Source organism: Silene latifolia, chromosome 9, assembly GCF_048544455.1.
Source record: "Silene latifolia isolate original U9 population chromosome 9, ASM4854445v1, whole genome shotgun sequence".
NCBI classification, from domain to species: domain Eukaryota; kingdom Viridiplantae; phylum Streptophyta; class Magnoliopsida; order Caryophyllales; family Caryophyllaceae; genus Silene; species Silene latifolia.
In genome coordinates, this window is record NC_133534.1 from 55462172 (window position 1) to 55534260 (window position 72089).

Genomic DNA, 72089 nt, shown 5'->3' on the forward strand with positions numbered 1-72089 from the left:
ATCATCCTAACATATGGAAAGCTCAAGATCAAGTGGAGGAAGGAGTTCTCCACTTGTGCCCTTTATGATCCGTTTTATGGTGAGAAAATGTTTTCTTATCTTCTTAAATTAAAGTTTGCATGCATAAGATCACTAATTAATTTTATGACAAATTAAATTAAAACATATATGAATATGTTAGTATGTATATAGATCTACATTTCCTTCAATCGGTATCAAGAGCCACGGTTGTTTGCATGCAAATTGGTTAAAAGTTTTTCCAAGTTATATGAATAACAAATAAAACTTGTAAAATTTGTGTTATTATGATATATCACGAAATTATTACATGCATGTTAATATTTCTGGTCCTAAAATGTTTTAGGATATTTTGGTTAATTTTTCGGATTTTTATTGTTCATATTTTACAATAATGGCATTTAAATGTGATTTTATGAGTAAAAATGTCATTTTTGGTCGAAAATTAGCTATACTTCGAATTTTAATTTGATTTTTGGATATGTTGTCACATATATTATTTTGAGATAACCTGTAAAATTTCATAATTTATGGACTTGTTATGCTCGAAAAAAGAATTTTTCATTATTAAATTCGGATTTAAGTGAAAAATAGGTTAATATGAGTTAAATTTCGAATCTGGTCATAGAAAATTAATATGTTGTCACATGCAATTTTACAAGATGTGTGTAAAATAATTGGCTATAAAGAAGGCTTTTTGCATGATTTAAGAATTTTTGAAGAAAAATAGCATAAATAGTGACATTATTAGTGGAAAATTAATAAAACATAATCTATGACTTAGGAAAAATGTCTAATGTTGCATTTTATTATATTTTTCAGATCTAAAATTGAAAAGTTAATGAAAATAATTTTTCCATGTTTTTATGATTATTTTATTAAAATCGATAAACCGCAACATTATTTTTCCGGAAAAATTTCGAAATTTTTAACTTAAGATTTTGAACATTATGAGTGTCATGGAATTTTTCCAGAATGTTCATGAGTTTAAATTTCAAATTTCAAATTTATTTGAAATTTTGTGATTTATTTGAAGTTTAATAGCTTATTTTGTAATTTTGGTCCATTTCTGAACAATTTTGTTAATATGGGTTAATTATGGTCAAATTATTAGTGAAGACTAAATTTTGAGTCCTAAGAGGTTAGGGTAATTAACTTATGCATAAATATGAGTTTATGTATTTTTGTGATTATAAAATGTTGAAATCACGCAAATCCGTAAAAACCGAGTAATATACGATATTGGCTATTTAAAGGCGATTTAGCATAAAATTGAGCATGTTCATACATATTATAATGCTGCATTTTTCTTTATGATTGTCATAATTTTAATTTATGTAATTTTGAATTATGTAATTTTACTTAGTATGGCCTTAGATTTAATTGGTATTTCCCGAAATGTATGGGAATATCGATTCGGTTGTAATTTTTATTGTGATCTCGTATCACCGTTTTGTAATTTAATAGATTTATTTTATTTTAGTTACAAATGTATAATAGAAAATTATGTAATTTATTATGTAATTTTATTCATTCCGGAGTTCCTAAAGACGGATTTCTTCAAGAATGGCGATACATAAAGACGGTGTTACCTCGAGATGCGTGCAACAACCGAAGTTCAAGGGACCAATGGAGTTGGTTTCCGAATATGTAATAGATTAATAGTTTTTCTATTTTAGGAAAGGCCATACTAGGATTTATTTACTTTTATGCTTGCATTTTATTTTATGTCACATGCATCGCTAAATCGCCATAACTAAACATGCATTGTCTTTTTATCGAGTTTATCGACCGTGTCAATTAGAATTATCGTAGTTCACCGCTTTAGTTCACTTAAAACGTGATAGATAATAAATTGACATGACCTCTCGCTAAAACAATCAATTGAGACATAGCCTTACCAAATAGTAGAAACCATGAAAACCTATTTCGTGAGGGAGTGCACTCGGCCACACCGGGGTACAAACCTTGTTACGTAGGGGAAGTGGGTGATGAATGTTAATCCACCGAATTCATGTTGATGAGGGATGTATCGGCCCCACCGTGCCCAAGTTAATGTGGGTTTGGATCATGGACACATTTATTCGAAATTTGGATTGAACTCAACAAAAGTATTTGATAAGGGATGTATCGGCCCCACCGTGCCCTTGTCGATGTGTTTTGGGCTAAAGATAAATATTAATGTAATTTTGTCGACCAAGAGTTCTAAAAGTAGAATCGATTAAAGAGTTAATCCACCGAGTTATATTGATAAGGGATGTATCGGCCCCACCGTGCCCAAGTTAATATGAATTTGGATCTTGGAATCATTTATCATAGTTGGGTAGAGGTCACTATGTAAATGCTATACTTGTTTACAAATATTATTAAAACGATAAATGTTAAGTTTTCCACTATTCCGTTTTTTTATATTGTTCTATTTCTTTACCACAATTCATATACGATATCATTTCGATTTTGATACAAATCTCCATTAAAACATCGTAACTAAGACAAATTTGAAATTGCTTCTAAAAACCTCAAATGAACCATTGCTAAGGATCTCTTGTAAAGAGTATAGATTAAAGTTATTCATTATCAAACAGGTTTTTGATTTTTGACTAACACATCTACTTGCAATGGATTGTTATTCATATACTTAATTGAATTAAGTACCTTGAAGCGATAAATTGTTTTGGTGATTAGATTTTCAGAATTCGTAATTGACCAAAATAACGCAACCACTTCAATGAAAGTTTTAAGACTAAAACGAACAAATGAAGAGTAATCTTCATGAATTCAATTTTGCTTCTCAAAGCAAAGACTCATTGAATTAAGTGGGAGCATTCTCTTAAACCGTTAAGATGAGGACGAGGTTCAAGAAGTAAAAATAATAATGGAATTGATACTAGGTAATGTTAAAGGTAAAGTTGTTGAGAATAACGATACTAAACCTATCAATCCCGTCCGATAAAGTTTCCATTGTCTTAAATGTTGGACACGAGAATGGAAACTACCCCAAATTTTTGAAGAATTATCAAGTTAGTTGTGGGACATCTAATGTGACCTTCTTCTTTAAATTGTTTATTTGATTAAACATAAAATTTTGCTAGTACTACTTCGTCAATATTAGAAACCAATGGAGGTTTTCATCATTGTACTTGATGCATAGGATGATTAGAATATGACGACTAGCAACAATAATATCGAGAGATAGAGTAATTGTGTACTCAATCTAGTTTTTGGATTTAAAGTTGTACTTAAATATGACTATTAAGTGCATAAACTCTAAATAAGAATATTAACTTGTTAAGATACAAAAGAGGTTTTCACCTTTGTGACCCTTTACACCATGATTTGATGTATGGCTAGCCCATCATCAAGGTGATAATATTCTAAACCAAACTAGAATGATATATCATGAAGATGATGTAAGACTCAAATTGGTAACCCAAGATTAGACCTTAAATTTTTGAAATGATGAACGCAAAGAGTTATCGAGTACTCTTGAAGCCATTAGATTGTTAATGGTATATGCGTATCTTGTATTCAAAGCAAGATGTCTCGTGCCTTTTGGTTGAAAAGGAGATCGAGGTTGTAAATCATTGATCCATAATAGGTTAATCATTTTCTTTTACCAACAATTTAAGTTGATGCTAATATGTTCACTTAATAAGGTAAATAGAGAAATCTTTGAAGAATTTCAAAGAGTTCAAGGAATCACGATTTTGTCGTGATGGGATTATCAAAGTGAAGACTTTGATATAAGCCAAATGTCTTGTGATATAGTATCACAAATTAATCTCTCTTAACACGCATTATTGAATAATGTGTGGATGGATATGAATTCAAACACTATTCGATATGGTTTGGACTTCAATCAAGTAACTTTGAGTTACTTGATCCTTTTGGGGATTCTATCATTTTGTCTAAATTATTTTCCACTAAATCATATGAGATATGAAATGGTAATGTACCATATTTGTAAGTTTTCACAAGAAACAAATGCTCATTTTTCCTTTTCAATTATCACGAGTACGACGGGTTTGCGGCAGAAGTAAAGTTGTCTTTCTAAAATACAAGTTTATTTCTAGAAGACAGAGTGGGAGAAATTATTCAAGAGCCACAAAGAAAGCCACAAAGAATGTTATGTCGCAAGAAAAACTGGTCTTTCTTGACTACATGAGACGTTTTGTGTAAGAAGTTGTTTCTTTTAAACCTAGGAGGTTAAATTCGTCACTTGTTAAAAATGATGAATTCATGCTACTTTTAAGAAAGTAAAGAGCTTATAAACTTACAAAAGAAATTGTTTGATTCAAGTTAATTACTTCTAGAAAGTAATGAACAAACGACTTACATGAGAGTGTTTAAGTCACAACTCAATATAAGGCTTAGAGCCATGAAAATCCGAAATAAAAAGGCTTGATTAGTTGCAAAGGGTTTTGCACTAATAAAGAGAGATTTCAAGGTTTGATTGGTTGCAAAGGGTTTTGCACCAATTGAAATGCTTAAGCCTATTTGGATATTCTTAGGGATTGTGTTTCATTATTATGAAATACATAGCGAGTGAATCTAAAACCCACTTCTTCAATTAGAAGGAATGTATTCAATACATATCTTGAGTTTTGAAGATTCTTGCAATCCTAAGATAATGTGAAACTTAAGAGAGGGTCTTAAGTAGGACATCAATGAGTTGGAATTAACATTTTGGATCATGTGATAAAACATTTCTCGATAAGTCAAGAAGTTGTGTTTATACATGGAGTTTAGTGGGAGTTACGGAAATTTTAATTAGTCCGATATGTGGATGACATATTGATCATTGAGAATGATTTAAGACTTTTGGAGTAATATAATACATCTTGACATTAGCGTCATTAAGAAGTCTTATGTTGATAAGATTCATGACTAGTTCAATTAAATTGAATATATTTGATTGATTTCATTTGCTTCCGCTGCCGAATCAATTAAAAAGAAATGATGTATAACACTTCATATGCTTTGAGTATGATGAATTGTTTTCAAAAATCGAATTTAAGTAATCTTTACCAAGTAAGCAATAAAGATTACCCTTAAGTGCTTGCAGAAGCATTAAGGCTATGATGCAAAGTGTTTATGATGCAATATTGTGTAAGGGTGTTACACAAGTGACAATTGACAATTGAGATTGCGCATGGTTTCCGACAAAACCATAATCAAAACACATTAGGATGGTTAAGATACCATTGTGGCAATGTTTATTAAGAAGTAGATTTTCTAGAATCGTTCTAGGCAATAAAGAACAATGAGAGATATTTATAACGGAAATTGAGTACACTTGCGATCATGAGATGTGCAAGAAGGATGAGTCCCGCACACTGTGAAAACAGTGGGAGCTATTTTAGGCTAGAGGACCTATGTCTTGATTGGATCTCGACACGTACTCAGAAAGTTTTGTAATGCAAATGTATACATTACAAAGGAAAACGACTATGTAGTAAGGTTGAGTAAGGTACAAGAAATTGATAAAACCTACTAACCAAAGCCTTCTCAAAGGCTAAACATGATGAGTCATGTCATTTCAATTGAATTGAAATGAACAACTACGTACAAGATCAAATTAGATTATAGAACATGAAATAGTAATCAGGCATTGACTATTCATATGTGATAATCGCATTTGTCGTTCGAGTTTTACTTTAAAACTCTTTTATTATACTTTGTTACATCCAAACGGGTTGTAAAGACAATTGAACCCCGTTAAAGTGAACACGGATTAGCATTGTATTCGCCCATAGTCACTTAAATGAGGTGACGTCTCGAAGTGACTAGAGTGTGATGCGATTGATGGCGAGTTCAAGTGCCATAGAGTCATGTGAGATGACTAGTCAATCACATAGGCAGACTGTTAGGAACATTTTATCGGGCAGTGACCGCTTATAGAGTTCTGGCAAATTTATAAAGCCTGGTCGTGGCGAGAGCTACTATAGTATTCTAATGAGTCGATTCTTTTGACTAAAGACTGTTCACCTAAGATGGCACAGTTTCAGATTAACTTTGATTTGTGTTACTACGACCTTCGTAAATGGGGTCAAATGGGCATATTTTGGGTTATGATGGCTGTGGCTAGTCGAAGGGAATAAGTGCGATGGGAATTGTCCACCCCCTTGTCAGGGTTAAAACAATATCTCAGGGCCACTCGAGGAGTAATGAACTGGAAATGCGTGGCCACGCTCGGAAGGTATCTATGATAGATAAATCCGGTCAATCAGTTATTCTCCAGATCGAGGAAACCACTCTCGATATGATCACTTGCAAGTACGACCTGAAAGACACCTTGCATTGAGTGGGAGATAGTAATAGGACAAGAGAATTGGTGACGCACACTTGTCGAGGACAAGTGGGAGATTGTTGGGAAATGTGTCCTCAACAATAGTGCGATCACATGATTTAAATATCATTGTTAAATCTCATTACAAGAATACGCTTGGGATGATTCTATTATATATAGTCAACTGACCAACATTTATCGGTAATGATTGGCTGACTAGAGTTTGACATTACTGTCGTTTGACGGTGGTGGTCAGTTGATCCCTTGAGGTCACACCTAAAGGACGATTCCCATAATAGAAAAGATTAATTAATTGTATGTCAATACGAGTTAATTAATTCCTTAAAATTGACTAAAAGGTAGTCGAACAAATTATTTAGAGAAAGTTCGAGTTTTGAACTCTAGGCACGGAAATTATTATTTTATTATGCGATAATTGAATAATGAATTATTTGAGACAGGAATTAATAATTAAGCGGTTAATTATTAAATTTGTACTAATCGATTAATGTGATTAATATTGGTACGTAAAATATATGTGCAGATTGTACACGTATATTTGCGGAGTGATGTTAGAATAAATTAATTGGGAATTATTTAAAACATGAGACGATGTTTAAAATAAAATTACACGTATTTGTGCGACAAATATAAGAACCAAAATGGACCCGTAAATGGGTCATTTTGGACCGTGTAAAATGTGCCTTGAATTGTGTGCACTAGACACAATTAGACACACATGAGACAAGCCGTTGTTTTTGATTGGCTTTTGTCTTTTCCATATTTTTCTCTAATCTATGCCAAAAGCTATTGGGCATAAATAACATCAAAAATTGCACTTCCCATGCTCTATTGATGAACCGTCCAACCCTCTCTCATTTTGTAAGAGTAGTGTTTTTCTTTTTCACATGTTTTTGAAAGGAAAATACTCCAACTTCTCTCTAAATTCATAAAATTGTTTTTATGGAAATTTGTTCTATATTTCTAATATATTCTCAAGATTACAATGTAGTAATCATAAAAATATTAGAATAATTTTAAGGTTACTTATATTATTATCTAGTTAATAATAGTGTAAGGATTATGGGATTAGTCTTGGGTGCAACTAATTGGAGGCATTCTACTTTGAGTGCTTGGAGGATCATCCTAACATATGGAAAGCTCAAGATCAAGTGGAGGAAGGAGTTCTCCACTTGTGCCCTTTATGATCCGTTTTATGGTGAGAAAATGTTTTCTTATCTTCTTAAATTAAAGTTTGCATGCATAAGATCACTAATTAATTTTATGACAAATTAAATTAAAACATATATGAATATGTTAGTATGTATATAGATCTACATTTCCTTCAATGTTGACATTTGTCGTTTGAGTTATTGTTAACTCACCTTGTACATTGTTATATCCAAACGGGTTGTAGAGACAATTGAACCCCGTTAAAGTGAACATGGATTAACATTGTTTTTGCCCATAGTTACTTATATGAGGTGACGTCTCGAAGTGACTAGAGTGTGATGCAATTGATGGCAAGTTCAAGTGCCATAGAGTCATGAGAGATGAATAGTTGATCACATAGGCAGACTGTTAGGAACTTTTTGTTGGGCCTAATGACCGCTTATAGAGTTCTGGCAAATTTATTTAGCCTGGTCGTGGCGAGAGCTATTATAGTATTCAAAATGAGTCGATTCTTTTGACTAAAGGCTGTTCACCTAAGATGGCACAGTTTCAGATTAACTTTGATTTGTGTTACTACGACCTTCGTAAATGGGGTCAAATGGGCATATTTTGGGTTATGATGGTTGTGGCTAGTCGAAGGGATTGAGTGCAATAGGAATTGTCCACCCCTAGTCAGGGTTATAACAATATCTGAGGGCCACTCGAGGAGTAATGAACTGGAAATGCGTGGCCACGCTCGGAAGGCATCCAGAGTGGATAAATCCGGTCAATCAGTTATTCTCCAGATCGAGGAAACCACTCTCGATATGATCACTTGCAAGTACGACCTGAAAGACACCTTGCATTGAGTGGGAGATAGTAATAGGACAAGAGAATTGGTGACGCACACTTGTCGAGGACAAGTGGGAGATTGTTGGAATATGTGTCCTCCGACCATAATGCGATCACGACTGATGATCATGATGATCACATGTTTAAGTCTCGTTAAAATGAATACAATTGGGAAGTAATATTGTTACTGTCAACTGGTCAACATATATCGGTAATGATTGGCTGACTAGAGTTTGACATTACTGTCGTGTGACGGTGGTGATCAGTTGACCCCCTAGGTCATACCTAAAGGGCAACACTCTTAATTGATTATTTAATTAATCGTATAACGTTGCGAGTTAATTAAATTACTTGAAAATTGACGGACGATTTTGGAAGTAAAATTTACGTATCATATTGAAATGTGATTAAATAAGATACGGTCTGAGTAATTGAATTGTATCATTAGTCGGATGAAATAATTGTTTAATGTAACAATTAAATTGGATGAATTGTTATAAATACAATCAGTTATAATTTATAAATGGTAAAATATTTTGGCACAAGTAATTATAAAATTACTAAGTCGATTTTTGTATGTGACGTATTTTTGATAATACGTTGATTTTTAATATGTTAAAAATACATAACAAATTTATGTCACATATGACATGTGACATATTGACAATTGACAAAAATAATATGGAATCCATATTATAGAGTGGGCCGAAAATTAGAGGGATTTAAGCTAATTATATGTTGATTGTAATTAGTGGAAAACACAATGATTAAAAGCAAGCCTAGCCATGCAAGCCTATTGTTCCTTGTGAAGAACAATTTCTCCATGCATTGGCTCTCCTAAAGCCCCTCCTCTTACACGGTTTTGAGAAGGCAAATGCTATCATTGTTTTTCCATAATTTTACCTAATAATATACTAAGTGTAGTGTATTATTCATTCATTCCATTCTATCATCCAAAATACAATTTTAGAGAGAATAAAAATCCTCCTCTCTTTCTCTCTAAAAACCGAAATATTCAAAGTGTTAAAAATTTTTGGGTTCAATTTTCTACTTGATTAATATTATACTAGTATTTGTAATATTAATTAAATTAAGAGGAGCCTTGGGTATAAAGCTTAGGGAGAGATCTTACACTTAGATCTTATTCATCCATAAGGAAAAGCTCAAGATCAAAAGAGAAAGGTGATCTTTTTTGTGCCCTTAAATCCGAAATCAACAATGTAAGGACATGATTTCTCTTCTATTATATTATTTGTTTGCATGCATAAAATCCGTTTTAATTTTATGACAAATTAATTTAGACATATTTGAGTATGTTAATATGTATATGAATCTACATTTCCTTCACGCCAACCATAAGAAGAAACCATACCTGAGACTTCTTCCTTTGTCGAACTCCGAGGAAAAAATAAAACGTAATATTGAGGGGCAGTAGGACGCCGGTAGAAACTGCTGGGGGGAATCTGCTCGCGTCGGTCTCAAGCGAACTCCATATCTCGAGAAGTACCATCGGCTGTCATGAACTCTCGCTGGGAAAATAATTGAGGTGTGTCGAAACACCATCGGAGAAAACCTGCTCGTTGTTGCAAGCAAAGCCTTAATAAAGTACTGCGACAATTCACAGTCTGCTCCAAGGTAAAGTACTGCGACAATTCACAGTCTGCTCGAAGATGCGGGTCCGGAGAAAGAATAAATATCAAACGGACCAAATATACGATATATGGCGTTGGAGAAGAGGCACACCAAAGATGGGCCCACGAATAAATAATTTGTAACGAACTTTTGAAAATAGAATTGGAGGGAAACTGAGGAAAAGGCGCAGTAAGAGCTGTGATTCTTAAAAGCGGCGCAGCACCTGCTGCGTCCTTTCTTGGGTTCGTCCCTGTCTGAGTAAAAACTCGACAGAACCCGTGTTATGTCATTATATCAAAACACAAATTCCTCTTAAACTCTCTCAAATTCCAACGACATTCCGCCAAAACTAGATCAAAACCTTGCATTTATCATGAATAATCGAGGTATGTGACTCATTCTTGCTTTAACATCCGTATTTGCTTAATTTGGATCGAAAAAATTAGGGTTTTCAACCCAGTTAATTCGAAAATTTGGGGCATTTCCCCCAAATGAATTTGCCTTGTGAAATTGATATTAGAAATGGATAAATGTTAATATAAGGAACATAACCATGTGTTCTTTTTTAATTTTCATTGAGTATTGAGCATTTGAGTAGTGAGACGGTTTCTCAGCTGTTTCGTAAATTGCTTCGAAAATGGCCTTAGGATTGCCCATTTGTGATGAAATTTGGTATTTGGGATCCTTGTGTGATGTGTAAACTTCCTACCATATCGGTTTTTTGATTTGTGACGGCCTTGTCAGGACAATTTTCTAGGGCATAATCGCCGTTATAGCAAAATACTGCAGAAATTTCGACTCAAACCCGTTACTAGGCTCGAACTGAGACTTGACTTGACCCTGTTTACCACATGAGCAGCCGAGTTTCGAAAGAAATGGCCAAAGATGGCGAGAAAATGCTATATTCGGAGCTTTTGACCGAGGCTCGCCGTCATTTGACGCGGCCTAGTTTGCTCTAATTTTGCAGATGACATGGCTTCTACGTCAGGGAGGGCTCCTATGGACGTGGACACTGACTTCGACCCTTCTCTTTCTTTTGAGGAGGTGTTCGAGGAGGTCTTTGAGGAGGAGGCTTCTGAGGAGGGGATCCCGAGGCGGGCCAACGTCGGACGAGGTGGTCGCCAGCTAGCGAGGGCTCCTAAGTGGGCTGAGAAATGGGATGGTCACCATCTCATTTGGGTAGCGGAGAGTCACCTGTCTTACAGGACAGTGAAGAGTTTGGTAAGTCTCGAACTTGTCATTCTCTCATCGTCTTCTTTTATTCATTTGCCGTTGCATTTCTCTTTCGCTTTGAGCTAAATATAGCTTTGCGTTGAATCGATACAGGATGCCGGGAACTTGAGGTCCTTCTCTGGTTACACGACGATGATGGAGGCCTACGGGAGACTGTCGGAGGAGGAGCGGGCCATCATCGAGCTTGGAGCTTTCCGAGCCTTGGTGGGAACGTGGAGGGAGATCAAGGAAAGGAAGCTTCAAGCTAACCTTTGCCTGATTCGAGTCTTCCTCAATCGGTATTGGGACACGACCTCGACCTTTCACATGCCATTTGGTGAGGTCGGTGTCACTTTGGAGGATTACGGCTTGATTTCTGCTCTGCCATGTGGAGAGGAGGCTGTGGTGTGGCCGTCGATGGCCATGAGGGTGGACTCGACTAAGGCCAGGAGGCTGATTGGTTAGAACCTGGCGGCGAGCGTTACTGCGGTTCCCGGGTTAGTGCCGAGCACTTACGTCAGGGATTACTTTGCGGGTAGGACCCCGTCGTTGGTGACGATGGACGGGAGGGAGGTAGCTCCTCCTACTTGTACTGCGGAGCAGGGAGCCCGCATGTGGCTCTGGTGGTTCTTGTCTTCACTCTACCTTGGAGACAAGGGGGAGAGCCTGTCGACGAAGCTTCTTTCCTTCCTTTCTGACCTGAGTGACCTAGGTCATTGGGACTGGGTCACTCATGGCTTTGCGTTCCTCACGTGCTATATGAGGGCCATGGTTCATCCTGAGATATTGGAGAAGGGGACTTCTCCTGCTACCGTCGGCCCTGGACTGTTTTTGGAGGTATGAACCTTCATTTTGTATCATGAAAATCATTGCTTCTTCTTTTTATCGAATCGTGAAAGATCATCATCGATTGTCTTTCCTTGCAGGCGTTTGTGTACTCCTACTTTCCGGGCTTCGCGCCCAAGAGGACGGAGCCTGAGCCGAGGGCTTACCTAGTTGTGCGGGACTGGGTGATGTGTCGTAAGAAGAGCCAGCGTTCTTCTTACGGCGTCTGTCGACGGGGCGTGAATGCCCTGAAGCTGAGTGATGTAAGTATTTTTTATTATTCATTATTTCTTAGAAGCGATCATAAGAATGACTCCTTGTTTGCTTGTCTTAGTGGGTGCCCAGGCCTTGGGTAGACTACCCCGATGCCCCTCCTTTCGTTGGTGAGGTCCTTCGACCTAGGAGCTCAAGTCGGTAGCTGCTGAGGACGTCCATGGGTCCAGTGTGGTATCTGGGCGAGCGCTTGACTCGTCAGTGCTCTCGTGATGCTTTTACGGTTCCCATCGATCCTCCTTGGACGATGTTTAGGGAGCCTTCTGACGCTGAGAGGGAGGCTGACTTGGCAGACGTTGGTGGCGACGCTCTTCTCCTTCCTGGTGAGAAGGACTCTCTGTTTGTTCGCCAGAGGCTGGCGTACTGGCCGGTCGTGGTAAGTGTTTCATTTTCCTTTTTCGAATTTACTTGACAAAATGATGAATGATCATCAAATAAAGACTTCTTTTGAACTTTGCAGGAGGTTGAGGAGGCGGGCGTCGAGCCCCCAGCGTACCCCAAGACCCTTGAGTACACTGACGCGGCGGGGATGACGACGATCTTCGACCTCCGTGACTTCGGTGAGGCGGTGACAGATGCTGGCCTGGAGGAGTGACAACATTTGATTAGGAGGGTAAGCCTCCGATTCAGTTAGCTTTTGCTGTTGTATAAGAATACATTTGTCCATTAATTGAAAAAAATTTCGTTTATTGAAATACAGGTGGCGTCGTCTCGATATGTGGCACTGTGGCGGGTGGCTAACCGGCTACGGGCTACAGCCATCGAGGCATTTGCTTGTGGCCGAGGACGACAGGTATGAACTTCTCATTCACTTTGATTTCTGTTGTAATTTTCCGCATTTTGTTTGAAATGATCGAAATGAGGCATTTCTTTGTCATTTGCAGAGAGAGCGCGACCTGAAGCGTGAGCTGGCGCAGTCCCAGGAGGAGACGGCTCGCCTGTTGAGGGAGTTGGAGATCAAGGACGCCGAGATTGCTGCTCTCGAGGCTAGGGTCACCGAGCGAGGTAGTGACCAGGAGTAGTTGTCTTTTCTTGTGTTGTCGTCGGCTGTGTTGTATACATTTTGTACATTTAGGACTTCATTTTGGACTTTTGGACTTGTTTTAGGCAAGAGCCCCCAGTTTGATCTACATATAACATTTTGATTGATTATATGATGGCCTGAGTGTCTTTGCTACTGGGTTGTTTGTTTGTTCCTGCATGTTAGCTTAGAACAGGTGTGGTAGATGACGGTTTATGCCGTCATGCTGCCGAAATTTACATAGAATCACACGTAAACACATAATATATATAAGGCGTAAATTAGCGCAAAATGAGGAAAAGACCTGAAAATGCGAAAAATTGCCTAGAAATGAGCAGAAATGACGAAAACACCAAAAAAATGACCAAAAATTACCGGACGGTAGAGAGGGCTACCCCCTAAAAAAACGTAAAAAAGAAATGTGTAAGTTTGAAATGAAATGTGAAACGAGGAGTGAAATGATTCCCCCAAAAAAGAAAACAAAATGAAATGGGTAAGTGTGCTTATTTGGCGAAAATGTCGATTTCGTCTCGAAAAGCGTTCCCGAAAAATTAAGAAACATAAAATATGGTAATTTGACGGAATTACCAAAATAATAACCTATAGGAATAGGAAATTATAGGAAAAATAAATTAGGAAATATCCAGAGCTGAAAATCAAGGAATCAGCCTGGGGAAGAGGCGCAGCACGAGCTGCGATCCTTCGAAGAGGCGCAGCAAGTGCTGCGCCATTTCCCCATGTCTTCAGTTCTGACGGAAATTAGGAAACAGCTTTGAGTATAAATATAGACACCGAGAAAGCTTTTATTCACATAATTCGCTCATCTTTCTTTCGTCTATTACATAAAATTCTCCTATTTACATAGAAAGATTTACAAATCATGGATGCCTATGAAAACCGTCTCAAGGAGTGGACAAATGAATTTACAAACGTTGAAAAGCATGATATGGATGCTTTCAATTTGGGGTCGATTTTGAGTCTCAAATTGGTGAAGGTTGTGAACCCTTTCTTGGATGCTTGTCTCGAATATTGGGACTCTAATTTCCATGTATTTGCCTTCCCTGGAGGTGATATCTGTCCTTTTCCTGAGGAAATTGCAGCAATTGGAGGATGGGATCCGGAACATGCGCCTGCTATACACTCTAGCTCTCAAGGGTATAAAAGCAAGTTTAGAGATTTGCTTGGACTGACTAAAGCTGAGGTTGACCGTCTTGTGACCTCAAAAGGAGTCCGTATGTGTGGACAAGGCCCTCGGGAACTGCGTCCGCGGGATCCACACTAGGCATAACCGACTCGAGGTTCTTTCTAATCGAATTAAGACAAATTAGAGTCGCCACCAAGTTTTTTGGGAACTTGGAACCGTTCAAGTCAACTTTACACCTTTCATCGAAAAGCATAAAGCCAATCGACTATGAGTGATTAAAGATAAAGACTTGTACCCTATATCACTCGATTTGAATGACTCTCGTAATCCAATGGTATTTAGACGGATCTACAAACCATAGATCTTGAGTAAGGGGTGAGGGTACGTGTTAGGAAGCCCATAAGGACACCTAACCCCGCCCGTCAATAACGGCCTCTACTAAGTCAAGTGTCGGATTTCAAACAAGGTCATAGCTACTACGATATATGATATGCAAACATCGTTTTCAAAACCCTAACATGTGAAGTTTCTATGTCGATTTAGATGCAAATAAACTAACTTTGTCAAAGTTTTAATTTAGCATGTGGGTTGATTGATCTAACAACATACAAAACAAAGCAAACAAGGCTTAGGGGGAATGGGGGAGCCGTTGGGATCTACCCTATTACAACCCAGGCATTTCATGCCGACACAACGATGAATTAAAGATACAACTCGATCTAAAATACAACGCTATACACAAAACCGTACACGACACATTACACGGCCAATTCGGCCTAGGGAAATGTGCACAAGGGGGGTGGCCCACGGCTTACATGACTCACGGCCTTGGGTCACTCCTCGTAATGCGTGCTTTCGCTTAATCTTACCGAATTAGACATTGGGTCACACACCAAAGCATGCATTAGCATAAATCGGGCCATGTTGCTTTAAACAACATGCGATTTACTACGCTCTTACATGCATTGGGGCACAACCATATAACCAAACAAGACTAAGGTTTTTGAACAAGTTTTGACTCGATAAAAGTAAAACAAACTTGCAAATTATAACTCGATGAACAAACTATAAATTACAAGCTACGAAACGACAAAGAACAAATGATATAAAACAAACGAAACAAGAAAAGGCACGGCCACCCTCACGGCCTAAAGCCACGTCCACCCTAGTTCCTAGGTTAGATTCATTAGGTTAGATAGATTTGCAAAGCGATGCGGGATGCACATTAGAAAACGATGATAAAATAGGTCAGAAAGCTTCGCCTAAAACCGAATGCTCTACACGGCCTAAAGGGTCTAATTAGGTCAAGTTCGCTAATTAATTTAACTCATCGAGTGTTAATAAGAAGGTGCTAATCACGCACTCTTATACTAGCGAGGAACCATGTGAAAAGAGAGATGCATTCAATTAGATTAGAGAATTGTTGATCGATTTTAATGCTTATGTCGAAGCCACCTAACGTGTCTAATTAGGTTATTAAATTAATCTAGTGTCGTCTGAATAAGTCATATGTTAACAATCAGAGGTCGACTAACATGTGAATGGTCCTTGGGCAGGTCGAATTAAACGAAACAAGAGAGGGGTCAAAAGCGAGGAACGAAGTTAGAAATCGTTTTATTAATGCCCTACCTTGAACACGAGGATATGTAAATGAGACAGGGGATACGACCGACTGATGTAGCGGATTTCTTTCCCATCTCAAGTCAACGCGGATGTTCATGGTGGTACTTTAACTCATACTCGGACTAAACTAGTTTCATAGTTAACGATATCAAACGATAAACAAAATAAAATGAAACGATAAAAAACAAACATAAAAAGAATGAAATAAAAGGGAGAAGAGGAGGATTTGATGCACCCTCAACCAACATGTATCGTTAACACCGTCTTGGGTCGTAATTGATCGTAGATTTTATCTCGAGAGGCCGTCGTCGACGAAGAAACAAAGCAAACAACACGTTTTTTGCAAATCTGGATAGCAACTTTCAAACTGCAATTTCTCACTCATTTCACGGTGAAAATTCGATTTAAAAGATGTTTTGAAAACTAGAAATAGAGTAGAACAAAAATCTTAAAACAATCCCTGCTCTTTCTGAGTTATTGGGCACAAAAAACGAGCACAAACAGAACTGGACAGACAGGAAAAACCGCGAAAATAGAGTGTATGACACTCTGTTTTTCGAGGGGATTCGTGTACTCTCAAGGGCAATTTGGCTCGTGAATCTTTGTCTAAGATGTAGATGGATGTTGTGTGGTTAATTAGGAATAAGAAACTCGAATTTTGATGGAGGTTTGAGGGTTGAACGAAGGGTTCCAAAGAGGACACACAAACTGATTCTCAGTTTTGTATGTCGGTTTTGTCGAGGGTTTTTGAGAGGCAATTAGGGTTTATTTCTGGAGTTTAAAGCTTGTAAGTGATGGTAGTATGTATGGAGAACTTAGAGGAATGCAAGTATGGTGAAGAGGAGGTATTTATAAGGAGTTTCGAAGGGTAGAAGTAGGGCAATAAGCAGTCGGGCCTGTTTCGCATAGCTGCTGCCCATCAGCTAATTCGTGGGGTTTTTAGGGTTTGTATGGGGGGTTTGCTTGGTGGTTAAGCTAAGGTAATATGGGTAGGATACTAGGGTATGGTGTAGGGTTAATGGGCACGGGTTTAAGTGGTGTTTGGAGCGGGTTTTGGACTCGGGTTTGAGCACGCAAAACAGGGGGGCTGCTTGTTATTTGCGGGCTGTTTGTTGGAGTATTTGGGACGGGAATTGGATGGGTTTCGTGGTGGGTTTAGTTATGGGTTGTTTGTGGGTAATGAGGGGCAGGAATTGGGTTGGTTGTGGCGGGATTGGGTCGAGCTTTGAAGCACACAGAACGGGTTGGAGGAAGGGTCGAGCTAACGCGGGTAAGGGGAAAGAGTTGGGCTGTTTTGTGTATGTTTGGGGCGAGATTTGGGGCGAGATTTGGGACGTGGGTATGGGGGTTCGAACTGGAGTTGGATGGGTAAAGGCCTAGGTTGGTTAGTGTACTCTAGATTCGTGCCAACTCGTAAAGAAAACGGGCTCAAAAACCGAGCTATAATCGAGCTCCAAAACGCGTAGTTAAAACGAGTTTTCGATTTTCAAATTCGATTTTTCAAATCGATTAACACATTAAAATAAATGATTTTTCAAATCAAATATACTCATAAAATGATTTTTCAAATCAAATATTTATTTTATTTTCAATAAAATAAACTTGAGAAAATAAACTCAAAATAAAGTAAAATGAATTCACCTTAAAAAAGCTTTAATTTAAATATCATTTAAATTAATAAAATACTCCGTCGACAACGCTCATTCTACATCGTAAAACGAACCCAAATAATGACAATGACAACTAATAAATACATGTGTCCTATCATCATCGGGTGTTTGTCGGGTTCTCTATAAATTCCAATATCGACGGATACGGGTATCTACAGAGCCCCCACTTTGACTGAGGCTTGGACAAGGCGAAAGTCAAAGTATACCCCAAGTCCCTTTCGACCTGAGGATTCTGCGGGTCGTTTATAGTCCATTAGACTTGCGTATATAAGCTCGCCAGCCATAAGAAGAGATCATACCTGAAACTTCGTCGAGGATTAACTCTTGCTTCTGTTGCGTCAAATTGTCATCGTTGGTCGTCGACCCATAAAATTGCATATATGGTGGATTGAGCCTTATCCTTAGGCGCCTACGTATCCGTTTCTGACGGAATCAAACCCGCGTCGTAGTTCGGCAACTGCTGACACATGCCCAAAGTTTATCATCTGCTGGCGTATGTCCAAAATTCATCATATGTTGACATTTGCCCAAAATTTATCATCTGCTGGCGCTTGTCCGAATGGGACGGGACTTTCCAAGGAGGTTGCCGCCGCTTTCATCATTTGCTTTCAGCTACGGAATTCTTCCATTTCATACTCTTGTATTGAATTGAATTCTTGGTGGATGTCATCCTTTACATCCTGATAATGGTCTCTGAAGCCAACGGCTTCAGAGCCCCTAGTTTGCAATGGCTCTAAAGTCGAAGACTTTAGAGCCCCCAGTTGAAGCATATCCTGCTACATTTGAAACACAAAAACGTACTAGCAATAATCATCACATAAGCACATTTGGATCATCGATCTTAAAATTGGATTATTTGAAAGATTGGGTCATCGACCCGAAAATTGAATTTGAAAATTTTGAATAATTGGGTCATCGACCCGAATTTTGAATTTGACATCACTTGGAATATTGGGCCATCGACCCGAAATTTGAGTTTGAAAGACTGGGTCATCGACCCGAAATTTGAACATGTTGAAAATTTTGAATAATTGGGCTATCGACCCAAATTTTGAATTTGAAATGAATCACTTGGATGTTGGGTCGTCGACCCAAAATTTGATTTTGAACTTTGAGATTCTAACCTTGACTTGAAATGTACCACTACTTGGATCATCTATCCCATAATTCGCAAAAAGTTTTTGAAATTTCGGAATTCTGAAATCTTTGGCATTTTGAAATCGAACCTTGACGGGTGAGCAGGAAATACGACTCAGACACTCTGTATGACCAGTAAACAAACGTGGGCGTAGCCCGCTACCGTAAAACAAAAAAGGAAAATAAAATCGTAAGTGTGCACGAGTTTAAATTCAATTTTTGACTTGTTGGGGGTAGAAATGTAAATTGGCCATTCTGGCGCCAAAAGATGGCAAATGGGAATCACAAGGCCATCGGACTTGAGACAGGGATATCGTATGGCATGGACGTGCTCCCAAGGGCACATGGTAATCACAAGGCCATCGGACTTGAGACAGAGATATCGTATGGCATGAGCGTGCTCCCAAGGGCACATGGGAATCAAGATCAATTGGCATTGACAAGGTGGATTAAACTCACGGAGCATCAACGTTGGCTTCGCCCAGACACTAAACACAGACTGATTTTATGAGAACACTTAGACATCACACATAACTCTTGTTGGGAACATTCTGTCACTCTTCTCCTCGCCTCCTTTCTTTTCAGCGAGTTTTCATCATTTCTTGCCACCGCCTTCTTTCTTTTCAGCGGGCTTTTACTATTTTTCTTCCACGCCTTCTTTCTTTTCAGCGGGTTTTTCATATTTTCTGTTCCCAACACAAACCCATATCTATGCGACTCAACATCTTTGTCTACACCGTTAGATAAAGCTCATTCTGAGACTTGATACTATTCATCCGAACCTATATCCTTATCCTAGTCTACATCGAGTGCTAAGACCGACCCAAACAAAGGTGGCTTCATTTGGACTTGGTTAAGACCCGTAATAAACCGACAAGACGACAACTTGGTTGATGAGTGGATTGAATCCCTTATTCAGAAGGACTGCCTACGTATTCGCGTGGAGCGAAATCAAATCTGACGTAGTTCGATCATGGTGCATAAACGTGGCATTTTGATTGTGTGTACACACTCGAAGGTTTCACCTAAGGTATCATGTCGTATCCCATTCTAGCCTGTAAGGTACCGTTGTATCCCGTGTCTAGGGTTGGTACAAAAGGTTGTGATTCTTTGGGATGTGGAGCTTGGTAAAAAAAAAAAGGTTCGCAAGGTAAACCATCATTCTGAAGGTTCGTTTTGTGGTGCTAAGGCTAAAGGGTTATGGCTTACATCGTGCTTGGAAAGGTGTCTCGGTTTTGACGAAATCCGAGTGCAAATGGGTTGGAAAACAATGTTGGTTCAAATCTCCATATCTGGACCCTAAAGGCTGGGTGTAACAGCACAAGCGGAATTATTCTCAAAATTCCTGACTATCCCCTTGTAACTGTCTCAGGAAGGACTTAGAGGGTAAAGAGGTCACTACTTACGCTTTTGGGCTTCGCCCATTGAACCTCAACTATGGGTACTTGACTTGACTTCTGGCTTCCGTAACTTCGACATTCAACCAAAAAGCATTCCGCATTAACTTCAACATCTTTTTTCCTTTTTTCTTTTTCTTTCATCTTTTTTTTTTCTTTTTTTTCATTTTTTTTTTCATTTTTCCAATTTTTCTCTTTTTCTCATTTTTCATTCTTTTTCATCTTTTTTCTCTCTTTGAAAATGATCTTCTATTCATTCTCTTAGTCATAAATGGATACACCTTGAAAACTAGGCTTCGCAAACTAATTTGGGTAGGAACTAACAATTCCTTGTTAGAACGGGTTGATATCTTCTCTCTTCGAGAGGGGATGATTCTGTGGGAAAAAGGCTTGCCTTCCGTCATCGATATGGAAAACAAGGAGCTAGTCCAGGTTCGTCCTAGAATCATCTAAAAGCTTGTCAAAAGCACTGGTTCTGATGGAGGTTTTCTACCGCCAGACATGGAATAGGTAAAGGAATCAAACACGGAATCCTAGTGTACCTTATATTTTGAAACGGGACATATTTCTACCCCAGGGATGCCTTTGAGTGTGTTGTGCATTTTATCATGCTTTCGGAATGATTGAGGATTGGAAACAAGACATATTTGGAAACGAAACTGCAACTTTTATTGGAATGACAAATGCTTAACAGACTCGGAGGAACGATTCCTAGAACACATCCTAGGTCATCATGGAACAAACGACTCAACTTCAGGAAAAGAAAGTCCTAGACTCGACTCGACTAAAATAAGAAAACAGATCCCGACTCATAATTTCAAATCTGGTCACGAGCTTTCTCTTGTTCAAATTCGCCTTAGATGCTCGGCTCGATCCTTGATCCCTTTGATGGTCTGCCTCCATCCCGAGGTAGTCCTCTGAGGATCTACGCCAGTGATGAAGGTTGGTGAATCGAATTGTCTTTTATTAACTTCGTTAATGAGAGGAGTACATTCTAGAGCAAGACTCCTGACTTGAATTTCATTCTTCGGGTTTGGCAAGAATTCAAAGCAATCCACAAATATTTTCCCGATAAACACCCCTTTTAAGTGACATGGGCGGATAAGATGGGAATAATCGACATTGTCTTCGACAGAAACAAAGTTGGCGTGATCGCCAAATGGATTGGTGATGTTATTGGGTTTAACAGTTGGGATTGGGAGTGTTCCATTCTCAATCATGTCTTGGATTTCGTGATTCAGTCGATAGCACCTTTCAGTATCATGGCCTTTCCCTTGATGAAAGGCATAATAGGCATTTGGTTTATGCCATTTACCTTGTTGATCAGCGGGAGGGTCCGGAGTTGGACCAATAGGCTTCAGCTTTCCTTGGGCTATGAGCCTTTGGAGAGCGTATGTATAAGTGCATCTGATATCGGTGAATGCCCTAGGTGTTTGGCACTGCGACTTCTTCGATTGCCCTTCTAAGAGATTGATGGCTTCATAAATATGGGTCGTTGCTGGGGCTTTGCCCTTAGATGATGAGGCCCCTTGGTACCCTTTCGGCTTTTCAGCCTCTGCCATTATGACGTCATCTTCTACCTTTATCCCGATTCTTATCAATTCTTTGAAAGAGCCAAAATTCTGGTATTTCAGAGCATTCCGGTAAACAGGTCGTAGATTCTTTACGAACTTATCTACCATTTCAACTTCATCAGGCTTCTTGGCTAACTTCACGCTTTCAGCGCGCCATCTTGCGAGGAATTCAGTAAAGCCCTCTTTTTCCTTCTGTGTCATTACCTCCAATGTTCTTATGTTGGTTTGAATCTCGACATTGTCAGCATAGTACTTACAGAACTCCACCGTAATATCTTCGAAAGTGGGGAAGTTCTTAAGGTCCAGATTGTAGAACCACGCCTTCGGGTGTTCATCCAGAGATTGGGCGAAAATTTCAGAGAGCGTGTCAGCAGGTACTCCCTTCAGTGCTAAATACCCCTTATAGGCCTTAACATGGTGGACTGGATCTTCTGTGCCCTTAAACTTTGGGATATCAGTGAGTACCATGTTTGTGGGCAACTTATCCTGAACTGGGGCATAAGCCCTAGCATTTTCGTAGTGGATGTTCTTCCCCTGGGAGACCTTCAGACGGTCTTCAATGAATTTGAACCGTTTCTCCAGATCAGTCAGAGGTGGGTTAGATGAAGAGGAATCTTCACCCAGCTTAGATTCAATTGCATCCATTCTGGTCATCATGAGGTTCACGGCCTCAGTGAGTTTGTTAACAGCATCTTCCATTGCTTGACGTCGGGTTTTTGGCGGCCTTTCTACAAGAAAACCCCGAACCGAGTCAATATTTAAAACTAAGAGCCCCTGCACACTTAAGGACACGACACCAACTTGACTCAAGTCAGGACTCGACTTAAGACTGATTAACCAAAAGGTTCGACTCACGGTTGGATTTAGACCTCGATTCATTTCAGACTCGACAAGACGACATGACTCAAGCTGTCATAGCACGATTCTAAACTGGACTCGATGTGACTAAACCCGTGACTGGACTAACATAGTCCTTAGGTTCGAGTGAAACGCCCTAAAGGGCCTAGCTTGGGCGTTTCTGTGGACTATCCTAGACCAATTGGTCGACCCACATGACTCAAAGCCCAAGAGGTGAGCTTGGGTGACCCAACAAGGTCGTGTTCTAGACTCTTAGAACGAAACACGCCTGGCCTAACACGGCCAGGACCCGGACACGACTCGACGCATTTCATGCTTGGTTGAGGTTCGAGAAACATTTTGGATTGAATTTGAAAAAACGAATAATTGATTTGAAAATGAGATTTGAAATGGGCAGCATGCCGGCTATAAAAGCTTATTTTGGGCCGAAAAATCTAGTCCTATTTGGGCAGCATTCCGCGTTTTTAAAACCATGCTATTTTGAAAGTAAGTTGTTCAAAAATTCGGTTTTGAAATTGATATGGAAAATTTTGAAAAGACTCGGGAAAATCATTTCGCACATTGTCATTCACATGTTATAAGGATGTATGCTCCTAGACATCTCTAAGTCTCGGCAAGTCTTCTACAGGAAGGTCTATGCCCTCCATCCTTTTTGGGTCTTATAGAGCAAGGGCCTTTAGGTAGAGTACCTAGAAGAGCATCCCCACCATCAAGAACCACGACGAGGAGGAGCGGAAGCAAGCAATGTACAAGTTCCTGGCATAGTGGGACGTCGCCCCCCACGCATCACAACGAAACGCTGGGACGGCCCGGGAAAGTCCTTAAGGGTTTATGCATGAATCGTAGCACTATGAGTAATGTTTTACTTTCCAATACTTTCTTTTCAAGTTTCACCTCGGAGGAAAAGACCCTACAAACAAAGTGTAACTAGTCCTCTTTTCCCCAGTGAGTCGCCAAATCGTGGACAAGGCCCTCGGGAATCGCTGCGTCCGCGGGATCCACACTAGGCATAATCGACTCGAGGTTCTTTCGAATCGAATTAAGACAAATTAGAGTCGCCACCAAGTTTTTTGGGAACTTGGAACCGTTCAAGTCAACTTTACACCTTTCATCGAAAAGCATAAAGCCAATCGACTATGAGTGATTAAAGATAAAGACTTGTACCCTATATCACTCGATTTGAATGACTCTCGTAATCTAATGGTATTTAGACGGATCCACAAACCATAGATCTTGAGTAAGGGGTGAGGGTACGTGTTAGGAAGCCCATAAGGACACCTAACCCCGCCCGTCAATAACGGCCTCTACTAAGTCAAGTGTCGGATTTCAAACAAGGTCATAGCTACTACGATATATGATATGCAAACATCGTTTTCAAAACCCTAACATGTGAAGTTTCTATGTCGATTTAGATGCAAATAAACTAACTTTGTCAAAGTTGTAATTTAGCATGTGCGTTGATTGATCTAACAACATACAAAACAAAGCAAACAAGGCTTAGGGGGAATGGGGGAGCCGTTGGGATCTACCATATTACAACCCAGGCATTTCATGCCGACACAACGATGAATTAAAGATACAACTCGATCTAAAATACAACGCTATACACAAAACCGTACACGACACATTACACGGCCAATTCGGCCTAGGGAAACGTGCACAAGGGGGGTGGCCCACGGCTTACATGACTGATAGCCTTGGGTCACTCCTCGTAATGCATGCTTTCGCTTAATCTTACCGAATTAGACATTGGGTCACACACCAAAGCATGAATTAGCATAAATCGGGCCATGTTGCTTTAAACAACATGCGATTTACTACGCTCTTACATGCATTGGGGCACAACCATCTAACCAAACAAGACTAAGGTTTTTGAACAAGTTTTGACTCGATAAAAGTAAAACAAACTTGCAAATTACAACTCGATGAACAAACTATAAATTACAAGCTACGAAACGACAAAGAACAAATGATATAAAACAAACGAAACAAGAAAAGGCACGGCCACCCTCACGGCCTAAAGCCACGTCCACCCTAGTTCCTAGGTTAGATTCATTAGGTTTGATAGATTTGCAAAGCGATGCGGGATGCACATTAGAAAACGATGATAAAATAGGTCAGAAAGCTTCGCCTAAAACCGAATGCTCTACACGGCCTAAAGGGTCGAATTTGGTTAAGTTCGCTAATTAATTTAACTCATCGAGTGTTAATAATAAGGTGCTAATCACGCACTCTTATACTAGCGAGGAACCATGTGAAAAGAGAGATGCATTCAATTAGATTAGAGAATTGTTGATTGATTTTAATGCTTATGTCGAAGCCACCTAACGTGTCTAATTAGGTTATTAAATTGATCTAGTGTCGTCTGAATAAGTCATATGTTAACAATCAGAGGTCGAACTAACATGTGAATGGTCCTTGGGCAGGTCGAATTAAACGAAACAAGAGAGGGGTCAAAAGCGAGGAACGAAGTTAGAAATCGTTTTATTAATGCCCTACCTTGAACACGAGGATATGTAAATGAGACGGGGGATACGACCGACTGATGTAGCGGATTTCTTTCCCATCTCAAGTCAACGCGGGTGTTCATGGTGGTACTTTAACTAATACTCGGACTAAACTAGTTTCATAGTTAACGATATCAAACGATAAACAAAATAAAACGAAACGATAAAAAACAAACATAAAAAGAATGAAATAAAAGGGAGAAGAGGAGGATTTGATGCACCCTCAACCAACATGTATCGTTGACACCGTCTTTGGTTGTAATCGATCGTAGATTTTATCTCGAGAGGCCGTCGTCGACGAAGAAACAAAGCAAACAACACGTTTTTTGCAAATCAGGACAGCAACTTTCAAACTGCAATTTCACACTCGTTTCACGGTGAAAATTCGATTTAAAAGATGTTTTGAAAACTAGAAAGAGATTAGAACAAAAATATTAAAACAATCCCTGCTCGTTCTGAGTTATTGGGCACGAAAAACGAGCACAAACAGAACTGGACAGACAGGAAAAACCGCGAAAATAGAGTGTATGACACTCTATTTTTCGAGGGGATTTGTGTACTCTCAAGGGCAATTTGGCTCGTGAATCTTTGTCTAAGATGTATATGGATGTTGTGTGGTTAATTAGGAATAAGAAACTCGAATTTTGATGGAGGTTTGAGGGTTGAACGAAGGGTTCCAAAGAGGACACACAAACTGATTCTCAGTTTTGTATGTCGGTTTTGTCGAGGGTTTTTGAGAGGCAATTAGGGTTTATTTCTGGAGTTTAAAGCTTGTAAGTGACGGTAGTATATATGGAGAACTTAGAGGAATGAAAGTATGGTGAAGAGGGGGTATTTATAAGGAGTTTCGAAGGGTAGAAGTAGGGCAACAAGCAGTCGGGCCTGTTTCGCATAGCTGCTGCCCATCAGCTAATTCGTGGGGTTTTTAGGGTTTGTATGGGGGGTTTCCTTGGTGGTTAAGCTAAGGTAATATGGTTAGGATACTAGGGTATGGTGTAGGGTTAATGGGCACGGGTTTAAGTGGTGTTTGGAGCGGGTTTTGGACTCGGGTTTGAGCACGCAAAACAGGGGGGGCTGCTTGTTATTTGCGGGCTGTTTGTTGGAGTATTTGGGACGGGAATTGGATGGGTTTCGTGGTGGGTTTAGTGATGGGTTGGTTGTGGCGGGTTTGGGTCGAGCTTTGAAGCACACAAAACGGGTTGGAGGAAGGGTCGAGCTAACGCGGGTAAGGGGAAAGAGTTGGGCTGTTTTGTGTATGTTTGGGGCGAGATTTGGGACGTGGGTATGGGGGTTAGAACTGGGGTTGGATGGGTAGAGGCCTAGGTTGGTTAGTGTACTCGAGATTCGTGTCAACTCGTAAAGAAAACGGGCTCAAAAACCGAGCTATAATCGAGCTCCAAAACCCGTGGTTAAAACGAGTTTTCGATTTTCAAATTTGATTTTTCAAATCGATTAACACATTAAAATAAATGATTTTTCAAATCAAATATACTCATAAAACGATTTTTCAAATCAAATATTTATTTTATTCTCAATAAAATAAACTTAAGAAAATAAACTCAAAATAAAGTAAAATGAATTCACCTTAAAAAAGCTTTAATTTAAATATCATTTAAATTAATAAAATATTCCGTCGACAACGCTCATTATACATCGTAAAACGAACCCAAATAATGACAATGACAACTAATAAATACACGTGTCCTATCATCATCGAGTGTTTGTCGGGTTCTCTATAAATTCCAATATCGACGGATACGGGTATCTACAGTATGCTTGATTTCATTGATCGATTCGTAAACAGGGAAGACCCTTCTATTTCTTACGTGGCGAGGCATAGGGCATTCGGGTTTTGCCTACTGCATGGTTATGTCCTTCGTGGGCATGTTGATAAGGAAATGAGAGGAGATCCTCGTTACTTGAGTTTGGTTGAACAGATGGAGCTGTACAGAAGCCCAGCGTGTCTGTGCCTAGGAGAGATCATTCTAGGACTGGATAATAGGAAAGCCAACCGCGGGCTTCCTTACTTGGGAAGTCCTATCATTTTGCAGGTAATAACCTCTTTCTCCTTTTTTTTTTATAATGCCAACCTTTTTCCTTCTTTCTCTTCTTTTTTTGTTTTCGTTTTTTTTTTTGTTGTTTTCGTGTTTTTTTTTTTTCGGACATTAACTCCCGTCTTCTTGGTAGGTTTGGCTCATGGAGCATCTGCGGTTGATCGAGCCCCTAGTTAATGTGCCAGGATATCATACTCGGTCGATTGCGATGAGGACCAGGCTCTATATGGTGGACTTCATCCGGGTTTGCAACTATTGGGAGAACAAGTTGAAGAATGAAGGTGGCCCTTTGATCAGATGGATTGTGCCCTGGTGGCATCTCAAGTCAGTCACTGGAGTGTCATCCTTAGATCCTACTCGGTCAGTTCGCATTCCTGGCTTGGAATTCATTATATGCATCTTCCCGGAGAGATTGATGAGGCAGGTGGGTCTTAAACAGAAGATTCCTAGGCTTGATACCGTTCCTCAGACTGCATTGGCACATACTACCGAGAGTCGTAGAGAGTGGGCCCTCAAGTTGGCTCAGAGGAACATGTGGTTCATACATTCTTCTATTAGTTCATTATGGGTATCAGATTCATACTTGCAATGGAGGAAGGCTACTACTCCCGAGGAGCGCGAGAAATTGAGGAAGCGCGAGCCTGTTGACTACAAGATTCGTGAGGTAGCAAAGGAGAACCAAAAGTATTTGACTGAGAGGGAGGAAGAAGTCGGATTCCAAGTCGTTCACCCGTCGAAGAAACCGAAGACCGCTCCTGCCACAGAGATGGTGGTTAATCAAAACGATAAGGCTAGACCGCGAGAGAGACCTTTGGTGATCAGGTCCGAAATAGCACAGGAGCGCCTGGCTCGTGGTCGAGACAAGAAGTATGATAAAAATGACAAAGGAAAAGGAAAGATGGAAGAGTAGCCTAAGTCGAAGTATTATTTATTATTATAATTATTATTTGTAATAAATGGCGGGGTTTTTAGAATCCTAGCCTATTTATTTTTTAGGATTTTATATTATGTGGCGTATTATTATTATTTATGGAAGAAATGAATAAAAGATTAATTATTTATGAAACTATTGTGATTTTTCTTTTATCATTCTTGTCGAATTTCAAATGCAAATGCAAATGTCCTTTTATTTACATTTAAAATAATGGGTTGTATCCTGTAAAAGATTGCCTACGTATTCATTAAAAAAATGAAATCAAACCCTTGCGCGTAGTTCGAGTAAATGTAAAAGAACAATTGTTCTAAGCAAGAGCTTGTACCGAACTAGAAAATGAGCATGTGCTTTACTTACTCGTAAAATACAATTCAATTTATTTGATGATATGAGGATGACGAATTATCAAGATGCATGAGCAAGGTGACGTAAGTTTTATTTCAGCGGGCCAGGGGCCGTTTTTATTTCGTGTCGCATGAGCGGCACGTGGGTGTTACGCGAGGCGCGTTTCTGTCCTATGGTAGGCATAATATCATTTTAGTTGGTCAAGGTTAGTTGGATTACCAAATTCGTTCCCATCTAGGTCTGTGATCCTAACCGCACCCCCCGGGAGTATGGATTTGACCAAAAATGGTCCGGCCCAGTTGGGTTTGAACTTTCCTCATGGATCGACAGGTAGAAGTGCTCTAACTGATTTGAAGACTAAGTCTCCTTCTTTGATATTTCTAGGCTTAACCCTTTTGTTGAATGCTCATTTGATCCATGCCTGGTATGTTTGCACATTATGTAATGCACGCAATCTTCGTTCATCCAAGAGGATGAGTTCTTCATACTTATCTTTCTTCCAATCGGCTTCTGGAATTTGACTTTCAAGCAGAATGCGTAAGGAAGGGATCTCTAGTTCAACTGGTTGTACAGCTTCCATGTCGTAAGTTAAGTAGAAAGGATTAGCCCCAGTGGGCGTCCTAACTGATGTGTGATAACCCCATAAGGCAAATGGTATCTTACTGGGCCAATCGCGATAATTATCGATCATTTTCTTGAGAATTTTTACAACAGTCTTATTGGCTGTCTCTACCGCGCCATTGGTTTGTGGTCTGTATGGCGAGGAATGGTGGTGTTTGATTTTGTACTTGGCTAGTAATTGTTCAGTCTCAGCCTGGAAGTGTGATCTATTGTCACTGATGATTTCATGTGGGCAACCATATCGACAGATGATATTGGTTTGTATGAACTTTGCCACGTTTTTTGCTGTGAGACTAGTGTAAGATGCCGCTTCGACCCATTTGATGAAATAGTCGATCACCACCAAAATGAAACAGTGACCTCCTGTTCAAGTGGGGGTGATCTTCCCGATGATGTCGATTCCCCAAGCAGATAATGGCCAAGGAGATGTCATGGTGTAGATACCCGTATCCGTCGATATTGGAATTTATAGAGAACCCGACAAACATCCGAGGATGATTGGACACATGTATTTATTAGTTGTCATTGTCATTATTTGGGTTCGTTTTACGATGTAGAATGAGCGTTGTCGACGGAGTATTTTATTAATTTAAATGATATTTAAATTAAATGTTTTTTTAAAGTGAATTCATTTTATTGTTTTAATTTGAATTTATTTTCTCAAGTTTATTTTATTGAAAATAAAATAAATAATTGATTTGAAAAATCATTTTATGAGTGTATATGATTTGAAAAATCATTGATTTTAATGTGTTAATTGATTTGAAAAATCGATTTTGAAAATCGAAAACTCGTTTTAACCACACGTTTTGGAGCTCGATTATAGCTCGGTTTTTGAGCCCGTTTTCTTTACGAGTTGGCACGAATCTCGAGTACACTAACCAACCTAGGACTCTACCCATCCAACCCCAATTAGAACCCCCATACCCACGTCCCAAATCTCGCCCCAATCACGACCAAAACAGCCCAACTCTTTCCCCTTACCCGTGTTAGCCCGACCCTTCCTCCAACCCGTTTTGTGTGCTTCAAAGCTCGACCTAAACCCGCCACAACCAACCCAATTCTTGCTCCACATTACCCACAACAACCCATCACCCAAACCCACCACGAAACCCATCCAATTCCCGTCCCCAAACACCCAATAAACAGCCCGCAAATAACAAGCAGCCCCCCCTGTTTTGCGTGCTCAAACCCGAGCCCAAAACCCGCTCCAAACACCACTTAAACCCGTGCCCATTAACCCTACACCATACCCTAGTATCCTACCCATATTACCTTAGCTTAACCACCAAGCAAACCCCCCATAAAAAGCCTAAAAACCCCACGAATAGCTGATGGACAGCAGCTATGCGAAACAGGCCCGACTGCTTGTTGCCCTACTTCTACCCTTCGAAACTCCTTATAAATACCCCCCTTCACCATACATTCATTCCTCTAAGTTCTCCATACATAATACCTTCACTCATCAGCATTAATCTCCAAAAAAAAACCCTAATTGCTTCTCAAAACTCTCGACAAAACCGAGACATCCAAACTGAGAAACAGTTTGTGTCTCTCTCGAAATACCATTCGTTCTCCCTTCAAATCTCCATCAAAATTCGAGTTTCTTGTTCCTAATTAACCACACAACATCCATCTACATCTTAGACAAAGATTTACGAGCCAAATTGACCTTGAGAGTACACGAATCCCCTCGAAAAACAGAGTGTCATACACTCTGTTTTCGCGGCTTTTCCTGTCTGTCCAGTTCTGTTTGTGCTCGTTTTTCGTGCCCAATAATTCAAAACAAGCAGGGATTGTTTTAAGATCTTTGTTCTCCTCTATTTCTAGTTTTCAAAACATCTTTTAAATCTAATTTTCAACGTGAAACGAGTGAGAAATTGCAGTTTGAAAGTTGCTGTCCAGATTTACAAAAAACGTGTTTGTTGCTTTATTCCTTCGTCGAGGACGGCCTCTCGAGATAAAATCTACCATCGATTACGACCCAAGACGGTGTCAACGATACATGTAGGTTAAGGGTGCATCAAATCCTCCTCTTCTCCTTTTTATTTCGTTCTTTTATGTTTGTTTTTTTTATTGTTTATCGTTTTGTTTATCGTTTAATATCATTAACTATGAAACTAGTTTAGTCCGAGTATGAGTTAAAGTACCACCACGAACACCCGCGTTGCCTTGAGATGGGAAAGAAATCCGCCACATCGGTCGGTCGTACACCCCGTCTCATTTACATATCCTCGTGTTCAAGGTAGGGCATTAATAAAACGAATCCTAACTTCGTTCCTCGCTTTTGACCCCTTGCTTGTTTCGTTCGATTCGACCTACCCTAGGACCCGTTGCATGCTAGTTTGACCTCTGATTGTTAACATATGACTTATTTAGACGACTTTAGATTGATTAAATAACCTAATTAGACATGTTAGGGTGCTTCGACACAAGCATTAAAATTGATCAACAATTCTATAACCTAATTGAATGCATCTCTCTTTTCACTCGATTTCTCGCTAGCATAGGAGTGCGTGATTAGCACCTTCCTATTAAAACTCGATGAGTAAGCGTTAATCTTGTAATATTGTGACCTAGTTGGACCCTTTAGGCCGTGTAGAATACACATTCGCGTGACATTTTCTCAATCGATCAACGTCGTTTCTAACTTGTTTTTTAACTCGTTTCCTAACGCGTTTCGCAATCATTTTATCTAACTAATGAACCTAACCTAGGAACTAGGGTGGACGTGGTTTGGCCGTGAGGGTGGCCGTGCCTTTTGTCGTTCTTGCTTCGTTTTTTTAATATCATTTGTTCCTTGTTGTTTTGTAGCTTGTAATTTATAGTTTGTTCATCGAGTTGTAATTTTCAAGTTTTTTTACTTTTATCGAGTCAAAACATCTTCAAAAACCTTAGTCTTATTTGGTTAGATTGTTGTGCTCCAATTCATGTAAGAGCGTAGTAAATCGCATGTTGTTTAAAGCAACATGGCCCGATTTATGCTAATGCATGCTTTGGTGTGTGACCCAATGTCTAATTCGATAAGATTAAGCGAAAGCACACATTACGAGGAGTGACCCAAGGCCGTGAGTTATGTAAACCGTGGGCCACCCCTTTGTGCACGTTTTCCTAGGCCGAATGGCCATGTGTCGTGTATGGTGTCGTATATAGCAATTGTATTTAGATCGGGTTGTATCTTTAAATTCTCGTTGTGTCGGCATGAAATGCCTGGGTTGTAATAGGGTAGATCCCAACGGCTCCCCCATTCCCCTTAAGCCTTGTTTGCTTTGTATGTTGTTAGATCAATCAACCCACATGCTAAATTACAACTTTGACAAAGTTAGTTTAGTTGCATCTAAATCGACATAGAAACTTCACATGTTAGGGTTTTAAAACGATGTTTGCATATCATATATCGCAGTAGCTACGACCTTGTTTGAAATCCGATACTTGACTTAGTAGAGGCCGTTATCGACGGGCGGGGTTAGGTGTCCTTATGGGCTTCCTAACACGTACCCTCACCCCTTACTCAAGATCTATGGTTTGTGGATCTGTCTAAATACCATTGGATTACGAGAGTCATTCAAATCGAGTGATATAGGGTACAAGTCTTTATCTTTAATCACTCGTAGTCGATTGGCTTTATGCTTTTCGATGAAAGGTTTAAAGTTGACTTGAACGGTTCCAAGTTCCCATAAAACTTGGTGGCGACTCTAATTTGTCTTAATTCGATTCGAAAGAACCTCGAGTCGATAATGCCTAGTGTGGATCCCGAGGACGCAGTTCCCGAGGGCCTTGTCCACAGTTTGGCGACTCCGCTGGGGAAAAGAGGACTAGTTGCACTTTGTTTCTAGGGTCTTTTCCTCCAAGATGAAACTTGAAAAGAAAGTATTGGAAATTAAAACATTACTCATAGTGCTACGATTCATGAATAAACCCTTAAGGACTTTCCCGGGCCGTCCCAGCGTTTCTTTGTGATGTGTGGGGGGCGACGTCCCACTATGCCAGGAACTCGCACATTGCTTGCTTCCACTCCGCCTCGTCGTGGTTCTTGATGGTGGGGATGCTCTTCTAGGTACTCTACCTAAAGGCCCTTGCTCTATAAGACCCAAAAAGGATGGAGGGCATAGACCTTCTTGTAGAAGACTTGCCGAGACTTAGAGATGTCTAGGAGCATACATCCTTCTAACATGAGAATGACAATGTGCGAAATGAATTTCTCGAGTCTTTTCAAATTTTCCGTATCGATTTCAAAACCGAACTTTTGAACAACTTACTTTCAAAATAGCATGGTTTTAAAAACGCGGAATGCTGCCCAAGTAGGACTAGATTTTTCGGCCCAAAATAAGCTTTTATAGCCGGCATGCTGCCCATTTCAAATCTCATTTTCAAATCGATCATTTCGTTTTTTTCAAATTCAATCCAAAATATTTCTCGAACCTTAAACAAGCATGAAATGCGTCGAGTCGTGTCCGGGCCCTGGCCGTGTTAGGCTAGGCGTGTTTTGCCCCGAGAGTCTAGAACCCGACCTTGTTGGGTCGCCCAAGCTCACCTCTTGGGATTCGAGTCATGTTGGTCCACCTTTTTGTCTAGGATAGTCCACAGAAACGTCCAGGCTAGGCCATTGTGGACGTTTCATGCGAACCTATGGGCTATGTTAGTCCAATCACGGGTTTAGTCACACCGAGTCCGGGTTAGAACCGAATTGTGATGGTTCGGATCGTGTCGTTTTGTCGAGTCCGAAATGAATCAAGGTCTAAATCCAACCGTGAGTCGAACCTTTTGGTTAGTCAGTCTCAAGTCGAGTCTGTGTTTAAGTCAAATTGGTGTCGTGTCCTGTGGACAGCGGGCCGCCCACGGGGGCGCTTGGTGAGAAACGGGACAAGCGTTTGCATTTTGTAAGGAGTCGCCACCAATTTTTATGGGAAATTGGAACCGTTCGAATACCTCGTGTCATGTCAAGACACAAAGTAGTGACATGAACACTAAGCAATCGTTACCCTTAGCATTCTATGTCTAGAATGACTCTCGTAGATGCCAATGAACACGGGTGCTCACGGAGATCTGGAGTAAGGGGTGAGGGTACGTATTAGAAAGCTCTTTTGATCGAACACCTAATCCCGCTCGCCTCGATAGCGGCCTCTACTAATGATTAGGGAAGTTATTCGTACTCGATATATCGTCGGTTATATGCATGCAATGCAACATACAATAGATTAATCCTAACATGTGAAAATTAACTAAGTTGGTTGACAAATAGTTTAACAAACAATTGGGTCGAAGTAGGATTTAATGCTCATTTACATGTGAAAACATACGAGCAATAAAAGAAATACAATAATTATAAATTACAATAATGAAAATTACAATAATTACAATGGAACAAGCGATTTATGTCGAAAATACCTTTAAAACGGAGAATTTGAGAAAACGAAATAAAAGAATAAAAATTAAAAGAATCAAATAAATTAACGAACAGGAATTAGCGTGATATTACGGATAATATTTGATTAATACATGGACTAATTAATTACGTCAAGGCAGAAAAGGAGTTCAGAGGCAGAACTCATCCTGGAACAGGCGCAGCAGGACTGCGCCCTCTGGAAGAGGCGCAGCAGACGCTGCGTCTGTTCCAAGGGTGAATTCTGGCTGTGAAGCCGGAACTGCAAACCGTTAATGTCGATTGGTAAATTTGATGATTGATTGATAATATTTACTCGGATGAAAGTGATTAACAGATTAATTATATGTGAACGATGGTCATAAAGGCGATAAACATGAATGAGATGGAATTAAACGAATTAATTACATGATGAAGCGATGTTAATGAATGAGTCCTCTGTTGAAATAAATTAACTAGATTAGATATGATGAATATATGACGAATATACGACAAACATGTGAATAAACAAACGAAAACTATATCAATGACGAATCCAAGAAACCCAATATGAACAAATTGAATCTCTGAAATCCGGGTTTGAATTTAATGACGAAAACCCGTAAATATTGGATTATTTAGGATTTAAGTCGGACTTATGATGATTAAAACAAGTTAATGATGATGATTAATGTGATACAATATACATGTGAATTATCAATGGCGATTATATCAAAGAATTAACGGACGAACAAATAACAAAACGAATTGCAGAGGACGAGGAAGAAGAAAAGAAGCAGGAACTGCGGCAGCCTCACGAAGAGGCGCAGCAGGAACTGCGCTCCTTCGAAGAGGCGCAGCAGTTGCTGCGTCTTTTCTCGACGTCTGTCTACCGGAAATCCGCAAAAACAGGTTTTAACAAAGGGTTTTAGAAATCGATTTTAACGGTATTTTCGACATAAATCTTACAATGATGATACAATAAATAAAAATACAATGAATAAAGAGAATTATACACCCTCAGACTTACATGTTGACGGAACGAGATGAACTAAGATATCGACTAGTGATGCTCGACGCGAATGCAAAGAGAGTGCCCTCGTAAGAGGAAAACGATTGATTAATTAAAGTTGATTGAGTGTAGTTGGTCAAATTGGTCGGTCATGCAACGGAGAGGCTGGTACCCGGAAGGATCCGAGCTTACGTGGTCGGAAGTCCAAGCACGTAGGCGCCAATTAGTAAGAACGAAGTCTAGAATGCAAAGGGAGAAGAGAAGGGCGGACACTCGCGTGAGAAATATGAGGAACGAAAGCTCCTATTTATACTAATCACGTGAAGGAATAGGGTTTCGGAGACTCTTTGGAAGTGAATCTCGGAAAGAAAAAAGATACGTAAATCATGCAAAGAAGGGCCTGGGAAGAGGCGCAGCAGCCACTGCGTCTCTTGGAAGAGGCGCAAAGACTGGCTGCGTCTATTCCCTAAGGTTTTCCTCTTTGAAGAAAGATTTCCGTGTTTGAGTTATGGTAGGACGGAAATAATTCGATTATCTTATGAATATTACGGGATATTATTTGCCAAAAGATAAAATTTATAAAATATGGAATAGAAATATCCGGAACATTCCAGAACATTCCGACTCGGGATTTAACAGTTATCAGAAAATGGAGACGGTTTTTTGACCCGGACTCCGAATGTACTCTAATTACTGCCAAAACGACCGTATCAGGACGTAGATGACAACTATGAGGTCGACATTAATATTTGAGCAAACACTTGACGATAATCTTACGAACTGTCACAAATCGCTCCGCGAATCAAACATGCGGCCCAATCATCACCGGGTGGTTTGCGGGAGGTGCAGAAATGAGGTATCTACAGAGCCCCCACTTTGACTGAGGCTTGGACAAGGCGAAAGTCAAAGTATAGCCATCAGGTCAATCGAAGATTACAACCTGACGACTATGGCGACGCGAGGCGGTTCAAGGGGTCTGAACCGAGGACCTATCGTCGGGAACATTTTAGAGTCTGTCGACTATCAGGGAGGGTCATTTAAAGTCCATTAGACTACGTAAGGAAGCTCGCCAGCCATAAGGAGAGATCATAACTGAGACTTAATCGAACTTCGCGGGGAAACAAGAAATATTGAAAGCAGCAGGACGTCGGTAGAAACTGCTGGGGAATCCGCTTGCGTCGGTCTCAAGCGAACTTCGGCAAAACTTGAGATTGAATCGCTTGCGTCGGTCTCAAACAAACTCTTCTTTGGGGAATATTTTGACGACTAGGAACATCTTGATCGTCGTGGGAGAAATCTTGAGTGAGCAAGATCGCAAAATACTCTCTGCTACTGGATATAATGATCTTGAGCAATCTTTGCAAAATATCTTGCGCTAGATATATCTTGGTCTTGAGCAATATCGCAAAATATATCTGCACACTGGATAAAAATTGCGGGCCGGAACGAAAGAAAATCATCGAAACGGACCAAAAGAATATAATAGCGTTGAAGAAGAGGCGCACCAAAGATGGGCCCACAAATAACGAACTCATAACGAATTTTTGAAAATTCGTATGGAGGGAACACAAGGAAGAGGCGCAGCAAGAGCTGCGTCTCTTGGAAGAGGCGCAGCGCCTGCTGCGTCTTTTCCCCAATTTGGCTATTTCTGCGTAAAAACGCGAACTCAGAAGGATTGTGTTTCATTATTTCGAAACATAATTCTTGCATTTTTCTCTCAAATCTTCACCATTTCCGCCAAGATTTGATTCAAAAGCTTGCATTAAACATGACTAATCGAGGTATGTGTCTTAATCTTGCATTAATCATCTACATTTGTCGAATTTTGAGCCGCGAGAACTAGGGTTTCCGACCCTTTTGATCGAAAATTTGGGGCTTTTCCCCCAAATGAATTTGCTATGCCAAATTGATGCTAGAAATGGATAGTAGGCAATGTTAGGAACATAACCATGTATTTGCTTCGAATTTTCATCGAGTTTTGAGCCCTTGAATGAATTTTGAGACGGTTTTACAGCTGAACCGTAAATTGCTTCGAAAATAGCCTTAGGATTGTCCATTGGCGATGAAATTTGATATTTGGGATCCTTGGATGATGGGTAAACTTTCTACCATCTCGGAATTTTTGTTTGTGACAACTTTTTCAGGACACCTTTCTAGGGCATAATCGCCGTTATAACGAAATGCTGCCGAATTTTCGACTCGAAACCGGAACTAGGCTTTGACTTGGACTTGACTTGACCCAATTTATCACATGAGTGATTGGGTTGGTGGGAATATGGCCAAAGATGGCATGGAAAGGACAGTTTTCAGGGCTCTGAGGGCTCGAAAGCTCCTTGACAAAGGCTTGTCGTCATGTGACGCGGCCTAAATTTACTTTAACGTTGCAGGTGATGAGGCTTCTACTTCTGGGAGGACTCCCATGGAGATAGACGCCAGTACTGTTGAGGAGGCTTTAGAGCAGGCCTTCACCGCTGCGGTGCTGGCCACTGGAGACGAGGCTCACGAGGAGGAGGCCGTCGAGGAGGAGGAGGCCCCGAGACGGGCCAACGTCAGGCGAGGAGGTCGTCAGCTGAGAGGAGCTCCTGCGTGGGCTGAGACCTGGGAGAGTAGGCACCTCGTGTGGGCTGCAGAGGGTCACCTGTCCTACAGGACGGTGAAGAGCTTGGTAAATATTAATTCACTACTCATCACCTATTTTCTTTCATTCTTTCTGTCCAAACTTCCTGCAAATTTCATTCAAAACTAAAGATAGCTTTGTTTCAAAATCATTATAGGAGGTCGGGAACATCAGGTCGTTCTCGGGTTACACGACAGCGATGGAGCACTACGAGTGGCTGTCGGCGGAGGAGAGGGCCATGATCGAGCGTGGAGCGTTCGGTCCTCTGGTTCAGGTCTGGAGGGATATCGTGAAGAGGAAGTTGCGGGCTAACCTTAGCCTGGTCCGTGCTTTCTTGGATCGATTCTGGGATACGACTTCCACGTTTCACTTGCCTTTCGGTGAGGTGGGAGTCACTCTGGAGGACTACGGCATGATTTCTGGTCTGCCGTGTGGGACCGAGAAGATGGTGTGGCCGGAGACTGCTATGAGGGCGGATTCGGCCGAGGCGAGGAGATTGATCGGCTGGAACTTGTCGCCGAAAGGTCTGTTGCGATGCGGGTTTGGTACCCAGTACCTACGTTCGAGACTACTTTGCGGGGAAGACCCCGGTGCTGGTGATGATCGATGGGAGGGAGACAGCTCCTCCTTCTTGTACAGCTGAGCAGAGGGCTCGTCTGTGGCTTTGGTGGTTCTTGTCTTCGATTTACCTCGGAGACAAGGGCGAGAGGCTATCGACGAAGCTTCTTCCCTTTCTTTCGACCCGAGTTCCCTAGGGCGTTGGGGACCGGGTCATCGCTGGTTTCGCGGTCCTCATCCGCTTCATGAGGGCCATGGTTCGTCCGGAGTTGATGGAGAAGGGGACTTCTCCTGGCGCTGTCGGACCTGGACTACTGTTGGAGGTATGAACCTTCCTTTAGACCAAAGTAAATTCCTTTCTTTATCGAATCACGAAAGATTGTCATTGATTATTCTGTTCTACAGGCATGGGTGTACTCTTACTTCTCGAGTCTCGCGCCCAAGAGGACGGAGCCGTTGGAGAAGGCTTATCCCGTGGTGAGGGATTGGGTGATGTGCCGGACGAAGAGCAAGCGCTCTTCTCACAATGTCTACCGGCGGGATGTGAACGCCCTTCAGCTGAGCAGCGTGAGTATCCCACTCGTATTTATATTTCTTATCCTTTGCCTTCACTTGATCATAGAAATGATCTTTGCCTTATCTTGTCGCAGTGGGTGCCCAGACCTTGGGCGGAGTACGCTGGAGTGCCTCCTTTTGTTGCTGAGGTCCTTCGACCTAGGAGCCCGAGTCGGCTGCTGTTGTGGACGTCGATGGGTCCTGTGTGGTATCTGGGCGAGCGTTTGGCTCGTCAGTGCTCTCGGGGCGCGTTGACGGTTCCCATTGACCCTCCGAGGACGATGTTCAGGGAGCCTACCGAGGCCGAGAGGAGGCGGACCTGGCTGGTGCCAGTGGCGACGACCTTCTTCTGCCTGGCGAGGACTACTCGGCGTTCCTTTACGGGAGGTTGGCGTACTGGCCAGTAGTGGTGAGTATCTTTTACTTTTCTTTGATTTTGTTTTGAGAATTACGACGAAAGATCGTCGATTAACGAGAGCTATTTGTCCTTGCAGGAGGTTGAGGCGGCGGGCATCGAGCCCCCAGTGTATCCCGAGACTCTTGAGTACACCGACGCGACTGGGAGGACGACGATCTCCGAGTTGCGTGATTTTGACGTAGCTGTGACGGATGCTGGCCTAGACGATCGCAAAGATTCGATTCGGAGGGTGAGCCTCCAGCTTATATACCTTTCGTGTAAGAACACATTTGATTGAACTTGTTCACTTTACTGAGAATTTCTTTTGAAATGCAGGTCGCGCCATCTCGGTTCGTGGCGCTATGGAGGGTGGCCAACCGGCTACGAGCTACTGCCATCGAGGCACTCGTCGGTGGTCGAGGTCGTCAGGTATGAACCTCGTTTGATTTCTTTTGATTTTTGATTTTCAGTTTTGTTTGAGTTGATTGACATGAGCCAATTTCTAGTTTACAGGGTGACCGCGAGCTGGAGCGAGAGTTGGCCCAGTCTCGGGAGGAGACGGCTCGCTTGTTGAGGGAACTCGAGTTTCGGGATGCCGAGAATGCCGTTCTTGCGGCAAGAGTTGCCGAGTTGGAGGGCGCCCAGCAGTAGTTTTGTGTAGTTTTGCAGACTTGTACATTTTGGATATTTGATTTGAACATTTTGTGGACCTTGTTTGGGGCGCAAGCCCCCAGTTTGCTTGGACTTTTGGACTTTGTTCGGGGCGCAAGCCCCCAGTTTGCTTGTACATTTGTATATATGATGGCCTGAGTGCCTTTGCTGCTGGGTTGTGTTGCTTGTACCTGCAGGTTAGTTCTTGAACAGGTTTGGTAGACAACGGTTTACGCCGTCATGCTGCCGAAATTTACATGGAGATCTCACCAAAACATACATTTTATACACATATGGTCTTAATTAGCGCAAAAATGAGACTCAAAAGGACACAAAAATGCAAAAAATTTGCCGGAAATGACCGGACGGTAGGGAGGGTTACCCCCTAAAAAAAAGAAAAAGAGAAATCTACAAGTGTAGAAATGAAAATGTTGAAATTCGTTAAAAATGAAAACAAAAGAAAATTATTTCCTAAAAATGAAATTTACTTCCTAAAAATGAAAAAATGAAATTTATTTCCTAAGAATAAATAAATGAATTAAAATAATAATAAAAAGAAGAATTAAGTGCGATGAAAATGGCGAAGGTGTCGACGTTGCCTCGAAATGCGTGCCCGCGAATTTAGGAAACTTGAAAGATGGTAAACTGCTCGTATTTACCAAAATAAAATCCCGTAGGAATAGGAAATTATTCGTTATAGAATTAGGAAAGATCCAAACGCGGAAATCGCAGAAAGTGAGTCTGTGGAAGAGGCGCAGCATGATGAGCGTCCCTTTGAATAGGCGCAAAAGCGCCGCGCCTGTTCCCAAGCCGGTCTTTTCTGGCGGATTTTTGGAAACAGCAATTAGTATAAATAGAAGCGTCGACGAAGCTTTAAATCATATAATTCTTCCGTCTCTTCTCCGTTAATCCACATAAAAACTCCCAAAATAAATTTTCAAGAGAAAATTGTCATCATGAATACTTTGGAGATCCGCTTGAAGGAATGGACTAATGAATTCTCGAATATTGAGAAGCATGACATGGGTGCTCATAACCTTGGGTCTCTATTGAGTTTGAAACTCATTAAGGTTGTAAAACCGTTCTTGGATGCTTGCCTTGACTATTGGGACCCAAATTATCATGTTTTCGCGTTCCCGGTGGTGATATTTGTCCTTTTCGGGAAGAAATTGTCTGCTATTGGTGGGTGGGACCCCGAGCATTTACCTGCCATTCCTTCCACTTCACAAGGGTATAAGAGCAAATTCAGAGACCTGCTCGGATTGACTAGACTTGAGGTGGATCGCTTAGTTACCCCGAAAGGCGTGAGAATGCTGGACTTTGTAGACCGATTCATTAACGGGGCCGACCCTCTGTTTCCTATGTTGCCGGGGAGGAGGGCATTTGGCTTTTGTTTGCTGCATGTGTATGTCTTCCACGGACACGTTGATGAAGATTTGCGAGGTGATCCCCGTCTTTTGGGTCTTATCGAGCAAATGGAGCTGCGCAGGAGCCCAGCTTGTTTATGCTTAGGGGAGATTATCTTGGGTTTGGATAATGGGAAATCCAACCGCGATCTGCCACTTTTGGGGAGTCCCGTTATCTTACAGGTAAAAGACACCTTTCTTCTTTATTATTATTATTATTATTATTTTTTTTCATTCGTTTTTTTTTTTGTTTTTCGTTTTTTTTTGTTTTTCGTTTCTTTTCGTTTTTTTTGTTGTTTGGTGTCTAATACCTGCTTTTGGTAGGTTTGGCTTATGGAACGGCTCCGACTGCTCGAGCCCCCAGTTCATGCACTTTCCTATCATTCCCGTATGATTGCGATGAGGACGCGGTTGTACATGGTGGACTTCACTCGGGTCTGCGACTATTGGAAGAACAAGCTGAAGAATGATGATGGTCCGTTGATTAGGTGGGTCGTACCGTGGTGGCACCTCAAGTCTGTCACTGGAGTGTCTTCTTTGGATCCCACTAGGTCCGTGCGCATTCCGGGATTGGAGTTCATGGTATGCATCTTTCCGGAAAGATTGATGAGGCAAGTTCAACGGGCAGACTATCCCGAGGCTTGATATCGTTCCGCAGACTGCTGTAGCGTTTACCACCGAGAGCCGAAGAGAGTGGGCCATTAAATGGGCCCAAAGAAACATGTGGTTCTTGAGCTTCTCCGCCAATGCTTTGTGGGTGTCGGATTCCTATCTGAGGTGGAGAAAGGCTGCAACTTCGGAAGAACGCGAAAAATTGAGGAAACGCGAGCCTGTTGACTACAAGGTGCGCGAAGGAGAGAAAGAGAAGGAGAAGCATCTGACAGAGGGAGAAGAAGAAGCTGGATTTCAGGTCATTCATCCTTCGAAGAAATCAAAGACTACTCCTGTTGCGGAAATGGTGGTTGGCAAGAATGGAAGAGTCAGGCCTCGAGAAAGACCGTTGGTGATTAGGTCTGAAGTGGTGCAAGAGCGTCCGGCTCGAGGTCGTGACAAGAAATATGACAAGAATGACAAGGGCAAGGGGAAGATGGAGGAATAGCCCGAGTCCTTATTTATTATTTGATTATTATTATTATTGTTGTAATAAAAAGGAGGGATTTTTAGAATCCTAGCCTATTCTATTTTTATTATGTAACGTACTATTATTATTAGAAAGCGAATGGAATAAAAAAAGGTTAAATGGTTATGAAACCGTTGTGATTTTCTTTTATTATTCTTGTCGAATTTCAAATGCAATGCAAATGTCCTTCTATTTACATTTTAGATATAATGGGTTGAATCCTGTGAAGGATTGCCTACGTATTCACTTAAAAAAGTGAAATCAAACCCTTGCGCGTAGTTCGAGTAAATGTAAAAGAATAATTGTTCTAAGCAAGAGCTTGTAATGAACATAGAAAATAAGCATGAGCTTTTGCTTGTTCTCAAGGTGCGAATTTAGTTTATTTGATGATATGAGGATGACAAATTTGTCAAAATGCAAGAGCATAGTGACACTTAGCTTATTTCAGCTTGGCCAGGGGCCGTTTATTTAGTGCCACAAGAGCGACACATGGGTTTACGCGAGGCGCGTGTGTGGTCCTATTCTAGGCATAGTATCGTTTCAGTTGGTCAAGGTTTGTGGGGTTTGAAAACTCGTTCCCATCTAGGTCTGTGATTCTAACCGCACCCCCGGGGAGTATGGATTTGACTAGATATGGTCCGGCCCAATTAGGTTTGAACTTTCCCCTTGGGTCGACAGGTGAAAGAGCTCTAACCGATTTGAGTACTAAGTCTCCTTCTTTGATGTTTCTTGGCCTAACCCTTTTGTTGAAAGCTCGTTTGATACGTGCTTGATATGTTTGGACATTATGTAAGGCGCGTAGCCTGCGTTCATCCAGGAGGATGAGTTCTTCATATCTATCCTTCTTCCAATCGGCTTCAGGGATTTGGCTTTCTAGTAGAATACGCAAGGATGGTATTTCTAGCTCGACTGGTTGTATGGCCTCCATGCCCTAGGTCAAATAGAAAGGAGTAGCCCCAGTGGGCGTCCTAACTGATGTACGGTATCCCCATAGGGCAAAAGGTATCTTGCTTGGCCAATCTCTGTAGTTGTCAGTCATTTTCTTGAGAATTGTGACAACATTCTTGTTTGCCGCCTCTACCGCGCCGTTAGTCTGTGGTCTATAGGGCGAAGAGTGGTGATGCTTAATCTTGTATTTGGCCAGCAATTGCTCGGTTTCAGCTTGAAAGTGTGACCCATTATCACTAATGATCTCATGTGGGCAACCATATCGAAAGATGATGTTGTTTTGCATGAATTTTGCCACATTTTTAGCCGTAAGACCAGTGTAGGAAGCTGCTTCTACCCATTTGGTGAAGTAGTCAATTGCTACTAGAATGAAACAGTGACCTCCTGTTCCGGCTGGGGTTATTTTTCCGATTATGTCAATTCCCCATGCGGAAAAAGGCCAAGGAGATGTCATCGTGTATAGCAACGAAGGAGGGACATGTTGTACATTCCCGAAGATTTGGCAATTGTGGCAATGTCTCACGTATTTGATGCAATCGGATTCCATTGTGGACCAATAATACCCTAAACGTGTGATTTTCTTTGCCATCATAGGCCCACTCATGTGGGGACCGCATTCTCCGTCGTGGACTTCTTCCATCACCTTTCGTGCCTGTGAATGATCAAGGCAACGTAGGACTACACCAAGAGGTGTTCTCTTGTATAATTCTCCTTGCATCAGAATGTATTGGGAAGCTAATAGGCGTATAGCACGTTGTCCCCTCTTGTCCATACCCGGTGGATAGGTACCATTAAGCTTGAAATTCAGGATTGCTTGGAACCAGGGTTCCTGTGCGATTTCTTCTTCATCGGTGATTTGATGGACATAAGCCGGCTCTGACCGTCGTTCGATACACAAGGGCATGTCTATCATGTGATCTGGCATATTTATTAGAGATGCAAGTTTCGCAAGAGCATCTGCAAATTGATTTTCTTCCCGAGGTAGGTGTAGGTATGTTACGTGATCAAAGAATTGAGCGACTTGGTCTATCCTAGCTTGATAGGGTGCGAGGCTTTCGCTTCGGATTTTCCAGGATCATGTAACTTGGTTGATGATCAGTGATGAATCCCCATGTACTCGGAGGTTTTTGATACCTAAGCTTACCGCCGCCTGTAGCCCAATGAGACAAGCTTCGTATTCTGCGGCGTTGTTTGTCACCTCGAAGTCGAGTTTGACAGCAATCGGTGTATGCTCACCTTCAGGAGAAATGAGAAACACTCCTATCCCAAATCCTCTTAAATTTGATGCCCCATCAAAGTATAGATCCCAGGAGTCTACATCTGTTTGAAGTATATCCTCGTCGGGAAATGACCAAGTATCTATGGTTTGTGCGTCGTTGATAGGATTTTCTGCGAAGAATTCGGCGACGGCGCGACCTTTTATGACTTTTAGTGGCACATATTTGAGGTCGAATTCTGAGAGCATCAGAGTCCACCTTGCGAGACGTCCGTTGAGGACGGGTTTCTCGAAGAGGTATTTGACTGGATCCATTTTGGAATATATCTTGGCGGAGTAGCTAAGTATGTAGTGACGTAGCTTCTTCGTTGCCCACACAAGAGCGAGGCATGTCTTTTCGAGTTGCGAGTATTTGCACTCATACTCCAAAAACTTCTTACTTAGATAGTAAATAGCTCTTTCTTCGCTTCCTACAGTTTGAGCTAGCATGGCACCCATGGCGGTTTCAGTTACTGTGAGATATAAACCAAGAGGTTGATCTCGTTGCGGTGGCATGAGCACTGGTGGTTTAGCCAATATCTCCTTGATTCGGTCAAACGCCTTTTGACAATCATCATCCCACATGGTGTGGTCTGTTTTCTTGAGTTTCTTGAAGATAGGCTCACAAATCATCGTGAGTTTCGATATGAATCGACTTATGTATTGTACTTTTCCCAGGAATCCTCTGACTTCTTTTTCTGTTTGAGGTTGTGGCATTTCGATCAGAGCTTTGATTTTTGAGGGATCTATTTCTATACCGCGTTGGCTAACGACATATCCCAGGAGTTTTCCGGATGTTACCCCGAATATGCATTTCTGAGGATTGAGTCTCATGTTGTACTTTCGTAGCCTCGCGAAGAACTTGCGAAGGTTTGCAATATGTCCCTCTCTTTCCTTGGATTTGACGATCATGTCATCTACATATACCTCAACTTCTTTGTGCATCATGTCATGTAGAAGTGTAGTTGCGGTGCGTTGGTATGTAGCTCCGGCGTTGATCAATCCGAATGGCATCACTGTGTAGCAATATGTTCCCCATTGGGTGACAAATGCGGTCTTGTGCATATCTTCCATGGCCATCTTGATTTGGTTATAACCCGCATATCCATCCATGAAGGATAGTAATGCGTGGTCTGCAGTATTGTCCACCAATATGTCAATGTGAGGTAGAGGGAAGTCATCTTTCGGACTCGCTTTGTTCAAGTCCCTGAAGTCAACACAAACACGGATTCTCCCGTCCTTTTTGGGCACAGGTACTATGTTAGCTACCCAGTCAGAATACTCGGAAACTTTGATGAACCCGGCTTTGAATTGCTTATCAACTTCTTCTTTAATCTTTAGAGCCCATTCTGTTCTCATTCGTCGAAGCTTCATTTCTGAGTTTGAAACCACGGCTTAATCGAATCCTATGTTCGGCGATATCTCTGTCGATCCCTGGCATGTCTTTGTAGGACCAAGCGAAAACGTCTTTGAATTCATTTAGGAGGTCTATGAAATCGGCCCTTTCGGTAGAGCTCAAGGTAGTCCCTATCCTAAGTTCTTTGGGTTCTAGTTCGGTTCCAACATTGATGGGTTCGGTATCTTCTATTACTTGTCCCCCTTCCCCTTCTTGTAATATTTCTTTGGCTACGCAGGGAGGTATTTCGGTCAAGTCTGGGTCTTGGTCATCCTCGTATCATCATAAAATGAATTGCACTCGAAAAACACAGAGAGTAAGCGTAACCCGATTTATTCATATTAAGATTTGAGTAAAGTTGAAACAAAGAAGCCAACTGATCCATGGTTAGTGGCGGCAAAGGGACAGTAGTTGGGACATTTCCCGAACTACCGTGACTACTCGAGGCTAAGCTAGGAGAAACGAAGGGAGTGGGGATGACAACAGGAGTAGATTCTCTAATGACTCCTCTAGACTCGACTCGACCGACTCCGACTCGAACTCGTCGTCTTGGTTCTCCTTTGAACATCTCTCCTTCTCAAAGAGTGAGCTTGAAGAGTCTTCCTTGGTTGTTGGTCCATTTGATAGATTTTCTCCATCCTTTCTGCTGCTTTGTGTCGATTTCTGTGATCAACGCGGTGGGGTTGAAGCGATCGTCCTGAAATATCATAGTAATGATCTCATCCTGCGCGGCCCTAATGAATCGGTCCTCTCCAAACAATAGGCTAACAGCTTGTTCGTCGAAGCAAGGTGCTTGACGGGTTTTGACGGTAGGAACCGTTTCGGGAGGAATGAAGTAGCAATCGTGAAAGATCTCGATTCCGGCTAACTTCCTCTCAAGATAGTGCCAAGGTTCGGGAAATCCGTGGAAGAGCTCTGAACTTCCTTCTTGAACAAAGTACCCATTTAGAGTGGGGAGATATGGTCTCATTTGGACTTCCACGTGTTTGCGATTTTGGACTTGGGCAAGCATTTCGAGAACTTCTTCTTTTGTGGGTTTGTACCCTAGTCCAAGTGGTATCCTTGTCGAGTTGCCTTCCTTGTATGGTGCGAAGGTGTTCTTCCGAATTGGGTTTAAAGGCATTCCAGGGAAGTATCCCTGAGATTTGAGTATGTGGTTGACCACCAAGGGATTATAGTATAAGGGTGCCAACTCACTTTCTATGACATTCACACTTTGGAAGCCCCCAAGTTCGTATATGGGATCCGCAAGGACTTGATTGTTTGATTGTTTCTCGATTATTGCCTTGATGGGTGACGAAGTGATCGTCACTACTTTGCCATTTAGTGGGATCTTGATCTTTTGATGAAGGGTGGATGTTACCGCTTTGGAAGCATGAATCCAAGGCCTTCCCAGAAGTATATTGAATGAAGCTTCGATGTCCACTATTTGGAAGTTAACTTTTCGTTCGATTGGTCCCGTGGCTATGGTTAGGTTAGCAAGTCCAACCACTTTCCGTCGTGTACCGTCATATGCACGTACACCTTGATTTGTAGGAGTCCAATCCGACTCCTTCATGCCTAGTTTGTATGCCGTTTTGAGGGGTATGACGTTGACCGCGGAGCCATCATCTACCAAAGTCATTGCCACATTCTTCTTTAGACAAATGACAGTGATGTATAGAGCTAGGTTGTGACTAGCGCCAAAAGGTGGCAAGTCTTCATCTGAGAAAGTAATAGGATTACTTAGCCTCGGTGATTCTTGGAAGACCAAGTTGACTACATCTTCAGGAGTGGAGTTATGTGCTACATTCAATTTGGCCAAAGCTTGCAGTAAAGCTTGGCGATGCGGAAATGAGCTTGCCACTAGTTGCCAGACTGAAAGATCAGCCTTGGTCTTCTGTAATTGCTTGAGCAAATGATCAGTGGGGTCATCTTCGTTGTCATTTGGTGTGATGACGTTGGTTGGACCGTTTTGAGTAGTGCTTTGATATGGGCGACCCGAACGAGTGAGGTGATCCACATCTTGGTCTTCACCATTTTGGACTATTTCCTTGACTAAGGAGTTTTCAATGAGATATTCATCTTCATCATCATCGGCCCAAACCCCATTGACTGTAGCTAGTTCCTTCATTCTCATGATATCACTTTCTAGTCGTATGATTTGATCGACTAGTTTATCAACCACGGTGACTACTTCTTGCATAGTGGCATTTTGAGAGAAGATCAATGGTACGCGTTCTTTAGGTATTGCATTGGGATGGCGCAAGGCCGTTACCATGTTTTCTAGTTCCCACACTTGTCTATCTACACTCCTTGCCCATGTGATGAAGTCGGAAATGGTAGGGGAGATAGTGGAGTAGAGCCTTTCTTTCTCAATTGCATGAATTTCATTTTCGGTGGGAGAAATGAGGTGTGAGCAATCTAAGGTAGATTCGTCACTTGTAATCACTAGAACTCCAAGAGGATTCTGAGTGTTGTTGGGCTTACCTCCTGGTGGAATTGGAAGTCGACCATCTTCAATCATATCTTGAAGCACGTGTTTCAACTTGTAACATTTTTCTGTGCCGTGCCCTTTGCCCCTATGGTATTCACAGTATGAATTTTCATCCCAAAACTTGGACTTCTTTTCGGGTTCGGGAGTAGGTCCAATGGGTTGGAGTTTACCTTGTTTCATTAGCCTTTTTAGAGCGTTGGAGTACGTATCCCCAATGTTTGTGAACTTCCTTGGTGGGGTAGTTTTCTTGGATGGCTCGAGAAGGTTAACCTCATCGGTCTTGCTAGTAGAGCCGTATGAACGACTTGTGGACCCTTGATATCCTCTACCTACTGTTTTGGACAAGAGTCCTTTACGGATGTCATCTTCAATTCGTGTCCCTAATACGGTTAAGTCCTTGAAAGTTTTGATGTTTTGATATCTCAAATGACTAGCATATATGGGTTTGAGATTATCCACAAACTTTTCCACGAGAGTAGCCTCATCCGGGCGTTCAACTAGTTGAGTACTAGTCTTCCTCCACCTACTTAGGAAATCGGTGAATCCTTCTTTGTCATTTTGGGTAAGAACCTCTAGAGTACGCATGTTGACTTGGATCTCGGCATTATCCGCGTATTGTTTGGAGAACTCGATTGCGGCGTCCTCCCAAGTAGCGACCTTCTTGTGATCTAAAGTGTAGAACCACTGCTTCGGGATGGTGTCAAGAGATGAAGGAAAGATCCTTAAGAACATCTCGGGTTTGATGCCTTTGATAGACATGTAATCTTTGAAGGCGCGGATGTGGTTCAAAGGGTTCTCATGTCCTTTAAACTTAGGGATATCCGTCATGCTAAAGTTAGTTGGTAATTTGGAATTGACGGCTTCATACTTGCGATTGTTTTCCCTATAGATGTCATCCCCCTTAAGGTACATCAATTGCTCCTCTAGGTATTGGAGTCTTTTCTCAGCTGCGGTTGTCCCTATGATTGGATTCTCATCTTTAGACTCGTCATCGGAGAAACGTAGTACTTCACCTTTAGGGGGAGGCAACCTTCCCTCTACATCAAAGATACGACCTTCGATAAGTTCAAGGCGGTCATAGGTTTGTTCTTGAGTGATTTGCATTTGGGCTAGCGCGGCTAGGATTCGATCATTACTCTCTTGAATTTGCTGGAGGTTTGTTTCATCACTTGACCCGGGCATCTTGGAAACTGGATAAGAGATCGGCGACGAATCAAAACACGATCGACCATTCTATCACACTTGCTAAAAGAGGAAAAGTTTTGACTCGTGAAGTGGGTGTGTGCCACTTGTGTTGAGTGAGTTTTGAAGAAAGACAAGGTCTTTGAAAATGTGTGTCCTAGTCAACTGTAGTGTAGTTGTAGGAGTGGACTCGAAGTGAGGTTTTGAAAAGGGCTTGTGGCCCGAAATTTTGACGCGACAAAGGACGGAGTTTTGACCGGATTTTGCGCTAATTGAAGGCCCATTTTCGAAATTCTTGTTTGAAAATAAGGATTTTGATTTTTTTGAAAATTCGTCATGTTTTTGTTTAGAAGTGGTGATCACGTAAGGTTTACACATTTATACAAGCATTATAACGGGATGCTGAGTGCATTTAAAAGGGTTTTGGTTTAAAGGGTGGGTTGCCATACCGAACCATCAAACCCGAAGTCTGTGGAGAGGCTCGTGCCAAACAAGAGTAAGGCCGATTCCTAGTCCATTTCCTCAAGTAGTGAAGGCCCTTGATACAAATAAGAGTAGGCATCATGGTATGGATGACGTCAATCGCTATCCATCCTTAGGCCCAAATAAGAATTAGGACCGTTTAGACGGGACGATTGGTCGAATGGGTTGGGTTGGGCCTAGGAAGGCCGAATTAAACGGTCTAGGAAGACCGAGTTATGAAAACCGACAATTGTCTTGTACAAACTATTCCCTAACCTTGTTCAAGTTTCACCCTAGCTACACGTAAGTGTATGATCCCAATGAGTCGCCAAACCGGTGGACAGCGGGCCCCACGGGGCGCTTGGTGAGAAACGGGACAAGCGTTTGCATTTTGTAAGGAGTCGCCACCAATTTTTATGGGAAATTGGAACCGTTCGAATACCTCGTGTCATGTCAAGACACAAAGTAGTGACATGAACACTAAGCAATTGTTACCCTTAGCATTCTATGTCTAGAATGACTCTCGTAGATGCCAATGAACACGGGTGCTCACGGAGATCTGGAGTAAGGGGTGAGGGTACGTATTAGGAAGCTCTTTTGATCGAACACCTAATCCCGCCCGCCTCGATAGCGGCCTCTACTAATGATTAGGGAAGTTATTCGTACTCGATATATCGTCGGTTATATGCATGCAATGCAACATACAATAGATTAATCCTAACATGTGAAAATTAACTAAGTCGGTTGACAAATAGTTTAACAAACAATTGGGTCGAAGTAGGATTTAATGTTCATTTACATGTGAAAACATACGAGCAATAAAAGAAATACAATAATTATAAATTACAATAATGAAAATTACAATAATTACAATGGAACAAGCGATTTATGTCGAAAATACCTTTAAAACGGATAATTTGAGAAAACGAAATAAAAGAATAAAAATTAAAAGAATCAAATAAATTAACGAACAGGAATTAGCGTGATATTACGGATAATAGTTGATTAATACATGGACTAATTACGTCAAGGCAGAAAAGGAGTTCAGAGGCAGAACTCATCCTGGAACAAAGCGCAGCAGATCGCGCCCTCGGAAGAGGCAGCAGACGCCGCGTCATTCCAAGGGTGAATCGGCTGTGAAGCCGAATCGCAAACCGTTAATGTCGATTGGTAAATTTGATGATTGATTGATAATATTTACTCGGATGAAAGTGATTAACAGATTAATTATATGTGAACGATGGTCATAAAGGCGATAAACATGAATGAGATGGAATTAAACGAATTAATTACATGATGAAGCGATGTTAATGAATGAGTCCTCTGTTGAAATAAATTAACTAGATTAGATATGATGAATATATGACGAATATACGACAAACATGTGAATAAACAAACGAAAACTATATCAATGACGAATCCCTTAAACCCAATATGAACAAATTGAATCTCGAAATCCGGTTTGAATTTAATGACGAAAACCCGTAAATATTGGATTATTTAGGATTTAAGTCGGACTTATGATGATTAAAACAAGTTAATGATGATGATTAATGTGATACAATATACATGTGAATTATCAATGGCGATTATATCAAAGAATTAACGGACGAACAAATAACAAAACGAATTGCAGAGGACGAGGAAGAAGAAAAAGAAGCAGGCTGCGGCGGCCTTCTTATTTAAGAGGCGCAGCAGGAACTGCGCTCCTTCGAAGAGGCACAGCAGTTGCTGCGTCTTTTCTCGATGTCTGTCTACCGGAAATCCGCAAAAACAGGTTTTAACAAAGGGTTTTAGAAATCGATTTTAACGGTATTTTCGACATAAATCTTACAATGATGATACAATAAATAAAAATACAATGAATAAAGAGAATTATACACCCTCAGACTTACATGTTGACGGAACGAGATGAACTAAGATATCGACTAGTGATGCTCGACGCGAATGCAAAGAGAGTGCCCTCGTAAGAGGAAAACGATTGATTAATTAAAGTTGATTGAGTGTAGTTGGTCAAATTGGTCGGTCATGCAACGGAGAGGCTGGTACCCGGAAGGATCCGAGCTTACGTGGTCGGAAGTCCAAGCACGTAGGCGCCAATTAGTAAGAACGAAGTCTAGAATGCAAAGGGAGAAGAGAAGGGCGGACACTCGCGTGAGAAATATGAGGAACGAAAGCTCCTATTTATACTAATCACGTGAAGGAATAGGGTTTCGGAGACTCTTTGGAAGTGAATCTCGGAAAGAAAAAAGATACGTAAATCATGCAAAGAAGGGCTCGGGAAGAGCGCGCAGCAGCCCATCTGCGTCTCTTGGAAGAGGCGCAAAGACTGTTGCGTCTATTCCCGTGAGGTTTCCTCCGTGAAGAAAGATTTCCGTGTTTGAGTTATGGTAGGACGGAAATAATTCGATTATCTTATGAATATTACGGGATATTATTTGCCAAAAGATAAAATTTATAAAATATGGAATAGAAATATCCTAACATTCCGAACATTCCGACTCGGGATTTAACAAGTTATCGAGAAAATGGAGACGGTTTTTTGACCCGGACTCCGAATGTACTCTAATTACTGCCAAAACGACCGTATTAGGACGTAGATGACAACTATGAGGTCGACATTAATATTTGAGCAAACACTTGACGATAATCTTACGAACTGTCACAAATCGCTCCGCGAATCAAACATGCGGCCCAATCATCACCGGGTGGTTTGCGGGAGGTGCAGAAATGAGGTATCTACATGTCCTTAAGTGTGCAGGGGCTCTTACATTTGAATATTGACTCAGTTCAGGGTTTTCTTGTAGAAAGGCCGCCAAAAACCCGACGTCAAGCAATGGAAGATGCTGTTAACAAACTCACCGAGGCTGTGAACCTCATGATGACCCGAATGGATGCAATCGAATCTAAGCTGGGTGAAGATTCCCCTCCATCTACCCCACCCTCGACCGATCCGGAGAAACGGTTCAAGTTCATCGAAGACCGTCTCGAAACTCTCCGGGGGAAGAACATCCACTATGAAAATGCTAGGGCCTATGCCCGATTCGGCTTCAGATAAGTTGCCCACGAACATGGTACTCACCGACATCCCAAAGTTCAAGGGCACCGAAGATCCAGTCCACCATGTTAAGGCCTATAAAGGGTACTTAGCATGAAGGGAGTACTGTTGACATGCTCTCGAAATTTTTGCCCAATCTCTCGGATGAACACCGAAGGCGTGGTTCTATAATCTTGAACTTAAGAACTTCCCCACTTTCGAAGATATTACGGTGGAGTTCGTAAGCACTATCCGACAATGTCGAGATTCAAACCAACATAAGGACTTTGGAGGTAATGACACAGAAGGAAAAAGAGGGCTTTACTTAATTCCTCGCAAGATGGCGCGCTGAAAGCGTGAAACTAGCCAAGAAGCCTGATGAAGTTGAAATGGTAGATAAGTTCGTAAAGAATTTACGACCTGTTTACCGTAATGCTCTGAAATACCAGAATTTTGGTTCTTTCAAAGAATTGATAAGAATCGGGATAAAGGTAGAGGATGATGTCCGAATGGCAGAAGCTGAGAAGCTAAAAGGATACCAAGGGGCCTCGTCATCTAAAGCAAAAGCACCAGCAACGTCCCACTTTGTTGAAACTGTCAATCTCTTAGATGGACAGTCAAAAAGGCCTCCGCGCCAAGCTCCGAGGGTATTCACCAATATCGGGTGCACTTACGCCTACGCTCTCCAAAGGCTCATGGCCCAAGGAAAGCTGAAGCCCATCGGTCCAACTCCGGATCCACCTGCTGAACAACAAGGCCAATGGTACAAACCAAATGCCAACTGTGCTTTCCATCAACGGAAGGGACACGATACTGAAAAGTGCTTTAGACTGAAGCACGAAATCCAAGACATGATTGAGAATGGAACACTCCCGATCCCAACTGTTAAACCCAATAACATCACTAATCCATTTGGTGATCACGCCAACTTTGTTTCTGTCGAAGACAATGTCGATTATTCCCATCTTATCCACCCATGTCACTTGACAGGGGTGTTTATTGGGAAAATATTTATGGATTGCTTTGAATTCTTGCCAAACCCGAAGAATGAAATTCAAGTCGAGAGTCTTGCTCTAGAATGTACTCCTCTCGTTAGCGAAGTTAATAAAAGACAATTCGATTCACCAACCTTCATCACTGGCGTAGATCCTCAGAGGACTACCTCGGGATGGAGGCAGACCATCAAAGGGATCAAGGATCAGAGCCGAGCATCTAAGCTGACAGCTGAACAAGAGAAAGCTCAAGACCAGATTTGAAAATTATGAGTCGGGATCTATTTTCTTATTTTAGTCGAGTCGAGTCTAGGACTTTCTTTTCCTGAAGTTGAGTCGTTTGTTCCGCGATGACCTAGGGTGTGTCCTAGGAATCGTTCCTTCGAGTCTGTTTAGCATTTGTCTTTCCAATAAAAAGTTCCAGTTTCGTTTCCAAATTTGTCTTGTTTTCAATCCTCAATCATTTCGGAAACATGATAAAATGCACAACACACTCAAAGCCATCCCTGGGGTAGAAATATGTCCCGTTTCAAAATGTAAGGTACACTAGGATCCCGTGTTTGATTCCTTTACCTATTCCATGTCTGGCGGTAGAAAACCTCCATCAAAACCAGGCTTATGACAGGCTTTTAGATGATTCTAGGACGAACCCGGACTAGCTCCTTGTTTTCCATATCGATGACGGAAGGCAAGCCTTTTTCCCACAGAATCATCCCCTCTCGAAGAGAGAAGATATGAACCCGTTCTAAGAAGGAATTGTTAATTCTAACCAAATTTAGTTGGCGAAGCCCAGTTTTTAAGGTGTATCCATTTGTGACTCAGGGAATGAATAAAAGACCATTTTCAAGAAGAGAAGAAAAAAAATGAAAAATAATGAAAAGATGAGGAAAAAAGGACGATAAAAAAAGCAAAAGAAAAAAAATGAAAAATGAAAAAAGAGAAGAGATGAAAAAGAAGAAGAAAAACGACAAAAAAAAGGAAAAAAGAAGAAGAAAAGAAAAAGAAATGTCTAAATGTTGATCGAATTTCAAAGGCGAAGCCAAAATGGTCAGGTAGTGCCATCAGCAGTCATCCATACCCCTAAGTCCTTCCCGAAGCATTTATGAGGGAATAGTTAGGGATTCTGAGAATCAGTTAGCTTGTGTTAGTAAACCCAAGCCTTTAGGATCCAGACATGGAAATTTGAACCCACATCATTTTTTCAACCTATTTGCACTCGTGGTTCATCAAACCCGAGACACCCATTCCAACCACATCAGCAGCCATAGCCCTTGGCCTTAGCACCACCAAACAAACCTTCAGAATGATGGTTAACCATTCCAACTTGTTATTACCAAGCTCTACATCCCAAAAGATCCAAGCCTTTTACACCTAACCCCAAACACGGGAGTTAACGGTACTTTACAGGCTAGAATGGGATATGACATGATACCTTAGGTGAAACCTTCGAGTGTGTACACACAATCAAAATGCCATGTTTATGCACCATGATCGAACTACGTCGGATTTGATTTTGCTCCACGCGAATACGTAGGCAGTCCTTCAGAATAAGGGATTCAATCCACCCATCATCCAAGTTGTCATCTTGTCGGTTTCTTACGGGTCTTAACCAAGTCCAAATGAAGCCACCTTTGTTTGAGTCGGTCTTAGCACTCGATGTAGGCTAGGATAAGGATATAGGTTCAGATGAATAGTATCAAGTCTCAGAATGAGTTTTATCTAACGGTTTAGGCAAAGATACTGAGTCAGATAGATGTGGGTTTGTGTTGGGAAGAGAAAATATGAAAAACCCGCTGAAAAGAAAGAAGGCGTGGAAGAAAAAATAGTAAAAGCCCGCTGAAAAGAAAGAAGGCGGTGGCAAGAAATGATGAAACTCGCTGAAAAGAAAGGAGGCGAGGAGAAGAGTGACAGAATGTTCCCAACAAAAGTCATGTGTGATGTCTAAGTGTTCTCATAAAATCAGTCTGTGTTTAGTGTCTGGGCGAAGCCAGCGTTGTTGCTCCGTGAGTTTAATCCACCTTGTCAATACCAAGTGATCATCTTGATTCCCGGGTGCCCTCGGGAGAACGCCTACGTTATACGATGTCTCAGTCCCAATTCTGACGACCTTGTGTTTCCCACTTGCTATCTTCTGCCAGAATGGCCAATTTACATTTCTACCCCCAACAAGTCAATAATTGAATTAAAACTCGTGCACACTTACGGTTTTATTTTCCATTTTGTTTTACGGTAGCGGGCTACGCCCACGTTTGTTTACGGGTCATACAGAGTGTCTGAGTCGTATTTCCTGCTCACCCGTCAAGGTTCGATTTCAAAATGCCAAATATTTCAGAACTCCGAAATTTCAAAAACTTTTTGCGAATTATGGATAGATGATCCAAGTAGTGGAATCTTTGTGGGTCGATGATCTAATCCTTCGAAATTCAAAATTCAAGATTCAATTTTTGAAGGGCCGATGGCCCAACATTCCAAGTGATGTCAAATTCAAACTTCGGGTCGATGGCCCAGTTATTCAAAATTTTCAAATTCAATTTTCGGGTCGATGACCCAATCTTTTAAATGATCCAATTTTAAGATCGATGATCCAAATGTGTCTATGTGATGGTTATTGCTTGTACATTTTCTATGTTTCAAATATAGCAGGATATGCTTCAACTGGGGGCTCTAAAGTCTTCGACTTTGGAGCCATCACAAACTGGGGGCTCTGAAGCCGTTGGCTTCAGAGACCATTATCAAGATGTAAAGGATGACATCCACCAAGAATTCAATTCAATACAAGAGTAAGAAATGGAAGAAATCTGTAGCTGAAAGCAAATGATGAAAGCGGCGGCAACCTCCTCGGAAAGTCCCGTCCCATTTAGGCACCTGCCAGCAGATGATAAGCTTTGGGCAAGTGTCGACAGATGATGAATTTCGGACAAGCGCCAGCAGATGATAGATTTTGGGCAAATGTCAGCAGATGATGAATTTTGGACAAACGCCAGCAGATGATAAACTTTGGGCATGCGTCAGCAGTTGCCGAACTACGACGCGGGTTTGATTCCGTCAGAAACGGATACGTAGGCGCCTAAGGATAAGGCTCAATCCACCATATATGCAACTTTATGGGTCGACGACCAACAACGATAATTTGACACAGCAGAAGCAAGAGTCAATCTCCAGCGAAGTTTCAGGTATAATCTCTTCTTATGGCTGGCGAACTTATATACGCAAGTCTAATGGTCTATAAACGACCCGCAGAATCCTCAGGTCGAGAGGGACCTGGGGTGTACTTTGACTTTCCCCTTGTCCAAGCCTCAGTCAAAGTGGGGGCTCTGTAGATACCCGTATCCGTCGATATTGGAATTTATAGAGAACCCGACAAACACCCGATGATGATAGGACACATGTATTTATTAGTTGTCATTGTCATTATTTGGGTTCGTTTTACGATGTAGAATGAGCGTTGTCGACGGAGTATTTTATTAATTTAAATGATATTTAAATTAAATGTTTTTTTAAAGTGAATTCATTTTATTATTTTAATTTGAATTTATTTTCTCAAGTTTATTTTATTGAAAATAAAATAAATAATTGATTTGAAAAATCATTTTATGAGTGTATTTGATTTGAAAAATCATTGATTTTAATGTGTTAATTGATTTGAAAAATCGATTTTGAAAATCGAAAACTCATTTTAACCACACGTTTTGGAGCTCGATTATAGCTCGGTTTTTGAGCCCGTTTTCTTTACGAGTTGGCACGAATCTCGAGTACACTAACCAACCTAGGACTCTACCCATCCAACCCCAGTTCGAACCCCCATACCCACGTCCCAAATCTCGCCCCAATCACGACCAAAACAGCCCAACTCTTTCCCCTTACCCGCGTTAGCTCGACCCTTCCTGCAACCCGTTTTGTGTGCTTCAAAGCTCGACCCAAACCCGCCACAACCAACCCAATTCTTGCTCCACATTACCCACAACAACCCATCACCCAAACCCACCACGAAACCCATCCAATTCCCGTCCCCAAACACCCAATAAACAGCCCGCAAATAACAAGCACCCCCCCTGTTTTGCGTGCTCAAACCCGAGCCCAAAACCCGCTCCAAACACCACTTAAACCCGTGCCCATTAACCCTACATCATACCCTAGTATCCTACCCATATTAACTTAGCTTAACCACCAAGCAAACCCCCCATACAAACCCTAAAAACCCCACGAATAGCTGATGGACAGCAGCTATGCGAAACAGGCCCGACTGCTTGTTGCCCTACTTCTACCCTTCGAAACTCCTAATAAATACCCCCCCCCCCCCCCCCTTCACCATAAATTCATTCCTCTAAGTTCTCCATACATACTACCGTCACTCATCAGCATTAATCTCCAAAAACAAACCCTAATTGCCTCTCAAAACTCTCGACAAAACCGAGACATCCAAACTGAGAAACAGTTTGTGTCTCTCTCGAAATACCATTCGTTCTCCCTTCAAATCTCCATCAAAATTCGAGTTTCTTGTTCCTAATTAACCACACAACATCCATATACATCTTAGACAAAGATTTACGAGCCAAATTGCCCTTGAGAGTACACGAATCTCCTCGAAAAACAGAGTGTCATACACTCTGTTTTCGCGGCTTTTCTTGTCTGTCCAGTTCTGTTTGTGCTCGTTTTTCGTGCCCAATAATTCAAAACGAGCAGGGATTGTTTTAAGATCTTTGTTCTCCTCTCTTTCTAGTTTTCAAAACATCTTTTAAATCTAATTTTCACCGTGAAACGAGTGAGAAATTGCAGTTTGAAAGTTGCTGTCCAGATTTACAAAAAACGTGTTTGTTGCTTTATTCCTTCGTCGACGACGGCCTCTCGAGATAAAATCTACCATCGATTACGACCCAAGACGGTGTCAACGATACATGTAGGTTGAGGGTGCATCAAATCCTCCTCTTCTCCTTTTTATTTCGTTCTTTTATGTTTGTTTTTTTTTTTGTTTATCGTTTTGTTTATCGTTTTGTTTATCGTTTAATATCATTAACTATGAAACTAGTTAAGTCCGAGTATGATTTAAAGTACCACCACGAACACCCGCGTTGACTTGAGATGGGAAAGAAATCCGCCACATCGGTCGGTCGTACACCCCGTCTCATTTACATATCCTCGTGTTCAAGGTAGGGCATTAATAAAACGAATCCTAACTTCGTTCCTCGCTTTTGACCCCTTGCTTGTTTCGTTCGATTCGACCTACCCTAGGACCCGTTGCATGCTAGTTCGACCTCTGATTGTTAACATATGACTTATTTAGACGACTTTAGATCGATTAAATAACCTAATTAGACATGTTAGGGTGCTTCGACACAAGCATTAAAATTGATCAACAATTCTATAACCTAATTGAATGAATCTCTCTTTTCACTCGATTTCTCGCTAGCATAGGAGTGCGTGATTAGCACCTTCCTATTAACACTCGATGAGTAAGCGTTAATCTTGTAATATTGTGACCTAGTTGGACCCTTTAGGCCGTGTAGAATACACATTCGCGTGACATCTTCTCAATCGATCAACGTCGTTTCTAACTTGTTTTCTAACTCGTTTCCTAACTCGTTTCGCAATCATTTGATCTAACTAATGAACCTAACCTAGGAACTAGGGTGGACGTGGCTTGGCCGTGAGGGTGGCCGTGCCTTTTGTCGTTCTTGCTTCATTTTTTTTAATATCATTTGTTCCTTGTTGTTTTGTAGCTTGTAATTTATAGTTTGTTCATCGAGTTGTAATTTTCAAGTTTGTTTTACTTTTATCGAGTCAAAACTTCTTCAAAAACCTTAGTCTTATTTGGTTAGATAGTTGTGCTCCAATTCATGTAAGAGCGTAGTAAATCGCATGTTGTTTAAAGCAACATGGCCCGATTTATGCTAATGCATGCTTTGGTGTGTGACCCAATGTATAATTCGATAAGATTAAGCGAAAGCACACATTACGAGGAGTGACCCAAGGCCGTGAGTTATGTAAACCGTGGGCCACCCCTTTGTGCACATTTTCCTAGGCCGAATGGCCATGTGTCGTGTATGGTGTCGTATATAGCAATTGTATTTAGATCGAGTTGTATCTCTAAATTCGCGTTGTGTCGGCATGAAATGCCTGGGTTGTAATAGGGTAGATCCCAACGGCTTCCCCATTCCCCTTAAGCCTTGTTTGCTTTGTATGTTGTTAGATCAATCAACCCACATGCTAAATTACAACTTTGACAAAGTTAGTTTAGTTGCATCTAAATCGACATAGAAACTTCACATGTTAGGGTTTTAAAACGATGTTTGCATATCATATATCGCAGTAGCTACAACCTTGTTTGAAATCCGATACTTGACTTAGTAGAGGCCGTTATCGAGGGGCGGGGTTAGGTGTCCTTATGGGCTTCCTAACACGTACCCTCACCCCTTACTCAAGATCTATGGTTTGTGGATCTGTCTAAATACCATTGGATTACGAGAGTCATTCAAATCGAGTAATATAGGGTACAAGTCTTTATCTTTAATCACTCGTAGTCGATTGACTTTATGCTTTTCGATGAAAGGTGTAAAGTTGACTTGAACGGTTCCAAGTTCCCATAAAACTTGGTGGCGACTCTAATTTGTCTTAATTCGATTCGAAAGAACCTCGAGTCGATAATGCCTAGTGTGGATCCCGAGGACGCAGTTCCCGAGGGCCTTGTCCACACATGGTGTAGAGTAATGAGGGAGGGACATGTTGCACATTCCCAAAGATTTGACAATTATGGCAATATCTGACATATTTGATGCAATCGGATTCCATTGTGGTCCAGTAATATCCCAGACGGGCCACATTCTCCATCATGAACTTCTTCCATCACTTTATGCGCCTGTGAATGATCAAGGCAACGTAAAACTACACCAAGAGGTGTTCTTTTGTACAATTCTCCTTGCATGAGGAGATATTGAGACGCCAGTCGGCGTATAGCACGTTGCCCTCTCTTATCCATGTCTGGTGGATATGTACCATTGAGCTTGAAGTTTAGAATGGCCTGAAACCAAGGCTCCCCTGGGTTGTCCTCTTCATCTGTAATTTGGTGCACATAGGCTGGTTCTGACCGTTGTTCGATGCATAAAGGCATTTATACCATCTCGTCTCGCATGTTAATCAGTGATGCAAGTTTTGCCAGAGCGTCTGCAAACTGATTTTCTTCTCTAGGTAAATGTAGGTAGGTTACTTGATCAAATAATTGGGCAACTTGATCTATCCTGGCCTGATACGGCGCTAGACTTTCACTTCGAATTTTCCAAGATCCCGTAATTTTTTGATGATCAAAGATGAATCTCCGTGAACCCGAAGATTTTTTATGCCTAAACTTACTGCTGCTTATAGGCCAATGAGGCAAGCTTTATATTCTGCTGCGTTATTTGTCACCTCGAAGTCGAGTTTGACAGAGAGTGGCGTATGCTCACGTTCAGGAGAAATGAGCAATACTCCAATTCCAAATCCTCTTCGATTTGATGCTCCATCGAAATAAAGATCCCAAGAGTCTACATTGGTTTGTAATATATCTTCCTCTGGGAATGACCATGTGTCTACTTCTTGGGTGTCATTCATGGGATTATCTGCGAAGAACTCGGCAACAGCACGCCCCTTTATAACCTTCAGAGGTACGTATTTGAGATCGAATTCTGAGAGCATTAAGGTCCATCTTGCCAAGCGTCCGTTGAGAACGGGTTTTTCGAAGAGGTATTTGACAGGATCCATTTTGAAGTACACCTTGATGGAGTAGCTAAGCATGTAATGACATAGCTTCTTTGTTGGCCACACAAGAGCGAGGCATCTCTTTTCGAGAGGTGTGTACATGCATTCGAACTCCAATAACTTCTTACTAGGGTAGTAGATGGCTCTTTCTTCTTTTCCAACGGTTTGTGCTAGCATAGCCCCCATGGCTGTTTCGGTCACTGTGAGATATAAACCAAGAGGTTGATCTCGTTATGGAGACATGAGCACTGGTGGTTTGGCTAGTATCTCCTTAACTTTGTCAAACGCCTTTTGACAGTCATCATCCCATATGGTATGATCTGTTTTCTTGAGCTTCTTGAAAATGGGTTCACAGATCATTGTAAGTTTCGATATGAATCGACTTATATATTGCACCTTGCCTAAAAATCCCCTAACTTTCTTTTCTGTCTGAGGTTGTGGCATTTCGATTAGAGGTTTGATTTTGGAAGGATCTATTTATATTCCCCATTGACTGACGACATATCCCAGAAGTTTACCTGACGTTACTCCGAATGCGCATTTCTAAGGATTGAGCCTCTTGTTTTACTTCTGTAGTCTTAGGAAGAATTTTCGAAGGTTATCAATGTGCCCCTTCCTATATTTGGACTTGACAATCATATCATCCACGTATACTTCTGCTTCTTTATGAATCATGTCATGTAGGAGTGTGGTCGCAGTGCGTTGATACGTTGCTCCAGCATTGTTTAACCTGAATGGCATAGCAGTATAGCAATAGGTGCCCCATTGAGTAACAAAGGCAGTCTTATGCATATCTTCTATGGCCATCTTGATCTGATTATATCCTGCATATCCATCCATGAAGGACAATAATGCGTGATCTGCTGTATTGTCTACCAATATGTCGATATATGGTAGAGGAAAGTCGTCCTTGGGACTCGCCTTGTTTAAGTCTCTGAAATCAACACAAACTCGGATTCTCCCATCCTTTTTGGGTACGGGTACTATGTTGGCCACCCAGTCTGAATACTCGGAAACTTTGATGAACCCGGCTTTGAATTGTTTATCGACTTCATCTTTGATCTTAAGAGCCCATTATGTCCTCATCCGACGAAGCTTTTGCTTTACGGGTTTGAAACCTGGGTTGATTGGAATTCTGTGTTCTGCAATATCCATATCGATCCCTGGTATGTCTTTGTAGGACCAAGCAAAAATGTCTTTGAACTCGTGTAGGAGGTCTATGAAACTGGCCCTTTCGGTTGGGCTTACGGTTGTCCCTATCCTAAGTTCTTGGGGTTCTAGCTCGGTTCCTACGTTGATGGGTTCAGTGTTTTCTATAACTGGTGCCCCTTCCCCCTCTTGTAATATTTCTTTAGCTATGTAGGGAGGTAGTTCGATTGAGTCTGGGTCTGGATCATCCTCATTATCATCGTATATAGAATTGCATTCGGAATAACACAAAGAGTAAGCAGAATCTGATTTATTCATATTAAATTTTGAAAATAGTTGAAACAAATAAGCCATCTGTTCAGTAGTCAGTGGTGGTAAAGGGACATCTGTTGGGACATTTCCCAAGCTATCGTTACTACTTGATATTATGCTAGGAGAAACAAGGGGATTGGGAGTGACGACAGGAGGAGACTCTCTAGGGACTTCTCTAGACACTGACTCTGATTCTGACTCCGACTCCGACTCTGACTCGAATTTGTTATCTTCGGGTTCTCCTTTGAACATCTCTCCTTCTCCAGTGGTGAGTTTGAAGAGTCTTCCTTGGTTGTTTGTCCATTTGATCGACTTTCTCCATCCTTTTTGCTGATTCGAACTGGTTTCGGTGATTAACGCTGCAGGGTGACCGTCCCGGAGCATCGTGGCGATGATTTCGTCTGTAAGACTTTCGGCACTTTTGATCAAGAGAAGATCCTAGAGGTAGACATCTTCATCGATGTCTGCCCATATTCCATTGACTTCCCCTTTGATCGGAGAGAAAAGGTGTGAACAGTCTAAGGTAGATTCTTCATTTGTAATCATCAGAACTCCAAGAGGATTCTGAGTATTGTCGGGCTTACCTCCCGGAGGTATGGGTAGGCGACCATCTTCAATCATATCTTAAAGGACATGCTTTAGCTTGTAACACTTCTCTGTATCGTGTCCCTTACCTCTATGATATTCGCAGTATGAATTTTCGTCCCAGAACTTGGACTTCTTTTCTGGATCAGGTGTAGGCCCTATGGGTTAGAGCTTACCTTGTTTCATCAACCTCTTTAAAGCATTGGAGTACGTGTCACCGATGTTTGTGAACTTCCTTTGGGGGTTATTCTTCTTTGATGATTCAAGAAGGTTAACCTCATCAGTCTTGCTAGAAGAGCCATAAGAACGACTTGTTGAGCCTTGATATCCACGACTCACCGTTTTGGACAAGAGTCCTTTACGGATGTCATCTTCAATTCTTGTCCCTAGCACAGTTAAGTCCTTGAAGGTCTTAATGTTTTGGTACCTCAAGTGATTTGCATAAATGGGTCTTAAGTTATCCACGAACTTTTCCACGAGGGTAGCTTCATCCGGACGCTCGACAAGTTGTTTACTAGTCTTCCTCCACCTACTTAGGAAGTCGGTAAAGCCTTCTTTCTCATTTTGGGTAAGAACCTCTAGAGTGCGCATATTGACTTGGATTTCAGCATTATCCGCGTACTGCTTAGCGAACTCGATTGCGGCGTCATCCCAGGGGGCAATCTTCTTGTGCTCTAAAGAATAGAACCATTGCTTATGAATAGTGTCGAGAGATGAAGGAAAGATCCTTAAGAACATCTCGGGTTTGATGCCTTTGATAGACATGTAGTCCTTGAAAGCACGAATATGGTTTAAAGGGTTTTCATGTCCCTTGAACTTTGGGATATCAGTCATGTTGACACTACAACAAATTGTCACTTGCGCCACGAATTATGCCACGAGAATTTAGAATTCGTGGCTAAATTCAGCTTAGCCACGGGAAAAATATATTCATTCTTTTGGAAAAAAATCTATGCCACGAGATAACTTTTCCCGTGGCAAAAAGTCAGTTGTGCCACGAAATAGGCTACACCCGTGGCAAATAATCATTTTAACCACGAACTATGTCACACCCATGACGAAAATTTAATTAGCCACGAATAGTTCCGTGGCAAAAAAAAAAATTAGCCACGAACTAACAAACTCTTGTGGCGAGTATCTTTTCAGACTTAACTTAAGATATTTTCATGTTAAGGCAAACATAAAATCGAAAAGAAATTTAATCAAATATAAATAATATGAAAATGCATCTAAATATAAAATTTTGCAAACACTTTGATTAATTTAATTAATATTTTGTTATTGTTTTATTTTTTTAGAAGAAATTTTAAAATTTTATAAATTTATATGCAAGCAAAGAAATTTTTATCGTCTAAATTTTTTTATTCTTTCAGAAGTCACAATTCTGTTTTGGAGGTTTTTCAAATTATTTCTAATTTAAGAAATTTGTTTTAATAAATAATTATGTTTATTAGAGTCGTGAATTTATTTTAAGTTTTTAATTAAAACATTATAATCTTGAATAACAATGTTAAATGACCGTATCACATTTAAAGACATGGCATATAAAATTAAATTAATAAGTTATTTATCATCTATCTTTGATAAATCTAAAAATAACATATTGTCAAATTGGTTTATTCAAAATTTGATTTACAACTTTATTTGTAAGATATTTGTAGAAAAATTTGAACTTGATATAAAATTTAACTTGGTGAGAAAAAAGGTTTGGGAAATTTTTTTTTAGGAGTGGAAAAAAACGACAATTAGATTACAAAATTGATTAAATAAAAAAGTGCGCTGAAAAATGAAAGAAAAAAATGATCTTCTACAAATCAATTAAGAAAAAAACATATCAGAAAAATTATCAATATAAAAAATTCAAGGGTTAATTGATAAACATTACCAATATAAGGACCCTTTTTCATAATCAGTACCAACATAATCAATAATTAGTAATCAATACCAAAATATTAACTTTTCTCTACGATCGGTACTAAGTCGCCTCAAAATCAATCTCAACCTACTTGAAAAAATACAAAAAGTCATCATTCAAGTACAAATCTCCACTCACCCACTTCCAAAATCTATCTCTTAGAAGAAAACACATTTAAAGTAGGAAAAAAAATTAGACTAACAAGGCGACTTGGTACCTATCGTAGAAAAAAGTTAATATTTTGGTAGTGATTACTAATTATTGATTATGTAAAAGATAACTAAAGTTGGTAATTTTTATCAATTTACCCAAAATTCAATATGGAGAAATTTTTTCCATTGAAAATGAGCATATCACAAGGAAAATATAGAAATTATAATAATTTAAAGTCACATGAGCAAATAATGTGAAACATTTGAGGAAAAAAGGATAAATCATAACAAAGAGAAATCAGTTTAATAAAATAAGCTCTGTTGTATGACAATGTTTTTCGTGTTTCTTGAGTAAAAAGTGATTGCTTTTTGGTTAATAGTGACCAATTAGGGAGGAAAATACTACAAGAGAAATGAAAATAAGAATGTCGATAAACTAAAGAAATAAAAAAAAAAGGTTAGGAAAACACGATTAAGTTTACTTTTTAGAGAAAATGGTTTTGCTAACTTCAGCAAAAAATGACGTCAAAATCATTAGTCGGGAGGGTAACATCGAAAATTTGATTGTTTTGGCCAAAATAATGTTTTTCCTGCAAAAATTCGTAAATCATGTAACATTTTTGTAATTAAATAGTACTAAAGGTAAATATTGAAAGGAAAAAAATAAACTTAAAAGGATTAGAAGTACTAATTATATCAACAAAGTTAACTTTCAGTTTTGGTAGCTCATCAAAAGAACTCTACAGTTAAGCGTGCTCATGTGAGAGTAGTGTTGGGATGGGTGACCTCCTGGGAAGCCTCTTTGATGTGCGCGAATGCATGACCGGTGAAACCAAAGAACGTTCAAATGAATCGAGTTAACTAGCGAAACAAGTACCGAGATTGTCACTATTCCATATATGATAAAATATCGATCGTGAAAAAAAAAAAATTATTTACCATTTTATATTTAATTTCATATATATTTTTTGCCACGGAAATTATTTTTTGGTCACGGGACTTATTAGCCACGAGAGAATCCGTGGCCAAAAATTTAATAATAGCCACGTTGTTGTTTTTCCTATGGCTATCTCTTTGACATGGCCACTTGCGTCACGGAAGGTATTCCCGTGGCCAAATGATTTAGCCATAGAAATTTACACTTGCGCCACGAATTTAGCCGTGGCCCAAGTGACCATTTGTAGTAGTGTGAAGTTGGTTGGTAATTTGGCGCTCACGGCCTCATACTTGCGATTGTCTCTATAGATATCATCTCCTTTGAGGTACATTAGTTGCTCCTCAAAGTATTGGAGTCGCTTTTCAGCTTCAGTAAGACCTATTGGAGGGTTGATTTCTGCTTATCCAACATAGGGAGGAAGGTTTTCATTAACAATTTCACTAGGAACTTCATCTTCTGCAGGAGGTAGCCTAGTTTCTACAGCAACAATTCGGCCCTCGATTGTATTGAGGCGATCATAAACTTGGTCTTGGCTTGTTTGGAGACAAGCGAGCGCAGCTAGGATTTGATCATTACCATTTTGGGGTTGACTGTTGGCGCTTGTGGTACTAGTTTCAGGCATCTTGGAAACTGGATAAGAGATCGACGACGAATCAAAACACGATCGACCACTCTAGCACACTTACTCAAAGAAAAGACTCAAATTGTAGAGTGGGAGTGTGCCACCTTTGTCAAGTGAGGTTTGAAAATGACAAAGTTTTGAAATGTTTGTCCTAGTCAACTGTAGTGTAGTTGTAAGAGTGTTGACTCGAAGTGAGGTTTTGAAATGGATTTTGAGGCCCGAATTTTGACTCGATATTTGGACATGGCTTCGACTCATTTTTCGCTAATTTGGGCCATTTTCGAAAATATTTACATTTTGAAAAAGGTTTTTGATTTTACAAAATTCGTAATGGTTTTGTTTAGAAAATGGTGATCGCATATGATACAAGCATTAAAACAGGCATTATAACGGTATGCTGAGTGCATTTAAAGAGTTTTGGCTTAAAACGGTGGGTTGCCATACCGAGCAACCAAACCCGGGTCGGTGGAGAGGCCTGTGCCAAACATGAGTAAGGCCGGTTCCTAGTCTATTCCCTCGAGTAGTGAAAGCCCTTGATACAAACATGAGTAAGCATCATGGTATGGTTGACGTCAATCGTTATCCATCCTTAGGCCCAGATAAGAATTTGGACCATCCAGACGGGACGATTAGTCGAATGGGTTGGGTTGGGCCTAGGAAGGCCGAATAAAATGACCTAAGAAGGTCGAGTAATGAAAACCGACAACTCTCATATAAACTATTCCCTAACCTTGTTCAAATTTCACCCTTGGCAACACATAAGTGTATTACTCCCCAGTGGAATCGCCAAACTGTGGACACGGGGGCGCTTGGGAAACAAGCGTTTGCATTTGTGGAGTCGCCACCAATTTATTGTGGAAAATTGGAAACCGTTCGAATACTTCGCGTCATGTCAAGACACAAAGTAGTGACATAGACACAAAAGAACTCGTTACCCTTAGCATTCTATGTCTAGAATGATTCTCGTGGATGCCAATGAACACGGATGTTCACGGAGATCTGGAGTAAGGGGTGAGGGTACGTATTAGGAAGTCCTTTTAATGAACACCTAATCCCGCCCACCTCGATAGCGGCCTCTACTAATGATTAGGGAAATCGTTTGTACTTGATATGTTGTCGATTATATGCATGCAATGCAACAAACGATAGATTAGTCCTAGCATGTGATTTAAACTAAGTCAGTTAACACGTAATTAGCAAACAATAGGTCGAAGCAGGGATTTAGGGTTGATTACATGTGAGAGCAAACAAACGATAGTAAAGAGTACAATAAACAACATACGATAATTAAAATTACAATAATTACAATGGTTCAATGATTTACGTCGAAAATACGTTTAAAACGGATAATTTTGGAAAAGAAAAGGAAAATAATTAAGGTTAGAAAATGGACAGATTAGTGGTGATATTACGATTAATAGTAAAACTAACAAACTAGGTCAAAGCAAGAACGGAAGTTGAGACGTAAATCACCCGAACAAAGCGCAGCGGCGATCTTCGCGTCCCTTGGAAGAGGCGCAGTGGTTACTGCGTCTGTTCCTTAAGGGAGTTCTGGCTGTGAAGCCGGAACTGCATATTGTAAATATTCGTTGGTGATTTTAATGATCGATTATTGATATCCGACTCGAGTAGAAGTGATTTAGCAGATTATTTACATGTGAATCAGTCACAAAAGCAATAAAGAAACAAGTTTAAACGAATGAGAATTAATCAAAGTGAATTAAGGTGAATTATAAATAATTACAAATTAATTAGGTTTGTTTTTGCAAATTAATGAGGTTAGATGATGATAAACAGATGAAATATACAAAAGTCGAATTCCAGAGATTTGATATGAACAAATCGAATCTCCAAAATCCGGGTTTGATTTTAATGACGAAAACCCGCTGTAATACTCCGTATTTATAAGTCCTGGGGTACTCTATCGAGTAGGCCTTACTCTGTCGAGTAAGGGTAAGTTGCGAAATAAAATAGTTTCTGACCTATTGGGTACTCGATCGAGTAGCTGGGGCACTCGATCGAGTAGGGGGGTACTTGATCGAGTACCTTGGGTACTCGATCGAGTGTCCGGTTTTACGGGGAGTTTTCTCGGGTTTTGTTAATTATGCGATTAAGGTATTTAAGCTTCGTCGTCATTATTCTAAATCACTTTTACAAAACCTAAATTCCTGTTTAAGAGAGAAAGCAAACAAGTTCATCTTCTTAATCGCATTCTTAGCAATTCCCGGAGTTCAGACGGTCAGTTCTTGTCGTTGTTCGTACCGTTGAGTTCCTTGCGTCGAGGGTAAGATCTATGTACCCTTTTTAGTGTATTTCCTTTTATTTGGTTAAACCCTAATTTAGAGATTGGGGGTTTTATGTGTAGTATGTGATGTGGTAGCCTCTATGTGTTGTATGATAGGAGGAGGGTTCATAGAAGAGGCTTTTTGACTCAGCAGTAGAGACCGTCTGATTGTGTGCATACCAGGTAGGATTTCCTACTCAGTATTAGTCTCATAATGGGATATTGGTTGATGTATTGTATTTGGTTGTTTGATGTAATAATTGTATTGTGATTGTGGTGGTGATCGTTGTTGATGGTTCTCGAGATGCGTTCTCGGCTGAGTGGGGTCACTTGCGGGAGTGGCTTCACGCCCTAGTTTCGCCTTCTGTGGAACCCGCCACAGAAGGGATGTGCACATTAATGGACAGGGTTATCGCTCACTATGTGGAGCGGGGATTTGGTGGGTACGGCCTGCGGTCCCCCATCGGCGCGGTGGTCGGGTCCGGTGGACGGTCGGTATTGAGATGATGGGAATTGGTTGGTTGTGTGTGTTTGTGACGGTTAATTTGTTTGTTTACCTTATCATTGTTGTTTATATTGATTGTGTGATTAGTATGCGACCCGGTGTTGTTTTGTAAACTGCGGTGATCCATTCGGGGATGGTGAGCAGATATTGAGCAGGTATTGAGATGAGTCTTGGGATATTTGGGATGCCACGACATGATGATAGGAGTCTTCCATTTGTAGCTTTTAGTTTATTTACATTTCAGTTAGAACAGTCATTTAAGCACAATGTATCGTACTTTTGGTTTGGTTTGAGGATTGTAACTATTCGCTAAATTATTTATAATAAACGTTGTTTCTTCATTGTTGTTCGATTATCATTGCCTCGGGTAACCGAGATGGTAATGTCTTCATACCTGAGTGGTCCTAGTAAGGCACTTGGAGTATGGGGGTGTTACAAATAGTATCAGAGCGACGATCCTGAAACCTGTAACCAATGAACCTAATGAACATAGGGAGTCAATTAAAATGAACCCGGGGTAAAAGTTGTAGGAGCTAGTGCAAAGGCTTGGGAGACGTCCTAAAGCCGCAGGGGGTCGCCCTACACTTTGAACCGGCCACACGGGAGCAATATTTGTCGAGTCGTATGTGTGTTTGGTTAACTTGTGTAAGAGTGTGATGAAATGTGTTAATTGTTGGGTGTTGAAATAGAAAGTTGAGCATGTGAAAGAAAAATGGTGATATGTGGGAACTTGTTGATGAGATGATAACATGTTGGATGATTTACAATATGGCATTTAATAACATGATGAAATGATCTCGTAGATAGTAGAAAAGATGCGTAGCATGTTTATTATGATATAATGTGGTTTATAAAGTTTACCATGTTAGCATATGACGTAGCATGCGGGTAGCTTTTAAGATTGGCATGACTCGATCGAGTGGGACTAACTCGATCGGGTGGGTTTTTGACGATTTTGAGTCCAGAATCGTGTTTTTGGGTACTCGATCGAGTAACTAGGGGTACTCGATCGAGTAGGGGATCAGAAGGTCTGTTTAGGGCCTGATGTTTGGGCACTCGATCGAGTATGTAGGGTACTCGATCGAGTAGCCCGTTACTCGATCGAGTATGTTTGGGCACTCGATCGAGTAGGTCCTGGGTGGCGTGTTTTCGTGTTTTGAAGTTAGTACGTGTGTTCATATCTACCCTTTCTTATATATGTATAGTTTCAAGATGCCGCCCAAGAGAACTGCTTTGTATGCGAGAGCTGAGCTTATGACCACGGATGACATCGTTAAGATGTTAGAGCACCAGGATGCTCTTACTGAGACCCTAAAGAAAGTGAATGAGGATAAGA